Raw genomic sequence first — 72089 nt, 5'->3', positions numbered from 1 at the left:
TGTAAATACAGAGAACATAATGATGATATGTTGTTTTAAGTCCACTTTATGCACAGTAAGGCTAATCGGGACTGGACCTACAGTTTAAAGTGGGATCCGAACCACTTGTACCTCCACCGGGTATCGAACCCGGGACCCCTTGATTACAAGGCGACGTCGCTACCACTGCGCCATCGGGGAGGCCCCTCACAGAGAACATAAGTACAGCAGAAAATTCCCCCTTAAGTTCTTTAGAGGATTTACAAAGAAATCGAAGGGAAACCAATCCCCTATCTGTTCTATAGTTAATAGACTGGCGGACCTGAAAGCACGGGCTTTCAACCATTGCAGAGGGGGGGGGCGAGGGGGCAAGGGAGGTAGAGGCAGAAATTTTCCCTTTTCCTTCGGGCGGCCGTTTCTATACCTGGAACTGTTGAGGCGGTGGAAGAGCGAGCTAGACCAGCTTTGCCCGCGGATCGCACCGAGGGACGAGAAGCGGGTGAAAAAGAAGTGTTGCATATGAACTGTGGCTTTAACAAGACAATAAATATTGTGATTTGAAAATAATTAGAGATGTGAGATTGATTGATCTATCACTGCTAGACTAGCTACTCCTCAGTGCACGTCAGTGCTTAATTCGCTCACTTCCTCTCGCTTCATGAAGGAAACGCTCTCTCTCACTACTAGCCTGGGTGGCAAATGGAAAAGCTTGACTTGAGGTATGGAATGAAATGTTTTGACTGATTTTGAAAGCTTATGTTATGTACATTTCAGATCCGATTGATGCCACTCTGTCAACCTTGAGCAATTTGAGTAATTCAAGATGGCGTCCAATATGGCCGTCTTTCCAGTTAATGACCTATATCTCAGTAACCAATGGTCGTAAACAGAAAATCTTTTTTTTAGTCTTGATCCTCATTAGATGGACTACGAAAAAGTTTCTGTATAGTTTTTCGCTAATGTCAGTAGTTTCACCGTAATTTTTTTAAATAATCCTTCAAATGTGTAATTTTTCTAGCACTTTTTGAAGTTGTTGCCTTGTAACTTTTGAATAAATTAAATTGCAGGAAATTGTTTTGAATAAAAGTGGTAGCCCAATTCATAACCTCTACAACAATATAAGACTTAATGCATTCGAATGAAAAATACGCTATAAGATATGTCCCAAAATGGAGGATAGTACCAAAAAAGGGCATCTTTATCACAGGCCGACGGCTAAGTCCCGAATCATTGACTTTTTGATAAAAAAAACAAGAGACTTGGTAGGAATCATTAGATATATTTTAAGTCAAGTAGCCAAACGATACCTGCGCTCCGACGGCCGCTATCTTGAAAATAATCAGCCATATTAAATATTTTTTTATTTGATATATCTCGGGAACGGTGTCTCCTATCAACGTCTGCTTTTTTCTCAGAAATGTTCCTATAGTGTAAACTTTCATAATAAATAAATAAATCTATTTTTGAAAATAGATAGAAGTTTTGCAGAAAAACTAAAAAACATTTTATGAGAATAACTGCGAGTTGAAAGTCTTAATAATTCTCGAACCAAACAATGGTATTTTTTATTTTGTAATATTACGAAGTGTTTGTTAGAAGTCTTTAGATGTACTGAACCCCTATTTTTTATTTATAAATTTATATTAAATAACATTTTAAGAGAAATACAATTTACAAACAAGTCAACATAATTTCTGAAAAAATGAGTCATTGGATTATTTTCAAGATGGCAGCTGTCGAAGCGCAGTATTAAATTGTTGCCTTATTTGAAAGAAAAAACACATCTTTATTGTAATTCATGATACAAAACTAGTGAAAATTGTCTACCGAATTCTTTTGATATGAATCATTCTTTGGATCTTTTTTCCCAAGTACATTAGCTAAAAAGTAGAAATTGATTGTGATATGTAGAGCCCGAAGTTTGGCAAAATGCCTCTTTTTATCTACTGCATATATTGATAATATTTTTCCTGATATACGATTTTTATGTTGTTTCGAATGTTTTAGAAGCCTTTTCATTCTGCCTATGTTGCCTATTTGGGACCCCACTGCCTATTTTTAATTATAATGCCTTTTTTTTTTTTTGCCTTTTTCAATGAAATTGGACCATTTTTTTTTTTTAAAAAAAAGTGTGTGTATAAATTATTTTTCTCCCAAAAAACGTTGTTGGCATTTATTTTTCTTCCTTTTATTATGTGAATAATTTTCGCCTTATTTAAGTAATATTGAACTCACCCATGTTTCAACATTGCTGAAGGTGAAAAGTGTGAGGAAAAAAAGTATTTCATGCTGAGTTAGGATATTGGCTTTCGGTTAACATTTCCTTGTGCATGATTGACTGCTGAAAACCTGTTGCAGAACATCTGTACAATTACGTAATCACGTCCAGCGTCCGCGTCAGGACGTTATTGACAAACAGATCTAATGCCCAAGGGCCTTTGCATGGATTCCAAAATCAAGTTCTCTATCTCTAGTATAGTTCTGCACTTTGGAGGGAAAGGATCGCGTAGTTGTCATCATGCCGAAATTTAGTGTGCCATTAAGTGGTAAGTTACATGGTTACGTGCGTGAATTTGGTGAAAATTGAAATGGTCTTCCCAATGTAGATTTTAACATTTTGCCAGAAATTATAGATAAAAGTAAGCGACTTCCAAATGTGCCTTTTTTCGGTTTATTTTGCCTTTTTTTCATTTTTAGTGCCTATTTTCCACATTATAAATGCCTTTTTGCCTGCCTATTTTAACGAAAATAAATGCCTGAACTTCCGGGCTCTAGTGATATGCATGGACAGTTTTATATATAAATATTTCCAAGGTTGATTTTTTGTTTTTTTTTAATAATAATAATAATAATAATAATAATAATAATAATATTAAAGTAAAATTTTCCCTAAGCTACAAAAAAATTCAGGGGGTCCACGTAGAAGTTTCGGGGAGCCAGTGTCCCCCAGGCCACCCTAACGATGTCTCTGGGCACAAGGCTGTCCAATCCTATGGTAGAAACTCAAGTATACTCAGAATGTGGTTTCATTCTGACGTTGAAAGCCCTCTGTGTCAAATCGATCATTATGAACACATACATTAATGGATCAGGGAAAGAAGAGCGTGGTTCAATAAGAGCCCTTTTGTTGGTGCTAATTGCTTGCGAATACAGGGGGAGTATTTGTCGTGCAAGAAAACACATCAATTTAATGGAACCGGTACAGAAAGAAGCAAAAATCCGATCCTAGTGAAAATATTCGTTGACGCCAAAGTTGGAAATAAGTAACACGTTAATTTTTAAAGCAAATTAACGTAACAGTATCGTAATGATGCTGGTCCGCTTTCGTCACTCACTGCGAAGCCAGAGGTCCAAGATTCGAACCCTGAACAAGTCAAGATGTTATGCTATTATATCAAAGGCTCTGGTTTTGACTCCTGACCAGGAGTCTTTGACTGATCAGATCACTTTCGCTTAATCATTCATCCTCATTGTCACAAGACGCGAGAGAGCCGTAAGATAGCGACGCAAAATAAGAAAAACGCAATTCATGCTAATTGGCACGACTCCAGCTGCGGTTACTAGAACTAGAACAATTTCTAGATTTAAGCAACGACCAATGTGAGAGCATCTCTTGTGATGAGAAATTCGACATCAATAACTACTACTGTCTGCAAAGATGGAATGTTTACTTGTTAAACAGGGACATATCCAGGGTGATTCATATAAAACTAACTATTTTCGTTCTAATTTATTTCAACAGGCATACTTTTTTTCCCCTTGTCCGTTTCACATGACTCGGAACATCTAGGAGATGCATACATTCTCAATAGAGTGCGCAGCTGTGCAGTATTTGGTAACTGTCGCCGCCATATTGCCTCGGTCGTTGTGAAGATGCAGTGTACGCTACGAATTTTCATGGTGTTTGTTGAACAATTGAATGGCATATAGCTGTGTCAAGGATATTTTCTACAGAATGGCGCACCACGTGCCATTCATCAAATGAGTTCTTGGCCCTGATCCAAAGTTCCTTTGAGGACCGTGGACCGGAAAATTTCCTGAAACTTATGGCCACCGAGATTACCTCACTTGAAACTCCCAGACTTCTTTCTGTGGGGGTATCTTAAGAAAAAAAGTATACACCGCTCCTGGGCGAATTGATAGAGAACCTTACAAAAGAAATCGCCACTACCGACAACAGTATCCTCCAACGAATGGCCAGGAACTTTGAACACGGCATTATGGGCGTCGTCCGGGGGGGGGGGAAGGGTTGAACAGGTCCGTCGACCCCTCCCTAGAAATTGGCATCGTTGATTTTAAATTATAAAAAAGCAGAACGCCTGTTATTTTTATAGTTAATAACAGAAACAAAGTTCATTTAGTTACTATTCAAACATAACCAACTACCAACTAGATAGGTTGATCAGTTTGGGGGGCCCCAAACATAAGATTTTTTCTATCAAACTATTATAAATTAAACTATTTATACATCGTCGCCTTGTGATCAAGGGGTTCCGTGGTTCGATACCCGGTGGATGCTCATAGTGGCTCGGATCCCACTTTACACTGTAGGACCAGTCCCGATTAGCCTTACTGTGTATAAAGTGGACTTAAAACACCAACTCAATCAAGCAATAAATGGGAAAGGAACAGCATTTTCTTCTGTAGCCCCCAACATTCTACGGATGTAGACTCGCGAAATCCACAGCCATTATTCAGGAAACTAAAGCCGGAATGACTGATTAAGTTAATGGCCGATACACCAAGATCACTGTTATTAGTCTTTAGATTTGTAAATTTGCTCGAAGAAAATTGAGAAGTAGATAAAAACCCTTTTCCGTGGTTTTAGATATAAAGTGCTGGAACCGGGTTTACAGGTATTGGCAACAGTGCAAATATGAAATGTGTGCGTAATGAGTTCAAGCTAGGTATCTCATGTATACAGTTCATAGCGGAATCGAATCCGGTATCTCTTAGTTCAAGGCGACCGCGTTAAGCACTATTCTATAGGGCGGGCCCGAGTCTTCCATGGCATCTCATTGTTCACTTGGGAAATGATGACGATAAGAAATTTTATGCACACGTCTAATTTCTTAAAAATAATCTTATTTGTCTGTGGAAAACTGAATATATGATGGCACTGGATAAAACAAAGTTAATACATGCTCAAATGATCACGCTCTCGTCTTTGGTTCGGCAGGTTCAACACGGGGTCCCGGGTTCGATTCCCGATGGAGGCACATAGTGTTTCGGATCTCACTTTAAACTGTAGGTCCATTTCCGATTAGCCTTACTGTGCATATAGTGGACTTATAACACCAGTTCAATTAATCAATCAATCGAAAGGTTCAAGGTTCGATCCCTGGTGGTCAGGCTTGTAGCCAGAATTTGATTTCGAAAGAGGATTATCCCTTATCCGCAGCCGCCATCTAAAGACGAAAAGGTTGGGGGGAGGGGTAGATGCGCTGAAGATGAGTTTCTCGGTATATTGCAACTTACCACATACAAGATGTTTAATCCTGTTAATGAAGTAAATTTAATTACTACTGCACATTATTTAAATCATATATTTGTAGGATTTCGGGAGGGGACTGCAGCCCCCGAGCCCCTTCCCTGGGTATGTGCCTGTTTGTATTAGTTCCAAAATTTCTGTGCTGTTCCAACATCGTGAGGACAATTTGGGAAATACTTGAAAGCGACACGGAAGCAAATTCTGCTCTCGAAGCTATGGAACTCGATGTGATGACCACGCGCAACCGAATAAAAGAACTCTTGTCCCTCAATATTAATTTTACTGACTAATTGTAAGTTTTGCTGGGCCTTCTCCATGACGCAGTGGTAGCGTCGCCGCCTTGTAATATCAAGGGGTCCCGGGTTCGATACCCGGTGGAGGCACATAGTGGTTCGGATCCCACTTTAAACTGTAGGTCCAGTCCCGAATAGCCCGTATCACCGCTGGTGACGATACCTAAAAAATAGGTTCTTGCGTCGACGTTCTGTGCTCGAACAGTCAAGTGTGTGGCATTTAAATTTTACTGAGTTAAAGATCAAATATGAAATTAGATATGTCGCGCAGCCTTTTTTAAAATATATTATTTATTACGTAGTTTTCCTTATCTCAATTTCGTAAAATTCACTTGCTCGCCAATTGTATCTAATAATTTAAATCAACATTTTAAAGCGCAAGAAAGCTTCAACTGTTCTTCTACAGCAAAGAAATGAAACTGATCTTACATAATTTTCTTTAGAATGTCTGTAGTTTGTCGACGTACAGAGCAATGTATATAAATTTTAACTTCGACTTTTCTAAGCTGGTCGCGCTAGCCGTTTCCCCCTCTGTGCCGCTCGCGCTCACCCCCTCCCCCCTCCCCCCACTCCTCCGCCGTCCCTTTTTTCTTTCACAATCAGCCAGTCTTCCAAGAAAACCGCATGCTGAGAGCTAGGAAAAGAAAGAAGAAGGCAGGGAAAGGTTTTGGGGGAGAATCTATGGTTTGGACCATGCTTGTAAACAGTTATTCACTACGCGATATCCTAATACTAAATCACGATGGGGTTGTAGTGCAATGACAACAGTGAAGGACGGGGGATTTCCCCAGTATATTGTTCACAAATGGGAAGGGCTGGTTGCACAGACTGAAGTACACCTTTACAAAAGGTTTGCGTGCAAAAGAAAAATTGTGCCAAATTATAACTTTTTTTTGTGAGAACACGAAAGGGATTTTTTTAGGGGGAAGGTGACTTTACCCAAAGTTTTTTAGGCAAATATTGTGTAAATTCTATCTGGTGGTGGATTATCAACCAGCCACGCAAATGAATGACTTTTTAGCTGTCGATCATAAATAAGTTCAATGAACGTTCATTGTCAGTTTGAGATATTTCTGAGGGTCGGTCAATGGTAAAAAATACTTGATGATCTGTTATGGAAATAGTGCTATTTTTAAACATTTTGAACGTCCGTTCAATTTAATTTCGAATTTGACTCCTTTCATGATTTGTAAGTAGGGGGATAAAATATATTTACTTAATACTTTACTGCGTTATTTTATCACCAATTACATACATACATACATATATATATATATATATATATATTACAGTCAGACCCAAAGAAATCACAACATAAGATAGTTCTGTGTCATCATATACAAAAATACTTTTAGGCATAGGTCTTATGTAAAATAAAATACATTAATTATATGTTGTTTTTTCTTTTCCAAAGACATTATTTAGTGGAATAATATGACAGACTTACTATTGATAATGACCATACAAAACACGCCATAAAAATTTCATTCACTTTCAACTTTCTGGGGCCGGCCACCGTGGGGGAGTAGTTAGCACATCGCGCTACGACGCCAGGGGTCCCGGGTTCGATTTCCGGCTTGGCCACGGATGTTTGTGAGTGTCCATTCATCAATTTCATCATATCATCACTCATCCCAATCTTCGCAAATTGGCCAAAAGTGGCACAAAAAACGAAGTAAAATAAAGCAAATCAATCAACTTTCTGGATATACGACAAATAACACTATTTCTGTATAAGGAATTTTAGGCGTGCTCAGATCCTCCGATTATGGGGAGCAAGGGCCTTGATAAGAGTTCAGCTTTCGAAATAAAGCCCTCATTCCATCTCACTGTTTTTATTACATTGGTGGGAACAAAACAGGGTCGTGTGTGTCCCGACCCACCTAAAATCACTTTATTAGATGAATTTCAACTTCAGTGGCACCATTGTTCTCTGCTGGCGCTTTATTTTCCATCTCTGTCGTTCAAAGACTAATGTACGTATAAACGTGGTTTAGTACCGCAAATTCAAAAGAACTACACATAATTTATTCATGTGCAATATATGGGCAATTTATTCTGCAGACACATACAACTAAAGAATGAAATATGTGGAGGTGTTAATAAGAAATTTGTTAGTGGGAGAGTCCAATTACATAGGAAGTAATTCACTACGCTTTCCTTACGTAGTTGCTTGGAACTTTCGTAGGTTTGAAAATAGTATTTACTTTTATTTCTATAAAAACATAATGTTGTTTAAGAACGGTTATTAGATTCCTCTGCACTAAATTTCTAAGTGAGACTATTAAGGAGCAACTTCTCCCTTCCCCCCCCCCCCCCCATTTACTCACCGTATGCAAAGAGTGTGAATACTTTTTTGCTGAAATGGGAAAATGAACCACAGCAAGAAACTAATAAAATACGTCTGTTTTTATGAACAGCTGCAGAATTATCTACAAACTTGTTGAAATTCACAGTTTTGCTAGCTTGTACTCATTGGACGAAATACATACAGCCAGGGACGGCGCTACAAGGAGGTTAGGGGGGGATGAAACCCCAACAACAGATATAAGCTCCCTGTAGCCCCCAGATTTTTATAGTACGGTAGACGCCTTGCGATCGAAAATTAAAGAAGTAGAAGCTATCTTACGTAATATTTTACATTATAAAACTTCCCTTAGGGCAAGGCCATTGCAATGTTCAAGTACATTTCCTGCTTTTATAAGATCGCAAGATTATTACAACGTGTTGTACGTAAAATCGTGGTTGGAGGTGGCAGCTGCATGGATCAACAACGGACCAAAGGCTCCCCTCTACCAACCTACCACACACAAACATAAACACAAACATACCCTCTACGCTCTATATATAATATGTGTGTGTGTTTGTGTGTCTGTATGTATATTATAATGCATGTGTGTGTGTGAAGTTCTTGATCTCATGTTGACAAAGTCACATCTAAGAGCCTAGAGGGTGATTCAAAAGTCCCTCAACAACTCATATATAAACACATTGGTGTGTTCCAAGTGGACGTCATGGCACGGTGCTATATGCACAGGGAACTTTAACTTTACCTTTACCCAGTGGCGGTGATTTGGTTCCAAATCCGAGGGGAGGGGGGACAGTATATTTCCCATTGTAGATACTGTACGGTTTAGCATAGTGTTGGGACAAGAGTGGCGAAAAGTGGGGGCCGACTGTCCCCCTCGCCGCCACTGCCGTTACCTGTATATCTTGTATTCGTTTCTGAACCCCGAGTAATTAAGTTTAGTTTTTAAATACGCATATACGAACCCTATACTATGTCAATCACTGAGGGCCTTCTAGAGACTTACTTGTCTCTGCCCCCACCCCCGCACTGCGGGGTCTTGCGGCTTGTAGAGCCGGCAGCGCTCGTTTCTGTGTTCTTCCCCTGTTCTTGTATTCGTGTATTTAAATTATTTTTGTATGAGATCCATATCTCAGTGCCAGTGAGATCCATATCTCAGTGCCAGTGAGATCCATATCTCAGTGCCAGTGATGATGATGTAGTATTGTCCTGTAAACACATTTCCAAATTATCTCATGAAATCTGAAAATTCTCATTTTTTTAGCATGCATTTCCGCCCGAAGTTAAAAAAAAAGAGCAAATGCTGTCGAAAAGACAACTTTGAGGTTACTAACTCGAGAATTTGTTCTGCACATTTTTCTACCAGAATGTTATGAAGTCTGAATTACTAGGAATTATCACACTGATAATTCCACTTACACATCAGCAGGTCAGTGTTCGCGCAAGACGTGTGAAGTAGGGATGGCCAAATCCAGATTTTTTTAAATTTTTTTTACTATTCGGGAATCCGATGGAAAAATGAGAGAATCCGGATTTCGGAGGTAATCTCCCCATTTCGGAGAAAATCCGGATTTCGCTACAACCATAACTTACGTAGAATTTTCAGTGGAAAAGTGCAGGCTCAACGAGGACTCGAACCCAAGGATGAAAGGATGGAGAGAACATCGCTGACAATTATACGATTGCCAGCAGGCAGGGTTTCGGAGCTAGTCGCGGTGGTACTAAAGAAGCCCTCCGGAGCGGAGTGATTCAGTTCTTTTGTCTTCCGCCTGTTCTGCACATGTGTCGCAACAGGCTGAATAGCTATGCACTACTACAAAACATCGTCATTATTTCCCTCGTTTACAGCACCATACAGGAGAGATATCCTGCTACTCGATGTTATAAACTATTCCATATATGTTGGTCATAGGCGTGCGCAGGGGGGGGGGGGAATTGCCCCCTAATCACGGACGTTCGCAGATTTTTCCAAAAAGGGACAAGAAAGGTATTTTTTTCATGGGGCATATTACCCTGATACTAGTGCTGTCCCCTCTAAAAAACACCACTTGAATTTGAAATTATCGCATTCCTGCGTCCCCATTACATAATAATTAATGTAAATTACTATGACTGAAATATAATTATACTTGTGAAATATATACTTTTAGGTTGACCTTCGTTTTCGAGGTGTGGTAATCCTTGCCCCCCTTTCAGACGTTCCATGCCCCTATATTATTATACTTTCACCTAGAAAGTTAGTGGAGAGCAATATTGTCGCTTTTATTAAACAATATTATACTCTAAAAGGAAATGGCGCAACCACAAGGGGACAGAGGGCGTTGCCTTATGCCTTTTTCCAACCTTGGACGGCAATCAATTATAGGAGGGGGGCATACATTGAAGTAAAAAAAAAGCAAGACTAGCAGAATCTATACTAGTAGCAGGACAAAAGGATACTCAAGACGGAAATAGTTTTCACGTCCATCTTGCATTATTTCTTCCAGACGGTCAGGATCACTTGCAGGGGGTTACAGAGGGTCAATTGTCCCCTCAACTTTAAATTTTATACAAATAAAAATACATTTCGTAAAATTTTCTTTCTCGCTTCGCTCGCGGTACCTGCTTTTCTTGCAGTCTTGTCAACTTCCGAGCCGTAGCTAGGAAGTAGCGGGAGTTGGCCCTGGGCGCCGAACAATTTGATTGAGAAAAATTGTAAAAGAGAATGCCATGCCGTCCCATGAAATTTTTTGCGCCCTATTAAATCAATACTGTTTTCAACTTTCAAAAATTTGGATCGAAAAATTTTCTTGCTAGCTTCGCTCGCAGTTTCTTTTCTCCAATACATTGTAAATTACCAGAGAGAAAGTAAGAACAAATAAGTAATGCAGACAGTTGCTGCTATAACAGTTTGGTTTGGAGGAAAACGAGCGCTCACATTTCAGAGACAATCTATATAATTTTTTGCTGTTGGTTTGTTAAGGGGCGGGTGAATAGATTACGTAATATATTTAAATAATATGTTAATATCTAGGTATATATATATAATATATATATACACGCGCGCGAACACACACACACACATATATATATATCACATCAATGCAAAAAACTAAAACAGTGAGATAAAATGAGGTTTTTCTTTCCCGATCTGACTGAATTTTCAAGCCTTTTGCCCCCCCCCCCTTATCAGAGAGTCTGCGCACGCCTATGATGTAAGTCTCTCGTAGAAGATTTGGACTCCCTGGACACCCCGCCTCCCCTAAATAGTCCTTGGCTCTTAGTTGTATTGCGATGTTCGTCAATGTGTGTTTTTCTCGTCTATGGTTTTTCTTCTTTCAGACACTCGGAAAAAGTTTTGTCTTGTAACAGGAAACCTGTTATGGTCAGACTCTTGAGCGGGAGAGAGTAGCGGACAGGGAACCTTGTGGTCTGCTTCTTTCGACAGAGCAACCCCTCCCTCCAGCAAAGGTCTCCCATGCAATGGATTTGCCTTCGAAGGGGGAAATGGAATCAATATTGGTAAGACTAGGAACAATAAATGACATCTGTCCAATGCTTTTTTCGAGCGATGCTGATACGGGCTCTTAAAACACGAACTTGATAATTGGAAGGTTTTAGAAGAACTAAACATGGCCTTTTGATGCATCGTACAATTTTGCTTCTTTTCACCCTACTTTTACAGTTTTTCTTCCTAAGAATTCCACTGAGTATAAAACGCCACGAAACCAGAGGTCCAATGTTCGGACATTGGACAGGTATGGTTGTATCATGTCTGCCCCATCGCCATTCCTTCGGCTCATCATTCATCCTCATCGTCGCATTTAACCCAAGAGGTAGAAAAACGGCGTAATATATAAATGATTGATTTGGTTTATTTTACTTCGCTTTTCTTACACTTTTTGGCTAATCGTGAAGATGAAGATGAAAATGAGTGATGTGAAATTGAAAGAACACACACGCCCAGTCCGGGATTCGAACCCAGGACCCGTGGCATCGTAGTGCACATTGTTAACCACTGTATAACGGAAAATCACGCCTAACAGATTAACAAATCTGATTAAAATAATTATAAATCAAATTATTCCAATGAACAAACGTATTCAGTACAATTCTACACTTAATATAATTTAAACTAAGGCAAGGTGCAAGTGGATAATGTTTAAAGTTGCATTTGGCCACAAAGAATCGTCCGGGAAACAGCAGTTGTATATGTTCTTATGGACATTAACGAAAAAAATGATCTAGTGGACCGATTGAGCAGAAATTCAAGACCATGGTAAAACACATTCTAAAAGTCAAGATTCTGAAGTTTAATAAAAATCGAGTGAAGAGGATAAGGCCGTAATTGAGGATCAAAATCACGGAAAATAACAAAAGGACGCTTGAGAAGCTTCTCCGTACTGATGGACAAAGAACGGGTCAATCACCTAATCTCGTCAAGGGTGCATTTCAATAATACAGGGGTAATGAGAACACAGAATTCAGGCAATCTAGTTTCCGCGCGAGACTGAAAGAAACAAAGTGCTAGTTGAATATTCGTTCGGAGCATATCCGCGCTAGTGATTTCGCGAAAGTACCTTTGTTAGTTTTCGACACGTTGAACAGCCACATTATGGGCGAGTAGAACGCCAAAGAGCCGGAAGGGGGTTTTTCCCCCTTCCGATTGCGCCTACGTCTACGACGAAAATCTGTCGTCGCGAGAATTTGATTACCGCCGTAATAAATTATAGCCCGATAATTGCATAACATCTTAGAAAAACCGTTCGAACTCTTTGAAACTAACCGCCGCATCCGTAACCGTGTGAACTCTGATTTCAATGTGTGAGATATCGTGAACAGTGGAAGTGTAACTTGGATCCGTAATAGTAGACTGAAATCAAACTGCATTCAATAGTTGTTTTTAAAGTAAAGTTACCGTATGGTTACATCAGCATACGAGACTGTTGCAGAAGTCTAAACCACCTAAAGAGAACGAGTGATCTAGTGTTACCCAAGGCCTGAATCATTGTTGATAGCGAATGGACATGCCAATCCATTGTTGAAGATGCCAATCCATTGTTGACATGCCAATTCATTTTTCAAGATGCCAATCCATTGTTAAGATGCCAATACATTGTTGACATGCCAATCCATTGTTGAAGATGCCAATCCGTTGTTGACATGCCAATTCATTGTTGAAGATGCCAATCCATTGTTAAGATGTCAATCCATTGTTAAGATGCCAATCCATTGTTGAAAATACCAATCAATTGTTGAGATGCCAATTCATTGTTGAGATGCCAATCCATTGTTGTGCGAAAGGAAGATCTTGGCTTCAATTAAGATTACACCAGAGAAAGGAAGAATGAAAGGAATGCGGGTTGACAACCGTACGTTAATTTCTGGAAGTGAAAGTGATTCCGTTAATCGAGTGTTCGTCGAAGACTCAGGTCCAGCCGTAAGGTAAGAATAGCATTTTTATGAACGTCGGAGATCGATCCAGAATATCGGCGCGTGATTCTAAATGTTCGATTACACAATATTCCGTAGCCAAATAGACATAAACATTCTCTACTTCGCATACTAACATTTCGCCGTAATGATTCATTTGTGATCTGAGAAAGTAATTTTATAATTGATCCAAACCCTAAATAAGTAATGATCACTTGAGTAATTGTAAATGTAATTATCAGCCTTAAAAAATCACATTGCTTTGAGTGGGAAAAGTTGCTGACCACTGTATTTAAGTGAAAGCTATACAATGATATTATTCCCGGAAAGTAAAAGTATTTGTAGTAGGATTAGTATTGTGTTATCTGCCGATGAATGTGTGAGTGAGTGTGTGGCTTGTATGTAAGAGGGCAGCTTGTATAATGTGAATTGATTTGATGTAATTATATAGATTTCAAACCTATTTTATTGTGTTACGTAATTTACAGGATTGAATAATGTAACTGTATACACAAATTTACCTCGCTTTAAAGGTCCAACTGCATAAACACGATCCCTGAGACAACATTTATAATGATATTATTATTATTCCTTATAGCTTCAGTGCAGTTATCCTTGACATGATTTAATGAATTAATTAATTGCCTACTAAGTGACCAAGAGACAGTTTACAACAGCACAACAAATAGAAACAGAAAATGCTTGATGAGTAATTTGCTTCTCCATAACTCATGATTATATTATATAACTATTATTCGCTGTATGACTAGGGATTAATTATATTTGTATGTCTAGTCAACCTTGCCACCTAAGCAAGTAGTTATAAACGGGGCACGAGCAAACACCCCCCAAAATTTAAAAATTTCATAGTGAGCTCTCTTAGTGTAATTTAACTGAAAATCATGATTTTAGCTGATTTCCCAAGTGTAAAAAACTGAAAATTTGTTTTACGCAAGAGCTTAGATTTCAATTTTATTGTATAAAAATTCTACGATTTAGATAATTTCCCCTATGATACCCAATTTTTACGTATTACCCACACCCAACCACACCTATACCTACACCCACGCACACCCACGCCTATACCTACATCCACGCACACCAACGCTATGCAACAAGTTATTACGCAATGTTTACGCAACAAGTTATTACGCAGACCCGTATCTAGCGTGTTGTTGGTTATGGCGTAATGGGTGTCTTCTGATTGACTTACTGTTTCGGATGTTTTCATCCGCGCTTAGGTTCCTTAAAGGGTTTTCGCATGACAGATCAGTCAGTATGGTGAGAGTGTTTTGAAGAGTACGGATGTGTTGTTGCTGTGTTAAAAGTTAAGTATTTAATTTATTTTAAAGCTACATACTATTTATTATTTTTAAGTTTAAAAAAGTGTATCAAGTGATTTTTTCATAGTAATTTCGATCAGCTTGAGTTTTGATGTGATCAGTTGTTACTTGTAATTCTGTATAAATAACATAGCTGAAATTTTTTATCGTAATAGCTACAATTATTTTATTTTGAAGGTGGTTCAAGTTGTTTTTCATACAGATTGAATTTTGACTTGATTGTGTGTTTTGTATTTTTTCTCTGAGAAAATTAGTAGTCATAGATGGGCTATGAGCGATCACCCCCTCAAATCTAACAATTTCATAGTGAGCTCTCTTAGCGTAATTTAATACCAAAAAATATATAGTTTTGTATACTAACATATAAAAACAAATATTCATTACAGTGTTTAGTATATTTTTATATTATTTGTTTTTTAAATAACATATATTTTTTAAACTATTTTAATTAAAAATATGTCATCTTAAAAAATGTTTTTTGTACATATAAAACCAATCTCAAATTTTATATTTTTTTAAAATTAATTTAAGAAATCAGAAATAATAATTTTTATATATATAAAACTAATTCCAAAATTTAATTATAAAAAATGAATAATCAACATTTTTTAGATCATATTATATATGATGCAACTGATATAAATAATGAAGCATTAGATATTCTCCATTTTCTAACTAAACTTAAACCTCAAATTATAAATAAAATAAATAGTCAACTTACAATATGTTCTCTCAAAATAAATTTTATTTTATCATCAAACTATAGAAATTCTTCTAATAATCAAGAAGACATTTTTTATCATTATACTCTTACAAAAATTCTACACTATAGTAACAAACATCAATTAGATGATATTTATGATAGCTCTTGTGAAGAACTTAAGTTAAAACATGAAAATTTTGAAAAAAGAAATTCAGGATGGTCACTTTGTGATACAGACCATAAGCTTGAATTGAAAATAGCAAAATATCACCCTCTTGGAGGGGGAAGTGGATCTAGTTATTTTACATTACCAGAACAGATCAGAAACAAAAAAGGTGTATTGAATATTAAAAATTGATGACAACAAATGTTTTCTTTGGTGCATCATAGCATATTTTCATCCAGCTAAAGATAATAAATATCTTGTTTCTCAATATAAAAAATTTGAAATAGAATTTAAAAAATCTATGAAAGGAATAAAATATCCAGTAGACATCTTAGCTGTTGAGCAATTTGAAAAACAATACAAAAAACACAATAATCAATCGATAGCTGTTCATGTTTATGGTTATAATGAAAAAAATGATAATATTTATGTACTCAAACAGAATTATTCATTACCACATGATATACACATTATAAATTTATTATTTTTAAAAAAATAACAAAAAACACTACTGTTTCATACAGGATCTCCAAAAATTGACAAAAAGTCAAGTAACACCACATCATGGTAAAATTACTATATGTGATAGATGTCTGAAAACATTTTATGGAAGGGGTAAAATATCAAGCGAACAAGAATTAGAGCAACATATTAGAAATTGTAATACTCATCCTCATGTAACTTACAAATTTCCAAAGAAAAGTATAAAATTTTCTATGTTTAAGGCACTGCTAAAACATCCATTTATAATCTCTGCTGATTTGGAAACAATACAAAAGCTAATAGCAAACAACTTTAACCAAGATTCAAGTACAACATATACAAGATATATAGCTAAGCATGAAGCTTGTAGTTTTGGACTAAAATTAATAAATACTTATGGGATCCAGATACCAGATAACTTAAGAGAACCGTTTATATATCGAGGTGAAGATGCAGCCAAAAAATTTATTGAAACACTTCGAGAGTGGGTAAAAATTCTTGCTCCATTCTTACATACAGAAAAACCAATGAAGGATCTTACACCAGAACAACAACGGGAATATAATAATGCCATACAATGTGTGTACTGTAAAAGTAATTTTGATTTAGACAATGAAAAAATTCTACACCACAACCATTTTAATGGAGAATATATCCATACGATTTGTAATTCATGTAACTTGAAAATACAAAAACCATTTTTTATTCCAGTAATTATTCACAATTCAAAAAATTTTGATACACCTTTATTTATTAAAGAATTAGATTATGATGCAGAGAATATTTATATTATATCACAGACTAAAGAAAAATATATTATTGTAGAGAAAACTATCAGATTAGAAAATAAAAGAACAGTTGTTTTTAAATTTATGGATTCATACCAGTTTCTTTCCAGCAGTTTAGCTACTCTGGTCAAACAATTAACCGAAGACAAATTTATTTATACAAAAAAGAATTTGGACAATATGATATAAATTTGCTAACGAGAAAAGGAGTCTACCCCTATCGATACATGGATGATTTTGAAAAATTTGAAGAGAGACAGTTACCACCGAGAGAAGTATTTTATAACCATCTTGAAGATAAAGAATGTAGCGAGGAAGATTATAAACTTGCACACACAATTTGGGACATGCTAGGTTGCGAAACAATGGGAAATTATCATGATTATTATTTGAAATTAGATGTTCTTTTGTTGGCTGGTGTGTTCGATACTTTTCGAAAACATTGTTTTGAAAAATATAATTTGGATCCTGTTTTTATGTGTACAACACCTGGTTCATCTTGGCAAGCTATACTTTTAAATACTGGAGTTGAAATTGGTCTTCTCCAAGATAGTGAGCAGTTTACATTTGTTGAATCTGCTATACGTGGTGGTATAGTACAGTGTCCCTTGAGATATATAAAAGCAAACAATAAATATTTATCTGATTATGATGCTAATAAAAAATCTAAATATTCACTATATTGATATGAACAATTTATATGGATATGTTATGACTCAATCACTCCCCATTAGTAATTACGAATGGATGACCCAGGAAGAACTTGAAGACAGGGATTTCTTTAAATGGGCTGAAGATCATCCAAGAGGTTGTCTATTGGAAGTTGATATGCTATACCCACCATGGTGACATGAGAAACACCACGGATTAGCTATGGCACCACTATCTCAAAAGGTTCCAGGTACAGAAGAAACAAAATTAATGTTAACATTCGAAAACAAAAATAATTATGTACTTCATTATCGAATGTTACAATATTACGAAAAGCAAGGTATAATATTTACAAAAATCCATAGGGGTTTAAAATTGGATCAAACAAAATGGTTAGCTCAATATGTTGTGAAAAATACAAACAATCGAATACAAACAAATTCTAAAGTTTTGAAAGATCTTTATAAATTAATAATTAATGCCATATATGGAAAATTTTTAGAGAACAAAAAAATCGATCGAGGTGTAGTTTTGTGACCATTTGGAAAAAACTTTTGAAACATATTGCTGATCCTACATACAAAGATTTTTAGAGAAATTACTGAAAATATGACTCTTATTGAAAGAAGTAACACTGATGTAGTGTGTGATGTGCCAATAGCTGTGGGTGTTACAATTTATGAATTATCTAAATTAGAAATATATAAATTTCATTATGATGTGATGGAAGCTAGATACAAAAACATAAGAGTAGCATACATGGATACTGATAGTTTTATATATGAAATAGAAACAGAGGATTTGTACAAAGATTTACTAGATATGAAAGAACATTTTGATTTTAGTAACTATCCAAAAGATTGTCTATTATATAATTTATTATACAGTGTTGATAACAAGATGATCCCTGGGAAAATGAAAGATGAAGCAGCAGGATCTATAGTATCAGAATTTGCTGGACTTAGAGCAAAAATGTATTGTATCAAAATAGATGAAAAAGAAGAAGAAATTAAAAAAGCTAAGGGTATAAAACGACCAAATATAGTAAGACTGACAATGGATGATTTTAAAAATTGTTTATTTGAAAATAAAAATGAAAAAAATTAATGTCTGCATATTATCTTACCAACAAAAATCATACTGTTTATACTACAATAAAAAATAAAATAGCCCTCGATGGTCATGACAATAAATTAGAAATATTAGATTGTAACATCCATACTAGAGAATATGGACACTATAAAAATGTTAAGACAAAACATTGTAATAAATGTAAATTAAAAAGTTGATAAAAAATATTTATATTTAATTTTTTAATGTTTTATATAATTATTCATATATTTTTATCGAGCCTAAGGCTCTGAAGTAAATAATAAAATAATAAAATTCTATATTCTATTCTATCCTATTTAAAATTGTTCTATCACTCTCTCATTCTTTACATCAGATACATATGACTTCTCTACTATTAATATAGCACTACATGTAGTATTTTTTGGTAGAGTTTCATGAAATTCACATATCAATTTTATATTAGTTCGATCATTTATAACTACCCATTTTCTTTTTGACGCATTTATTACAAACATTGGTCTGTGAATTATGAACTCATCTGGATTACAATACATGTCTATGTTACCTTCAGTTACTCGTTTAAAAGCACTAAATGCTTCATATAATTTTAAATAATCTTGTTCTGCAATGTTTAAATTGTAATTTTCACGAGGAAACACCTCATTTCTGCCATTCTTCAGATACACATTTTTAATTTTACAATTATCAAACTGGCTGCTATCCTTTTCCTGATTGTCATCTCTCCCTGTTTGAAACAGCACGGCTACAAACTCTGGCATATCATATTGTAGAGATTGGAACTGATTAGTAAGGTAAAATTCAAACAATTTACCCTCCACAGCCTTCTGAATGCATTGGTATATATAAAACTGTATCGGAATTTGGGGATTTTTCAAAATGTTGGCTTTGTATTTGAGAGCATAATTCGATTCATATTCAACTATAGGCATTCGCAACTCAATAGACTGGATCACACATTTCGCAGCTTCGGGTAAACTAGCCTCATTAGCTGTTCCATCTGCATTTAAAGTTTTGTATCTCATGATGGCATTATGATCATTGGGTGCTCTGCGAAATATGACACTCAAACCACCTTTCCACATAATTTCTTTATAATCAGAGAAAAATCCAAATAGCAATCTCATGGGGAACAGTACTGTGTGACTTTTTGCTTGAATTTTTGTTCAGCTTCGAACCCACCAACTTTATAATATGCATTCTCTGATTTGGACAGTTTCAATGTCCCCACTGCAGTGGGTGTAATTCCAGGGCAATCAATCCTGTCAATCACTGTACCATGCTTCCTGACTTCAATTTGAGAAAATAAGAATGGAACAAAATTATCTATAAGTTTTATATTAGCAGTAGCTGGATATTCTTCACTATTACTTTGTTTTAAAATATCAAATTTTATATACAGATCAGATCTATGTGGATGAATGAATCCGTCCCCCACCATGATGTCATACTGTATCTCTTTATTGGGCTGATTCAAATGTCCTCCTGTTTGGAGGGAAGGACTGTAATTCATAACTCTCGATATTTTCCATCTTGGTATTTATATATATATTTTAAATATTAATTTATATTATCGCAGTGCTATTAGCTATTAGTGATCGTGTTAAAGGTGCTGTACTTCAGTCTCTAATACGAAATGATAAAACCTTCTGGTGAGTTGATTTTTAAAAATGTGTCCGAGATAAAGAGTGGCGTGCCCACGATTTTCGGCAGGGAGAGGCGTTACGCTTACTATTTTTGGTGGTCAGTCCTCATTTTGCCATCTTTTCCTGTCTCTGACGTTCTTTTTTAAAGAATACTGTGTGAAATGGGGTTATGACCCCACCAACTCTTCCTGGAGATACCTTGATTGATTGATTGATATGTTGTTTTAAGTCCACTTTATGCACAGTAAGGCTAATCGGGACTGGACCTACAGTTTAAAGTGGGATCCGAACCACTTGTGCCTCCACCGGGTATCGAACCCGGGACCCCTTGATTACAAGGCGACGACGCTACCACTGCGCCATCGGGGAGGCACGGGAGATACCTAAATGTAAGCATTTGCTCATATTGGGAGAAGAAACATTAGATGTGTTGGGAACGGAAGGATTTTCACTGTGCATTAATTGTTTCGCGAACCAGCTGTATTCTATAGAAGACTTCCTTTGTTTCGTGCCGATATATGACAAGACTGCGGAAGCTGTGACAGACAATTTTGAACACTTGCGAGTGCTTAGGCCTGAATATGAACAATTTGGTGGGTTTCGGCTTTTAAAAGAGTTGCAAGCATGGGAGGACATATTAGTGGTCGGTGAGAATTTAGACCTGTGCCGTGTCCGGATTGGCAAGAGCTTCGTCCCGTTCTCTCCCGTTGCTCTCGCGTGCCGTCGACGTCACGTCCAAGTCGTCCTAATCTACATGTCCCCTTGTAGTACGGTTGTCACTTTTCCGGCCAGGTCAGCCCGAACTTCACTCATCGCGCTCTGGGGCGCAGGCGCATCGCACGGAAGCAGAAGGCAGACGCCAAACAAACATGACAATGATTTCCACCTATTTACTACTCATATTAAAAATGTAAGACGCTATTTCATCATTTACAATTTTTCTACCTTCAGTATTATCTATAAAATGCTAAAGTATAACTGAGTTTTACATCCTCTAATCAGTAAATGTCTGTACAAAGTGAAAGTTAGAATATGGCTGCCAAGCGCAGCGTCACAGCGAGTTCAAGCGTATATCTGTCGCGCCTCTCTGCTCTCCCCTCCGACTCCACGTCTGCCGCGAATTCGGACAACGGAGGTTGGCTGAGTCCCCGCATGGAACGGTGCTCTAGGTGACATGTGCTGCCGATTCGGACGCGGCCCTGATATCTGGCGGGAAAAGTTTCAACTGTACTGCAGCGGCACGAGCGGCTAGGGACAGCATTAGTAGCTTGGGAAATACGTGCTAACGGCACCAAACCTGACCAGCCTAACTTATCCACGTATGTACATAATTGCTTATATAAACAAAATATAACTTGCCGAACCTATTTACATGCTTATTTATGCTATTATATGCCTACGTGGATAGGTTAGGCAAGCCAGGTTTGGTGCCGTTAGCATGTATTTCCCAAGGTGCTTGGGCCTCCCCCATGGCGCAGTGGTAGCGTCGTTGCCTTGTAATCAAGGGGTCCCGGGTTCGATACTCGGTGGAGGCACTTTAAACTGTAGGTCCAGTCCCGATTAGCCATACTGTGCATAAAGTAGACTTAAAACACCAACTCAACAACCAACTCCCAAGGTGCTAATGCTGTCCCTAGCCGCTCGTCAAGGCGGCAAGTATGGGGGCTATTCACCAGATGTTTACATTTTCGTTCGTGTTCGGCGCAGGCGGGGGCGCTACTTCCGGTTTTGATAAAATAACATGGATTTCAAAGGTGTGAGGGACAGAGAGGCGACAATCCTTGCATGAGGTTTCAGCACGAGGTCGGGAACAAATATTCTTTCTCAGGTATCTATGCATAGTTTTCATAGAGATTCGATACGGAAAAATCAGTGGATTTCGGCGGTAAAGCGAAAAGACTGGACACAAACACAAGGAAATAGGCTCTATAGTCGACACTACATAGCTGGAGTAAATCAAATGAAAATATTTTACGTGTTTCGAAAATTATAATTGTCTAACGAACATGTGTTAGTAGATGTTGACCCAGCCAGTGGATGTTGCTATTTAATATTCGCAAATAATTTATATGTACTTATAACTAATTTGCACGGGTTTTAATTAATTTGCGCGTACTTAGAACTAATTAGCACGTACTTAGAATATTTTACATTTTTGCATTTGCATGTTTATAACTTTTTATGAATATATAATTATTTATTTTATGAAAAATATGTATATAGAAGGTAATTAAAGGTACTAAACGCTATGCATATGGTTTTATATTCATTACTGCAAAGTATGTAATGTATCAATCGATAATATTAATGTTTATAATATTGAAAATAAGTTTTCTATGGTTTATGAACCGCTATGAAAGGTGGTAATGGTACGAAAGAAGACGGTCCCGGTACTCGAACCCGCAATATGTAATATTATTAATTAGTACTATGTATTAATGTATGTTATTATGGTATGAAACACGATGGTACGAGATGCTAGACAGAATACTGTCTCAGAATCTCGACTCGGCGGTGAAGGTAGACGAGAAAGGAATTTGGGGAAGTGCGGTGAAGGTAGACAGAGAGAATGAATTAATATTCCGCGCAGGTAGAGGAGAAAGGAATTTGGGAGATGTGCGGTCAAGGTCAAATGACGTCACAACGTCAGAACAAACAAAGAACCCGATTGACCAATCAGAACCGGTTTTTTCAAGGTTAACCAGTACGCAAGAACAGGGGAAAGCTATGTAATACTGTAGGGCAGGGGAGGGATTCAACCAGACAACAAAGGATGTCTGAGAATGCGCAGCAAGGGTCAAATCTCTGAAGCTATGCGTCGCTTGTAGAACCGGTTTCCGCCGCCAATTAATATTCCGCTCAGGTTTGCCTTCAAGGCACAGGACGCTTTAGCGCAGGTTTTTTTATCTGTACTATGAAGAAGGGAGAGCTATTAGGGACGGGGCCTACAGTTTTCACCATTTGCTTTTATCACGGGGTAACGAACCTAGGACCCTTTGATTATTGATTTAGGTAGTAAATGTATGTTACTGTGTGCTATTTAACTTAATTTTGAGTTTATTTTTTACCAAACTTTGACTTTATGTCCATTTTCACAGCTTATCCTTATTTTTACAAAAATAACACTATTTGTACTATTCAGGCAACATTTTTTATTAAATTTTGGACTCGCAAAGATATTTTTACAACTTTTTAACTTCTTATTTTACAATTTTATGTTAATTTTTTACCAAAATAACACTATTTGTACTATTCAGGCAACACTTTTATTAAATTTTGGACTCACAAAGACATTTTTTTCAACGTTTAACTTATTATTTTACAACTTTATATTAATTTTTTACCAAAATAACACTATTTGTACTAATCAGCAACATTTTTTATTAAATTTTGGACTCACAAAGACATTTTTCAACTTTTAACTTATTATTTTACAACTTTACGTTAATTTTTTACCAAAATAACACTATTTGTACTATTCAAGCAACATTTTTTATTAAATTTTGGACTCACAAAGACATTTTTTTCTACGTTTAACTTATTATTTTACAACTTTATATTAATTTTTTACCAAAATAACACTATTTGTACTAATCAGGCAACATTTTTTATTAAATTTTGGACTCACAAAGACATTTTTTCAACTTTTAACTTATTATTTTACAACTTTATGTTAATTTTTACCAAAATAACACTATTTGTACTATTCAGGCAACATTTTTTATTAAATCTTGGACTTGCAAAGACATTTTTTCAACTTTTAACTTATTATTTTACAATTTTATGTTAATTTTTTACCAAAATAACACTATTTATACTATTCAGGCAACATTTTTTATTAAATTTTGAACTCACAAAGACATTGTTTTCAACTTTTAACTCATTATTGTACAACTTTATGTTAATTTTCGACCAAAATAACACTATTTATACTATTCAGGAAAGACTTTTAGTTACATTTTCGACACACAAAGTGTGAGTTTTCAATTTTTATCTGTTTATTTCTCAAGTTTAGCCAAATATTTACTCAAATAACACGATTTGAACGTGTTTTTTATTACATTTTGAACACACACACTCACACACACACACACACACAGAAAGAGAGAGAGAGAGAGAGAGAGAGAGAGAGAGAGAGAGAGATTTCCAAGTTTACAGGATTATTCTCCACGTGTACTCAAATAACACAATTTAAATGTGTTTTGAATTAAATTTTGTACACACGAAGTGTGTTTCGTCAAGTTTTACCCTTTCATTTTACAAGTTTAGGCTTAATATTACTCAAATAACACAATTTAATTCAGTCAGGAAAGAGTTTTCAATTATATTTTGGATGCAAAAGTATGTTTTGGCAAGTTCTACCCTTTCATTTTACAAGTTTAGGCTTATTATTACTCAAATAACAAGGAAAGTTTGTTTATTTTAGAGTTTGCTGAGTATTTTGTTACTCTTATACTAGGTAAAGTTTCCTAAATATATCAGGTAGGGCTCCATCCATATAATTTTGTTTTTGCTGTTTGGAGATGATGCGATCAGCATCACTCTCCATCTGCTTTTTATTTTATGTACCCAATATTATTTTGAGGCTTAGTGAATTCTAGAGCTTATTTATGCAGGAGAGAGGGCTTGAAATTTTTGATCTCAGATAACCCACAACTATTTGTCAGAGTATTTTAAAGGATATTTTATATTTATTATGTGCCACTAGAATATCAAAGCTTGCTTAATTTTTATGTCTGTAACGCTGTTATTGTATTTCTAGCTAAGGCTTACTGGATAAAGTACACGAAATGTTTATCATTTCGACTATTTACCTTTATACGAGGCCAAATTTTTAGTGTAACGAAAATTATTGTGTGTCTATAAAGACTGAAATCCTTTTACCGAGGGGTCCATAACTTGACGCTTACCAACACTGTTCCTTTTTTTTTTTAAAAAAATATAACCATTTATCAATATATTGACAAATCACAGGACAAGACGAAGTTCAAAGACGACTGACTATATGGACCATAGGTCCACTTGCTAAACTTTTTTCTATGCTAGAAGAATAATTTAGCCTTATAGCCTTTTTCAAGGTATTTTTGAAGTATTACTGGTTTTTTGGGTGCATCAACACTTGGGTTATTTCCATTTGGTTTATTATACGAGGCTACAATCACTATCTGAACACTGAAATCCTCTGATTGAAACTTAAAGCTTAGGCTGTAACTAGGGACTTAGTATGTATATCGACAGTTTATAGGACAACACGAACTTTACAAAGGATTGTAGGTGACGTAGGACCACACGCCAGAGCTTTGTTAACCTGCAAGAAGCACTTACAGCTAATATTACGAGGAAATGAGGTTGATTTTCACTGTTTCACAAGAATGCTACTTTTTATACACCCAATATTTGCTTTTTCAAGTAACTACATGTACCAGAAGCACTTACAGGCCAACTCTAACTAGACTTCGACTTATTCTATATGAGGTGCTAAATTTATAAAGAACTATGATTGTGTATATTTCTGAGGAAGTACGCAAAAGCAGATTACCCGATTAAAGTATCTGAAAAACAGATTTTTCTATGCAAGTTTATTTTTATTGAATGGATTATTTAACAGATCAAACAGGAAGACTGCAAAATTCATAAAATGTAGTTCTATAGTATAGGTGGTTTCAGAGATATAAAAAGAACAAATATAAGATTTCGCTTTTTTGCTTCTGAGGCTAATCGCGACGCTAAGGGTAAATGGCGAGGAAATGTAACGGAGGAGAAACAGTCCCAAAAGTTATGGGCTGCATGTAAATTAATATCACAGAGATATTACAGTAGATGTAGGTTCTACCACCAGAACTTTTCTATTATAATAATACTGGTTATGCTGTACTGTTAGCTAAAGATGCTGATATTTGAGAAACTTAAAAGCTTACTTACGACTTACTGTTGCACAAGATCCGATGACAAAATTTAAAAATTGTAATCGCCCAGACAGGGACTCGAACCCTGGGCAGATAGGTTAAAAGCCTAACGCTATACCAACTAAGCTATCTGGGCACAAGGTATTCTTTTCTTGAAAAGTTAGTTATGTTAAGAAATATATTGAAACACTTGAGAACACTCTTGGTCTGGTTCGACAGAGAAGGAGACAACATTTCCAAATTTTTACAGACTGGGTGTATTTTTCCACTATAGGGGCCTTCACTATATGTAATTCGAAACGCTAAAGTTCAGTTAGCTTCCAAAATTGAGGTAAAGATTGTGTTTGGCGAGAGTAACAAGTTACAATTATATCCAGTTACGGACAAATAAAGCTAAAACTCTCAGATTTACTGTACTAGCCAAGTTTTAGTAACATTTTCTTCATTTTAGTACAAATACCAAAGAAATAGGTATATTTTATTTATAATTTGACAAAATGTACTAGTATTTAATTCACAAAGTTAGGTAAAAAACAGTATTTTTAAAAAATATTGTTACTGCCTTCAAATTTTATGTTATTTAGCCACTAACAACTGGTTTACACTGTTTGGCATCCTTTAAATAGGAAAAGAAGGAATTATTTGTTTAGTATTTTTACTACTTTATATTTATTTAAGAAAACAATTCTATAGTTTAACTTAATTTTAACAAATTGTTACTAATTTATATATCAAAGTTATGTTATTTAGAGTGTGTGAAGGCGTATAAAGTTAATATTTGTACTTATCAGTTCAACTAACAATTATATTTTACACACAAAAGATACAGTTAAATTACTTGAATCAGAGAATAATATTTTACAGTAATTGGTTCATTCAGCACTAGTCAGTACTTTTATGCATCAGAAAGTTTTCTTAATTTTCTATTACGCATGCTATTTTGGGCTATTTTTAAAATGTATTTCTAGGGCAAACTGGTTTAATTTTCTGCTTATAATGCAAAGTTGACAGTTTTCGCACAATGCATTCTACATTTGTTAGAAATAAAGATCTAAGAAAAAAAGCAAACAACCTAAGTCAAATTCAAGCAGCAAGAGGAATACACAGAAACCAACATGGCATCCAGAAAGAGAAATCAATAGTCACACCCATAGCACAGTTTAATAAACTACATAGCTGAAACCTTAGAGAAACATAAAACTGCAAACACAATATATCTAGATTCTTCCAAGGCATAGAATAGAGTAAAATCATGGCTTGCTTATGGACAAACTCAACAACATAGAAATAAAATAGACAAGCAATCCTTTTTCAGTAGAAAATTCCAATTACTCAAGTAAGCTACAACATACGTAGTACATAAGAAGAGCAAATAACATCATCAGCAGTAAACCATCATGCAACTTCTACCTGCCGAAACAACTAAATTAGTATAATTTATCAGAAAAATGCCTACATTTCAGCCTAATTTACCTCTACATTAATAATACTACCAGAATACTAAGGCTTCAAAAATGAACACTAAGAATAATGTTCAGACTAAAGTATAGGGCATCTTGCAAAGGATTATTACTCCCTACATCTACAAGTCAATAACAATTATTCTAAATACTACAAACTTGGACAAAATATAGTCAAATACACAACACAAAAAGGAAAATAATTACAAGTAAAACAGCAGACACTCAATATCTCAAAACAATCCGGTAAAAATATTCTACAACAAACTGCCTCATAACATAAAACTGCTAAGTCCCCAAAACATATACAAATACAATCAATAAAAACTACTTGAGATGAGAAAACTGAGCTGGGAGACTGTTTTGAACCTTTTCATGAGAGTTTGCATGTGAACTGTATGCAAATTGAGCACTATTGACTGTGCATGCTTCTAAGTTTTGCTGTTATTTCACATCAACTTTGTGAGACTGTAGACAGTTTTCTCATCTCAAGTAGTTTTTATTGATTGTATTTGTATATGTTTTGGGGACTTAGCAGTTTTATGTTATGAGGCAGTTTGTTGTAGAATATTTTTACCGGATTGTTTTGAGATATTGAGTGTCTGCTGTTTTACTTGTAATTATTTTCCTTTTTGTGTTGTGTATTTGACTATATTTTGTCCAAGTTTGTAGTATTTAGAATAATTGTTATTGACTTGTAGATGTAGGGAGTAATAATCCTTTGCAAGATGCCCTATACTTTAGTCTGAACATTATTCTTAGTGTTCATTTTTGAAGCCTTAGTATTCTGGTAGTATTATTAATGTAGAGGTAAATTAGGCTGAAATGTAGGCATTTTTCTGATAAATTATACTAATTTAGTTGTTTCGGCAGGTAGAAGTTGCATGATGGTTTACTGCTGATGATGTTATTTGCTCTTCTTATGTACTACGTATGTTGTAGCTTACTTGAGTAATTGGAATTTTCTACTGAAAAAGGATTGCTTGTCTATTTTATTTCTATGTTGTTGAGTTTGTCCATAAGCAAGCCATGATTTTACTCTATTCTATGCCTTGGAAGAATCTAGATATATTGTGTTTGCAGTTTTATGTTTCTCTAAGGTTTCAGCTATGTAGTTTATTAAACTGTGCTATGGGTGTGACTATTGATTTCTCTTTCTGGATGCCATGTTGGTTTCTGTGTATTCCTCTTGCTGCTTGAATTTGACTTAGGTTGTTTGCTTTTTTTCTTAGATCTTTATTTCTAACAAATGTAGAATGCATTGTGCGAAAACTGTCAACTTTGCATTATAAGCAGAAAATTAAACCAGTTTGCCCTAGAAATACATTTTAAAAATAGCCCAAAATAGCATGCGTAATAGAAAATTAAGAAAACTTTCTGATGCATAAAAGTACTGACTAGTGCTGAATGAACCAATTACTGTAAAATATTATTCTCTGATTCAAGTAATTTAACTGTATCTTTTGTGTGTAAAATATAATTGTTAGTTGAACTGATAAGTACAAATATTAACTTTATACGCCTTCACACACTCTAAATAACATAACTTTGATATATAAATTAGTAACAATTTGTTAAAATTAAGTTAAACTATAGAATTGTTTTCTTAAATAAATATAAAGTAGTAAAAATACTAAACAAATAATTCCTTCTTTTCCTATTTAAAGGATGCCAAACAGTGTAAACCAGTTGTTAGTGGCTAAATAACATAAAATTTGAAGGCAGTAACAATATTTTTTAAAAATACTGTTTTTTACCTAACTTTGTGAATTAAATACTAGTACATTTTGTCAAATTATAAATAAAATATACCTATTTCTTTGGTATTTGTACTAAAATGAAGAAAATGTTACTAAAACTTGGCTAGTACAGTAAATCTGAGAGTTTTAGCTTTATTTGTCCGTAACTGGATATAATTGTAACTTGTTACTCTCGCCAAACACAATCTTTACCTCAATTTTGGAAGCTAACTGAACTTTAGCGTTTCGAATTACATATAGTGAAGGCCTCTATAGTGGAAAAATACACCCAGTCTGTAAAAATTTGGAAATGTTGTCTCCTTCTCTGTCGAACCAGACCAAGAGTGTTCTCAAGTGTTTCAATATATTTCTTAACATAACTAACTTTTCAAGAAAAGAATACCTTGTGCCCAGATAGCTTAGTTGGTATAGCGTTAGGCTTTTAACCTATCTGCCCAGGGTTCGAGTCCCTGTCTGGGCGATTACAATTTTTAAATTTTGTCATCGGATCTTGTGCAACAGTAAGTCGTAAGTAAGCTTTTAAGTTTCTCAAATATCAGCATCTTTAGCTAACAGTACAGCATAACCAGTATTATTATAATAGAAAAGTTCTGGTGGTAGAACCTACATCTACTGTAATATCTCTGTGATATTAATTTACATGCAGCCCATAACTTTTGGGACTGTTTCTCCTCCGTTACATTTCCTCGCCATTTACCCTTAGCGTCGCGATTAGCCTCAGAAGCAAAAAAGCGAAATCTTATATTTGTTCTTTTTATATCTCTGAAACCACCTATACTATAGAACTACATTTTATGAATTTTGCAGTCTTCCTGTTTGATCTGTTAAATAATCCATTCAATAAAAATAAACTTGCATAGAAAAATCTGTTTTTCAGATACTTTAATCGGGTAATCTGCTTTTGCGTACTTCCTCAGAAATATACACAATCATAGTTCTTTATAAATTTAGCACCTCATATAGAATAAGTCGAAGTCTAGTTAGAGTTGGCCTGTAAGTGCTTCTGGTACATGTAGTTACTTGAAAAAGCAAATATTGGGTGTATAAAAAGTAGCATTCTTGTGAAACAGTGAAAATCAACCTCATTTCCTCGTAATATTAGCTGTAAGTGCTTCTTGCAGGTTAACAAAGCTCTGGCGTGTGGTCCTACGTCACCTACAATCCTTTGTAAAGTTCGTGTTGTCCTATAAACTGTCGATATACATACTAAGTCCCTAGTTACAGCCTAAGCTTTAAGTTTCAATCAGAGGATTTCAGTGTTCAGATAGTGATTGTAGCCTCGTATAATAAACCAAATGGAAATAACCCAAGTGTTGATGCACCCAAAAAACCAGTAATACTTCAAAAATACCTTGAAAAAGGCTATAAGGCTAAATTATTCTTCTAGCATAGAAAAAAGTTTAGCAAGTGGACCTATGGTCCATATAGTCAGTCGTCTTTGAACTTCGTCTTGTCCTGTGATTTGTCAATATATTGATAAATGGTTATATTTTTTTAAAAAAAAAAAGGAACAGTGTTGGTAAGCGTCAAGTTATGGACCCCTCGGTAAAAGGATTTCAGTCTTTATAGACACACAATAATTTTCGTTACACTAAAAATTTGGCCTCGTATAAAGGTAAATAGTCGAAATGATAAACATTTCGTGTACTTTATCCAGTAAGCCTTAGCTAGAAATACAATAACAGCGTTACAGACATAAAAATTAAGCAAGCTTTGATATTCTAGTGGCACATAATAAATATAAAATATCCTTTAAAATACTCTGACAAATAGTTGTGGGTTATCTGAGATCAAAAATTTCAAGCCCTCTCTCCTGCATAAATAAGCTCTAGAATTCACTAAGCCTCAAAATAATATTGGGTTCATAAAATAAAAAGCAGATGGAGAGTGATGCTGATCGCATCATCTCCAAACAGCAAAAACAAAATTATATGGATGGAGCCCTACCTGATATATTTAGGAAACTTTACCTAGTATAAGAGTAACAAAATACTCAGCAAACTCTAAAATAAACAAACTTTCCTTGTTATTTGAGTAATAATAAGCCTAAACTTGTAAAATGAAAGGGTAGAACTTGCCAAAACATACTTTTGCATCCAAAATATAATTGAAAACTCTTTCCTGACTGAATTAAATTGTGTTATTTGAGTAATATTAAGCCTAAACTTGTAAAATGAAAGGGTAAAACTTGACGAAACACACTTCGTGTGTACAAAGTTTAATTCAAAACACATTTAAATTGTGTTATTTGAGTACACGTGGAGAATAATCCTGTAAACTTGGAAATCTCTCTCTCTCTCTCTCTCTCTCTCTCTCTCTCTCTCTCTTTCTGTGTGTGTGTGTGTGTGTGAGTGTGTGTGTTCAAAATGTAATAAAAAACACGTTCAAATCGTGTTATTTGAGTAAATATTTGGCTAAACTTGAGAAATAAACAGATAAAAATTGAAAACTCACACTTTGTGTGTCGAAAATGTAACTAAAAGTCTTTCCTGAATAGTATAAATAGTGTTATTTTGGTCGAAAATTAACATAAAGTTGTACAATAATGAGTTAAAATTTGAAAACAATGTCTTTGTGAGTTCAAAATTTAATAAAAAATGTTGCCTGATTAGTACAAATAGTGTTATTTTGGTAAAAAATTAATATAAAGTTGTAAAATAATAAGTTAAACGTAGAAAAAAATGTCTTTGTGAGTCCAAAATTTAATAAAAAATGTTGCTTGAATAGTACAAATAGTGTTATTTTGGTAACAAATTAACGTAAAGTTGTAAAATAATAAGTTAAAAGTTGAAAAATGTCTTTGTGAGTCCAAAATTTAATAAAAAATGTTGCTGATTAGTACAAATAGTGTTATTTTGGTAAAAAATTAATATAAAGTTGTAAAATAATAAGTTAAACGTTGAAAAAAATGTCTTTGTGAGTCCAAAATTTAATAAAAGTGTTGCCTGAATAGTACAAATAGTGTTATTTTGGTAAAAAATTAACATAAAATTGTAAAATAAGAAGTTAAAAAGTTGTAAAAATATCTTTGCGAGTCCAAAATTTAATAAAAAATGTTGCCTGAATAGTACAAATAGTGTTATTTTTGTAAAAATAAGGATAAGCTGTGAAAATGGACATAAAGTCAAAGTTTGGTAAAAAATAAACTCAAAATTAAGTTAAATAGCACACAGTAACATACATTTACTACCTAAATCAATAATCAAAGGGTCCTAGGTTCGTTACCCCGTGATAAAAGCAAATGGTGAAAACTGTAGGCCCCGTCCCTAATAGCTCTCCCTTCTTCATAGTACAGATAAAAAAACCTGCGCTAAAGCGTCCTGTGCCTTGAAGGCAAACCTGAGCGGAATATTAATTGGCGGCGGAAACCGGTTCTACAAGCGACGCATAGCTTCAGAGATTTGACCCTTGCTGCGCATTCTCAGACATCCTTTGTTGTCTGGTTGAATCCCTCCCCTGCCCTACAGTATTACATAGCTTTCCCCTGTTCTTGCGTACTGGTTAACCTTGAAAAAACCGGTTCTGATTGGTCAATCGGGTTCTTTGTTTGTTCTGACGTTGTGACGTCATTTGACCTTGACCGCACATCTCCCAAATTCCTTTCTCCTCTACCTGCGCGGAATATTAATTCATTCTCTCTGTCTACCTTCACCGCACTTCCCCAAATTCCTTTCTCGTCTACCTTCACCGCCGAGTCGAGATTCTGAGACAGTATTCTGTCTAGCATCTCGTACCATCGTGTTTCATACCATAATAACATACATTAATACATAGTACTAATTAATAATATTACATATTGCGGGTTCGAGTACCGGGACCGTCTTCTTTCGTACCATTACCACCTTTCATAGCGGTTCATAAACCATAGAAAACTTATTTTCAATATTATAAACATTAATATTATCGATTGATACATTACATACTTTGCAGTAATGAATGTAAAACCATATGCATAGCGTTTAGTACCTCTAATTACCTTCTATATACATATTTTTCATAAAATAAATAATTATATATTCATAAAAAGTTATAAACATGCAAATACATAAATGTAAAATATTCTAAGTACGTGCTAATTAGTTCTAAGTACGCGCAAATTAATTAAAACCCGTGCAAATTAGTTATAAGTACATATAAATTATTTGCGAGTATTAAATAGCAACATCCACTGGCTGGGTCAACATCTACTTGTGTTGACTACGATATTTAAAAATTGGAACTGTTTGTAATGATTCAGAATTGCAAAAATTATAATTTTAAGTTAATTTAATGTAATCAATGTAAACTTTATTAGTAAAATATTTACTAACTTCTAAAGTATTTTCTTGGACGACACTTGCAAAAGTTAATAATAAATTACAATAACTGTGCATTTGAGTATTGTAACTGTTGTGCTGGATATGCAATCGGCTTGTTGATCGAATAGCATTAATAAATAAATAATAATAAATCTCCAATAAAATTTGTTTATTTAATTAGTTTATTAATTATTTATTGTAGAATAACATTTATAACAGTTGTAATTATTATTATTATTATTATTATTATTATTATTATTATTTCTACCTTTATTACTGATCTTTACCCCCTATAAAAATTTCTGACGACGCTCTCTCTCTAAGCCATATGATAAAATTAAAGGGGCTGTGTTTGAATACACAATGTTGAAAATTATACATTTTACTGTTGTGAAATTGAAGTATTTCAATGTTTATAATTTATGTAAGCTTTATTTCAACCTTCAGAAGTCTTAACACGAGACTGTTGGTAGAAGATCAACATTGTCTTAGAAAATACTACTATTTTTCCGTAAATCTTCATGCAGAGGATCCGGGAAATTGCCTATCTTTTCTAGGTACATTTGTTTCTTTATATCACTCAAAAATTTCAAGTGATCCATTTTGTATCCGATCTTTTGTAATAAAATAAGCTCGGTGACGATCTGATCTTGTGTACATTGGAAAATTGCCCAAACCGGAAGTTCTTTCTCCGCCATCTATAATCGAATTGTCTGATCGATTGTTTTTTGTTTACTCAGGAATAACCCCCATATTCCGACGACTTCGACGGTACCCGAAAGCGGAAAAGAACGAAACGGAGCGCTTACTAATGTACATTTCCACTCATTTTTTTAAAAGCAATTTTAAAAACTACACCCTGGGAAAACGACCCCTGCAATTTTTCGCGTTTCTCTGCGTTCAGTTTTAGGGGAAAACCAGACTTCCAAAGTTGCGAGGCTAGTTTGCCCTGAAAAACACGCCCGGCGAGAGAGCTCGTTTGTCGTCTGCTTCGAACGTCCAGTTTACTGGGAGTAGCCCACGGAGAGGCAACATGTACAGCAGTTTTGCAAATCTGTGTAGAGTTAAAAATAATGGAAGAAGGAACGATAATTGAAGGGAAAGCTATGCTTTATAATGGTAATTCTTCTATTAAATATCCCTGCTGCTCACGTTGATTGATTGATTGATTTAGTTTATTTTACTTCGCGTTTTGTGCCTCTTGGCTAATTTGCGAAGATGGGGATGAGTGATAAAATTGATGAATGGACTTTCACAAACAACCAAGCCCGAGCGGGATTCGAACCCGGGACCCTTGGTGTTGCAGTGGCGAAGCCTCATAAGAGACCCGGAGGCCGGGCCTACCCTAATATATTTGGCTATTAGGGATTCTTTTATTACTTATAATTTAATTAAACGACACCTTAATACAAGAAAACTAAATTCTAGGCCTTACGATAATTTCCACAAATTTCCATCCCTGCCAGAGGTTCTATCGTCGCATGTTGAGCCACTTCTCCGAGGACCTCAGCTGGTCCCATAACATTCTATGTATTTCATGCGGGAAAGCATAAAATCAGGGACGCGTTCGCCCGAAATGGACACAGTTTAGCATAATTGTGCTAAACGTAGTACAATTTGAACTTTGTTGGCACTTAGCACCCTGTGTTTGGATAAGGTAAGATATAGCACCATCCATAAACATGGGCCCCTGGGAAACAGATACATTGAATTCAGAGGAATATATTTTGAAAAAATGATTTTTTTTAAAAAAATTAAAGATCTTATTTGTTTCAAACAAAAGGTAGCATGATCCAGCCACGTCTGGTCCACCGTCTTCTTTTCATCTTTTCTTTATCTTTCCTTACTTAGCTCACGAGGAACATTTTATTGAAGTTGGGGTCACAGATAAAACAAGCCGCCGCCTTTTGTAGTTGTCGAATTTTCTCAAACTTTTTAAAAGCGTTATATTGAACCAATTATATTGGTTAAACCATTGTAATTAATTTAATGGGGGAAATTACCAATATTGTTTAACTAATCAACAATGTATGTTCACATCACAACTGCCCCCAAAATAGATGCATAAAATGAACTTAATACCTAAGTCATCCGAGCACAATTTAGTTGCATTTAGCGAAATTCAAGTGTTTAATCAGTACACTTTTCCTGATTGGGAGGTTGGCAACGCTGAACACACGGTACAAACTTAGGACTTCACATCTGTTTCTTGTCCAGCACGGGGTGTCCAACGAGGGGAAAAAAAGGTGAGGGTAGAAAGGCAAAGACAACTTGTTCTGAGGGCTGAAAAAATGTTTTTATCACAGTGTTCTGTGTTGTCGTTAGTTTCTCGATTTACTACCGTTGCGTTGTTATTTTATTGTTATATTTTATCTTGTTTTTTTATTTTTGTTCATTTATATTTTTATTGTTCTTTGATTGATTTGTTCTTTTTTACTTCGCTTTATGTGCCACATTTGGCTAATTTGCGAAGATGGGGAAGAGTGTTGATATGATGAAATTGACGAATGGACACTCAGAAACATCCATACCCAGGCCGAGATTCGAACGCAGGACCCCTGGCGCCGTAGCGCGATGTGCTAACCACTCCGCCACGGGGGGCGGCTTTCATTGTTGTGAGCGTGAAGTGAGCAAGGGGAATAATGATTTGTATTACTCTGGAATGCTACAAAAACAAGCATAAAAGCCTATTACCGGGCATCGGAACATTGAGGACTGCCACTCGAATGACATCTAAAGCATCAATTTATAATAAAATAAAGAAATACGATTTACGAGTTAGTACACATCAAGAGTTACTATTCAGGTACGTTGATAGATGCAAGAATATGTTGTTACATTTTCAAAAATAACTTTAAAGGTTATATTTTTTATATTTTAAAAAAAGTCGCACCCATAACAACACGAACTCACACGCCTGTGCCTACCCTTCCAGCGACACCACGCTTCGCCACTGCTCACGTGAAAGATAAACAAAAGAGTTCTGCTGCGTGCGTGTTTTCATCAAGTCACGAGAAAACTATTGCTTGTAAAATTGTTTACTGACCAAATTTTCAAAAATATATTATAAACTTATATTTATCGAAATTTACCATAAACCATGTAGTGCAAAATAAGAATTTGTGTAATTATTAGAAGGAAATAATGTAAATAACATTATATCACATACTGAAATATATTTTGAATTTTGTACTGTGAAAAAAGCTGCCTCATCTCTTTCCCCGAACGCATTAATTAATTGGTTCACAACCTCATCACTCGGGATCCTATCGTCTCGGTTTCGGAGGGCAATTCTTGTTCTTGTCTCGAATCTCGAAAAATATAGAATTGACAACTTATGCAAAGGCTTATCGTACAAACTTTCACAGTGCATAGAGATCATAAAGACAAAACAACTTGTCTTAATTATTTTTTCGTTTGTTTGTTTGACTCCTCGTTTCAATACTACGAGCCTTCTAAAACTGGATATTATCCTGCTTATACGTGTATATGCAAACCAAACAGCCGATTCAGAATTACCACGAATGAACTGGCGTTGTAATTATTATACACAAAATTCATGATTTAACTGAGGAACTCACATGTTCCAGGTTTGACTCTCGAGCTGGGCATGACTGTTCCTTTGTCTATGTCCTTTCATTGAAGTGGAAGTTGTTTGGTGGAGTGGAGGAAAGGGGGGGGGGGGGTTGCGTGCAAAAAGAACGGACAACAAAGAGCCTCATCTCTAAGGACACTGAACACAGCTATCCCCAGAACACAAAAATAAGACCGACTTGTTATTTCTTCTCCATTTCTCATCGGCTTTCGTTAGTAACCGCGAAGTATATAAATATAGCCTATTAATAAAACACGTATTAGCATTTATATGTGGATTTTATACAGGAAACTATTATCTTCTCTTAATGTCTCTTATTTTTTGTCCCTCCCTCCTTAGGCAAATCATTGTTCATAAAATCGGTAGTAGCTACATTAAACAATTTGCAATTACATTTTGAATGAAGGACTGTCGATATAATATGTATATAATTTAATTTCATTATTTAATAATTGACACATATTTAATAACATTAAATATGTGTGTGTGTGTGTGTGTATACCTAGGTATATAGTGTGTGTGTGTGTTTGTGTGGCTGTCTCCTGCTTCCCCCACCACCAATCTGCAGTGATTTCGCACCCTGTCTAAACGTATTGTTATTTTGAAAATTGCGAAGAAAATATGACGAAAATAATTGTAATTCCAGAAAAGACATTTTTGTAAAAATAATTTCTTGCCAGTCAGAACCTATGTATTGGCAATGAACAAGGCTGTTCACGTGTTCAGCTATTGACCGTTACCTCACCAGTATTGCTTAGTCAGCCTAATGAAAACCCTCTACCGAGTGGCTAAATTATAGTAAATACTGCTATACTGTTAGGGTATAATTCATATCCAAGAAATGGAGCACACATTATTTTTGCACTGGAAGTTATAACAAGATACTTGTTTTTTTACGCAGTAAGAAATGGCCACAGGAAATGACTGTCGCTTGCACGGCCCATGCTCAGTGTTGCCAATCTCCGAATGCAGGATTTCCCTTTTACCAGTGTAAAATTTCCCTTTTTCGACCTAAATTTCCCTCGATTTTCAAAAGGCATCTGAAGCTGTATCTTTTTATTACTATAATTGTTAATCAGGACCGTATATAAGGGGGTTTAGTGGGTTCAAACCCCCCATTGAATAAAATACTAGAAACTGATCATAGTTTCATAATATAATTATCCTAAAATAAACATTTGAATTTTAAAATAAAACACTAATGTATTGAAAAAATCCCCAAACCAAAAAAAATTCTTCTGCGGAGCAATGATTGTCGGACTTTGAAACCAACCCATTGTCAAAGCTTGCTAGGGGCCTGCTGTTAATATTTTTCTTTTGACGCCTGTTTTGACTGAGGAACAAACTCTATTATTATTATTATTATTATTATTATTAAATATTTATGAAAATCATAAAAAATCATAAGGCTATGCACCTACACTTACACTCGTTATCTTTAACTGGTTATAGCCAGCCTTTGAACTGCAGGTCTTCCTGCCACTCAATACGAAATTTTTTCACATGTTTCCCAGATATCTTTTCATCCGCAAATAAATCCCCACGACGTTTTCTAACCTTTTTGGGAGTTGCAGGTAGCTTCCTATCAGTCACCTCTTCCATTCTCCCTGCATCGACACAGGACACACAAAGTCACACACACAGCCACTAAGACACGTTCTGAAATGATGGATGGAACAAAGAAAGAAGTTGAAAATCGCATCGCAAATTCTTTCCAGGTGCAGCGCGGCTCGTGCCTTGAGGTCTTTCTGGGAAATGCGACAAATATAAGACTGACCGGTCAAGGTCATCTATAACAGGGAGAAAGAAAGCTAACTGAAAAGTGTCACTGTTGCTAACTATTCATTTGGAAAAAGTACAGGCTGAAAAAAATATTTCCGAACTTTTTAAAAGAATGAAACGAAAATGTGAGTTTAAATTTCCCTGTTTTTTAGCTATTTTTCATTAAATTTCCCTTTTCCCTTTTCACCCTCAAATTTCCCTGTGCCGAGGGAAATTTCCCTGCTTTTGGCATCACTGCCCATGCTAGTTTACGGGATGAGCAGAAGCCCTGCCTGCACGCATTTCTAAAGGATGACGTCAGGCTTGTCTAGTCTGTGCAGAGGACGTTTTCAAATCTGTTGCGTAGGAGTTGAATTTCAGCAGTGTTTGAAGGCGTGTATCTCGAGAAGCAAAACAAATATCGCCGAGATATTTTTCACATTTCAGTTTGGTGTCATTATCAGAAAAATGAATATATTTAAAACGTCCTTTATGTCATAGTGGAAATGTCCATTCGGACTCGTATATCCAGAACTGTCCGGCCGATAGGAATATACGTACAGTTGAGCATCTGTGTGCGTTTTAATCCGTTTTAACTTTATCAACCAAAAAGATTGTCGTGTGTCATCTTGGCTTTGTAAAGAGCTATTACGATTTAAACTTTCCGACTTATTTTGGATCAATGTCAGTGACGTTTCCACCATGCCCAGCTTCTCTAAAACAGATACAGCATTACATGAAATTAGCATCAGAACATGAAGAAAGGGATCCTGTTATCAGTTATTGGTGTTCGTATTATGATTCATACTCATATTTGTAGCATTACTTATCATTTGCATTTGTAATAGTAGTGGTAAATAATGCATTGTACTGAGCTTACCGAACAGTTTCATAGTCAAGTTAATGAATTTCATAGATTATAGTTTTATTCAATTAATCTTCATTCACTGTAAATATATACTTATTCTATTTAATTTCATTATTATTTTGCAATGATGGCATAGCTATTCACCATGTAAGAAACGGGGAGTCCGTGGTCACATTCTACATCCTCGGATTTCGCAAGGATTTTTTTTTTTGGTGAAGATTTTGTGTTTCACAAAAGATTGGGGTAAGAGTTTAATATATCGCAAACACATTAAAATCGGATATTTTGTGTTTCACATGGTTCGTACTAACCAATTGTGTATTGCGGAACATAGTTCAAGGTGCCATTATGCTTTTTACACGAAAAGAAACACAATTTTTCACATACAGAGTGATTTCTTTGATTCCTTTCCTCGCTTTCGTAACACACAATCTGGCGGCCACACCTTGACTCATGTTGTGGGTATGCAGTGTTTCCAACCTTCTTCACCGAAAAATACCTACTATCGTGTTCGTCATCGGTGGAAATTGTACATTATGGATGGGTAGCTGACGGATAGCCCCACAAACCATTTCCGATAAGGTTAGGTTACACAAGCATAGTGAAAGAAAAGGGGGTTGGAAACACTGACGGGGTGTTACATCATGAAACGTAAGCTGCATCCAGTTTAGGTACAGGAGGCAAATGAAAACAATGGCAATTGTGCATCGGTGAGATATTTCTCTTGAAAAATACATGATTTCCCGGTCAAGTATATTCCACAATGAAAGAAAATAACTTGACAAACGTTGTAAACCTTAGACAAACTGATTTCTGTGAGTAAAAATGAAGAAATGTGTTGCCGATATATGAAACTGTTACCCTTTATTTTTCTTCTGTGAACGAAAAGTACCTACCTTGTTGATGGGAAGCATGCATGCTTGTGTAAGGTACTTTTTACATCTTTTCTTTCGCTGATCGGAACTCCAAACAGTGGTAATTATTTTCACCAAGGTTCAAATTTACTGTAACAATCATTTCTACAACTCTGCAATATTACATCTTTCTCCTATGAAAAAAACAAGTTTTTTATATGTATGCTTGCTTGCATCTCCTATCGTATCCACATAGTAGTGACATCATCAACATTATGTGTTGGATCTGATAATAGTGTCATTTGGAAAATTGGACATGACACTTTCTTAGTCCTTTGTGTAATGTAGTATTCTGAACATTGGAAGAATAAATTATTGACATCTTGGTGTTTTACATGACATTTAGATTTTTGTTTGGGAACAATGTTCAAATGGGCTAAATGTGAATTATTACAGACATGTCCTGTACATGATTGGTTATGAAAGTCTGTGATTCTTGAGACATTGTATGTATAAACCCATTGTCTTTTTTTGTAAGATGTGCCATCCAAGGTATGATTTGGGGGTCCAATAAAGAGAAAAAATAGTGAAAGCTAGAAAAAGTTTTATTGCCTTCATGGACATATTAATTTGACGCATGGACGATGCTAGATTGTGTACAACATTTAGAGTGCCAGCCTCTGTGGCAGAGTGGTTAACACATCGCGCTACGATGCCAGGAGTACCGGGTTCGAATCCCGGTCTGGGCATGTGTTCGTGAGCGTCCAATCACCAATTTTATCATGTCATCACCAGGGCTCGAAAAATCGAGGTCGCTATGGCGACTACAAATTTCAGCCTGGCAACTGTGATCTTTTGCTGTAATACTGCAGTTTATTAAGTTTGCATGTACGAAATTTAGAAGATTCTAAGTTTAAATTGCAGTACAGCGTAAATTATCATACGTTTTTTTTTAATCAACGTTGTGAACATTCCATAGAATCAGTAACAATTTCTTACTCTTTGTCCCCCAACCCCCCCATTTCCCGCTTTCTCACATGATTTAGCGATGTTTTGAATATGGTGATGCTCAGCTTCTTATAGATTGATTTGTTTTATTTGACTCGCTTTTTTTGTGTGCCATTTTGGCTAATTTGAGAAGATGGGGAGGGATGATATGATGAAATTGATAAATCAACATTCACAAACATCCATGCCCAGGCCAGGATTCAAACCCGAGACCCACTCTGCCACAGAGGCCAGCTTAGCTTCTTATAGTATGCACAATTGCTAGTAGTTGGTTTCTTGGTGCGTGATTTTCACAGCTGGCACCTAGCTCTGAAGAAGATTTTTCGAGCACTGGCCATCCCTCATCCTGGTCTTCGCAATTAGCCAAAAGTGGCAGAAAAGTGAAGTAAAATAAATGAAATCAATTAAATCAAATCAAACATTTAGAGCTTCTTAGCTCGAGGGAATAACACTCGAATTGGGCAAAACGAGCAGTATACGCTCAAAGCTCAGCAGTATTGTAATATGACTGGTAGTGGGCCCTCAAAATATGCATCATGAAGTGAAAGACACAGTGATATTGAAACTTAAGTGAACATAGTCATTATTTAGTCTATCTTACTAATACAATGATACATGAATATGAAAAAGATGATTGTGGACCGAAACTGGCAGGATGGATATTTTACATATGATTATTTTCACATTAATATGATATTCCATTGTAAATGCTTGAGCGTGGGACGTTCGAGTGAGCAAATGTGTCCCATGCTGTACTCTATTACTAATTAAGCTGCCCCACCATGCTTGTGCTGCATCTTTCCTTTCTGTGCCTAACTTCTGTTCTTTATTCTACTTTCCAGGCAGGTTCTATGCCTCAGACTTAGGAATAAAGCTTGACCGCCAGTCCACAGAGGCAAAACTACTGTTGTGTAAAATCCTGGACTGGCTGGAAACACAAAAGAAAACTCTGGGAGACAATGAAGCCGTAACTAACCAAGTGGCAGCACAGGCTCATATTGAAAACTATGCCCTCAAGCTCTTTCTATTTGCAGATGGGGAAGACAGAAAGGCTAGTTTTAACAAGTAAGTAAATATACAGGGTAAGCTGGCACTTTGACGGCATGTTCATTTTTCAATATACTGCATTTAACCTTTAGTGGATGAACTGGAAAAGGTCTTCCCACTTGCTTTAAATCCGTTGAGGTGGATTGCAGCGTGTGGCAGGAATTATCGTGCCATTTATTGAAACTACTCATGATATTTCAATTGTCTCTCTTTTGTTCATTAGGATACACATGCAGGTATGACTTACTCGTATTACAAAATGATATATTGTTACTACTATTAACAAGAAGAGTTTTAAAAAGTATTGTGTTTCTCTCTGAATATTATTGGATAGATATAAAATAGGTTATAACTCCTCAAACATTGCTTTTTTGTTATACATTTCACTTTTTCATGTTATAATGAGAACAATTTAACAACATGCAACAATTAGAAGTTCATGGGCAAATCCCAATTTTCAGAATTTCCCAAAAATTACACTATTAGAAAATGTTGCATAATTTCAATTTTTTTTTATTTCATTGGGAGAAGGCATTACATATCCTCAAAGAGTGGTCTCTTATCATGCTTCCCTCCAAATTTGGTCCATCCAGCATCCGTAGGGCTGATGCTAGAAGCGAAATTTCAGAAATTGTTTCTGTAAGCTGGCAGCACTGCCACTCTTATATATTATCAGGGTGGCGACAGACCTGGAAAACCGGAAAAAGTCAGGGAATTTGAGGTGTCAAAAAAAGTCAGGGAATTTCGTCTTCATTGACTTCGAACACTCTTTTGACGAAAATTGTTATAACTCTGGCACTATGGGAGCAATCTACTTCGGATAACTTTTGTTTTGCAGCTAAAACATCAGCGCATGTAACGGTGTACAATTTAGAACACCGGACTGAGGAAGGGGGCTTGGGGGCACGTCCCCCGAATTTCAATGGAAAAAACAAAAATCTGGAGTTTGCCCCCTCTTCTCCCGCTATTTTGGTGAGAAGGCGCGAACTTTAGTATTCTTTTTAAACAATGGACATTTCTCAAGAGAATGAAACATGTTTTATGTTCTTGGGTGCCATACAAGTTGAATAATAAGCTAAAATGTGATTTTTTTAACGAAAAATAGGTAATTTGCATTTTTGGAGGAAAATTTTTATAACTCGGGCACTAAGGGAGCAATCTACTTCGGATATGTTTTGTTTTGCAGATAAAACATCATAGCATGCAACCGTGTACAATTCAGAACGCCGAACAGAGGAAGGGAGGTTTGGGGGGTGCGACCCCCGAATTTCAATGGAAAAAACAAAAATCTGGAGTTTGCTACATTCTTTTCAAAGACTGGACATTTCTCAAGAGAATGAAACATGTTTCATGTTCATGGGTGCCATACAAGTTGAATAATAAGCCAAAATGTGACTGTTTTTTTACGAAAAATAGGTAATTTTCATTTTTGGAGGAAAATTGTTGTAACTTGGGAACTATGGGAGCAATCTACTTCGGATAAGTTTTGTTTTGCAGCTAAAACATCCGGTCATGCAACCGTGTACAATTCAGAATGCCGAACCGAGGAAAGGGGGTTTGGGGGGGGAGCGACTACCGAATTTCAATGAAAGAAAATTGGAGTTTACCCCCTCTTCTCCTGCTATTTGGGAAGAAGGCGCGAACTTTAGTATTCTTTTCAAAGAATAAACATTTCTCAAGATAATGAAACATGTTTCATGTTATTTGGTGCCATACAAGTTGAATAATATGCCAAAATGTGATTATTATTTTTTTAACGAAAAATAGGTAATTTGTATGTTTGAGGAAAATTGTTATAACTCTGCTACTATGGGAGCAATCTACTTCGGATAAGTTTTGGTTTGCAGCTAAAACATCAGAGCATGCAACCGTGTACAATTCAGAACCGAGGAAGAGGGGTTTGGGGGCACGACCACCGAATTTCAATGAAAAAAAAATAAAAATCTGGAGTTTACCTCCTCTTCTCCCACTATTTTGGGGAGAAGGCGAAAACCTTAGTATTCTCTTCAAAGAATGGACATTTCCAAAGAGATTGAAACATGTTTCATGTTCCTGGGTGCCATACAAGTTGAATAATGAGCCAAAATGTGAAACTCTGTTTGGAAATGTGGCATGGATATGTTGCCGAGAGAGGGGAGGTTGGTCATCAATATGAATTTCCCAGGCTTGCTCCAAACCTGTGTCAGAGTTTCCACCCAAACAAAAAGCGTATGAAGGTCCAAAAAGCACATTCATTTCGTAATCAGCACCATGATACTATATGGTATCATTGGGCCAGTACGACCTTACTCTGATGATACCATATGGTTGGTATCATCGGGTGAGTAAAGGTTAAGCCTCTAAATATTACGTGGAAAATGCATTGAATTATCATTTTTTCTTGTGCGTATGGGAGTAGTAAGGGGACTTGTCAACCGATGGAGGGGATAAGAGCGGGTGGCGCCGTCCGATAGTTGTCGGACGTCGTAGTAAGGCATTTTGTTGGGCAAACTGAAGGAACATGGAAACAAGTATGTTCATTGATACATACGATTTTTGTCGAATATCGCCACCCGACAAAGTATCTCACTACAACATGCGACAGAAATTGCATGAACTGCAAGATCCAACAAAAATCGCATGCATAAACAAGAAGAGCTTTAGACTGCAAATATGCTGCTGGAATTTTATTACTCTTCTGGCTCACTTCACCTTATTGAATGTAGCAGTGCTTACGAAGGCTTTCTTTCTTCATCCTGATGTATTACTGGTTTCGCACAAGTTAATATACGTTTACAATGACATTGCAATATTCTTAGATATCAAGAAGAATCCAACCAAACGGGATATATATTGAATACTATCATGAAAAAGTGAAACATAAATCTGCATTGGTGAACCTTATAAAAATTGGCAAGTGCATGCTTCCAACCTCAAATTTACTGCAACACTAGTATTGCAATGAAATGAACGCCACTCTCTGTCCTGTCTGTTTAAACTTGTGAGAGATGGTCTTAAATCTCTCACTGAGTGAAGTTAATGTCCAATATTATGAAATAAAATACTAATAATAAATACGTAAATATTATAATATCATATTTGCTCGAATCATTCAATCATAACAGCAAATCACTTCCTTTAAGAATTTTCTCTGCCAGCCCTCCTAATTTATAACTTTCCATCTACTGATTTATATGAGGGGTGGCCAGAAAGTAATTTCCAATTAGTAGATACATTGATTTTTCGCAAACACCAAAACTGTGAAAAATGGTAATTGCCGCGAAATTATGTATAGGAATGTGCAGTGATGTTAGGACACATTTTTCGCCCGTTCGAAATATCAAAATAATGCGAATTTGGCAAAAATGCGAATTGTTGGCATTTTTAGCGATTTTTTTAAAAGAAATGTCCTAAAACAACGAAACATTCCATGAAATCCAACATCCTTGTCTTTTCTAGGCCATGTTTGTGTACATAGAACATGCAAGTTTTCCAACATTTTACTCAAGAGTAAACTATAGAGTTATACGTACATGGAATAATTCAGACATCCCACGATTTTTTCAACTTCTATCAAAACCATTTGCATCACAGAGCAAAGTGGCAGGGTTCTAACAGGAGATCGAGAGCGTATCTACCGTCACACGGGAGCCACATCTTCGTATTTGTCGCACGAGATATGTTTTGAATTACCAAGCTAAGTGCGCACTATCGGCATTTGTCGAGCGAGTAATAATGGAGCTCAAGTCGTTAGGGCATCTGACTATTATGCGAGAGACCCTGGGTCGATCCCCTGCGGGGGAGAACCGGGATGTTTTCCACCTATTCAAATTGCTCCGGCACCCACCCAGCATCATAAAAAGCTGGTACTTTGAGGGATAAAGGTAGCCAGGAGTGTGGTGCTGATCACATCACCTCCACCTTCAGCCGTAATCAAGAAAGTGTGGGGCCCTAACTCCACACCAAAATTCCATTATCTAAAATCCTTACCATAAAATTAATAAAGGGGTATGGAAAATAACTTTCCCAAAATAACTTTCAAGATATCAAACTCTCGCGAAGAGGCGTATGCCATGTGACTTACAATTTAAAACAGTAGTTTAAAAACACCATGAAGGTATAATTTCAGATATTTGCCAGAAAATGCGCTAAAATGAAAATGTGAATTTTGGGGAAAATAACACCGTATAGTAAAAAAGAAAAAAATAAGAAAATATACCAATTTGAAAAAAAATAACAAAATATCAAGGTCCCTACCAATTAGGCATAAATAATACAAGAATATCAGTTGTAATTTATTGCATTAGTAACAGTGAGTCCTACCCTAATTTTCGGCATAATCACAACAGTTGTTCTGGTATGTATCGTAGCATGGCACTAAATTTTGTATGCCCATGGTATATGTGTCTGACAGCAAAGACTGAAACTATCTCTACCGCAATGTAGCTGTCAAATCCTTGCCCTGCCAGAAACCTCTTCAGTTAAACAAAGAGATGAAAGTCGGTACATTCAAGGCCAGGGCTGTACGTACAGGGAGTGGTCTAAGATCTCTCACCTGAAGTGATGCAAAGCGCCCGTGTGTACTCAGCTGTATGGGGTTGTGCACATTCGATTGGCCTTCCGTGAATTGTCTGCACCATCATCTGACCATACTATCATTCATGACGTCCGGTCTGCACAACTCACACGATTGCTGGTGTCTCTGTGCCAAATTCAGAGCGTGCAATGTAGGCTACATCGCAGTCGGTGGGAGACTTTATGAGAGCTGCAATCTTTAACCTAGAACTGTCCTAAAGCGGCTATATTGCAACTGTACCAGATTACAGCTACATGCCACTTCTTCCTGCCTGCATGTGGGTGTGTCGCTCTCCGACCACTAGTTCTGCGTATAGGCACCATTGGAGCTTTTTCAGGATGCCCCTCGTATATGAACTATCAGAGGCTTTTATTATTAGTGTTTCTGTTTTAATGTGTTGGTTACCTAAATCAAGTACCTATACAATGCAATTCTATAAATTCCTTGCGTTAAATTTCTAATACTTACATACGCTTTTCGTCATCATTAATGGTATAACTCCATGTTTTCAGTTTCACAGCACTTTACTTGAATATACTGTACTCAAGCAGAAATCCCATTGATAATGTAAGGAAATATGACACTTTCTTTTGTTCGATTCAGTTGTTTCACTTATGTTCAAGAGTTAAGTTGTTTGCTTTACAGAGAAGAGAGAAGTAGCTTTATGCATTGAAAAATGAGTCCGCACTCAAGTATTTTATTTTAAACTTGCTGCGTATGACAAAATTCCATAATCCTTCCTTAGCTTATGAATTGTAATAATTTTCCAAATTCACTATTTTGCAGTTTGAATTCAAATCATAGAGAATAGAGAAATTAAGTCAATTTAATAGAAGATAATATTGGTACTTAGCAAAACCATACGTGGATCTGTATGAGTTTATTATTTCCATTTGCAAAAACATCGATTTAGTTTAGTTTGTAATTGTCAGGGAAAAATGTAAATTTTGTCCTGGAAAACCTGGAAAAGTCAGGGAATTTCATTTCTGCGTGTTTGTAGCCACCCTGATTATTATTTTTTCGCCAAGAAGTATCATCATATTTTCAATCCAACTTTGCATGGTTGTAGGAATGTACCACTGATACATACTACATTTTTTTTTCATTCACTTTGGTCTGTTATGGTGGCCACAGTGGCATGCCAAATACTGTGCCATTTTTTCTTTTTCTTTTTTTAATATTGTTTTTCTTCTTCCTCCTCCTCTAACTTTCATTATTCGGAAATAAACTATAAATTTCACCTCAGCTAAAAGCCCGGTCATATCATCTCTCTATGACAATTAGTTCTCAAGCAAGGTTTTTATATATATATATATATAGAGAGAGAGAGAGAGAGAGAGCAAGTTTGAAAAGGGCATGCTTGAGGCTCCATCCACTAAAGGTTAAAGCAGGGATTCCCAAACTTTTTCATTTCATGGCACCCTTAGTGTTTCAAGATTTTCCCGCAGTGCCCAATTCAGAATGTAGGCCTGTTTATCATTTGCAACGCTCTCAGTTAGTGTAGTTACGTTGCTTGCCTTAAGTTAAAAAATTAACATATTTCTAATTTGGAAACATTTTATGTGTAACTAACTAACTAACTCTCTAGCCTTCTTAAACCCGAAGGTTCATGGCTGCAGCAACACAGGCCTTCCATCTGTCCCTATCTTGAGCAAGATTTCCTTTAGGTTCATCTCAATGTTATCCCTCCAACTTTGTCTTGGCCTTCCTACAGATCTCTTACAATCAGGTTTCCCAAGAAGAATCCTGTAAACTCCTCTTCCCTCTCCCATTCGTGCCACATGGCCTGCCCACCTAAGTCTTCTTCATTAAATTATTCTAATAATATCTGGACATGAATACAATTATGTAGTTCTAAATTATGTAACCTTCTCCACTCACCTGTCTCCTCATCCCTTTTAGGTCCAAATATTTTCCTAAGGATCTTATTTTCAAATACTCTCAATTTGTGTTCCTCTTTCAATGTAAGGCAAGTTTCACACCCATATAATACTACAGACAAAATTACTGTTTTGTATATTTTAACTTTTAGTTTCTTAGATATTAAATGAGAAGACAAAAGTTTATGAAGAGAGAAGTAACATGCATTTCCTGACTTAAGCCTACTTTTTATTTCCTCTTTAATATAATTTTCATTTCTTAATATTACTCTTAAGTATTTGAATTTGGAAACTGGTTCAAACGAGTTGTTATCAATAATTAGATTTTGATTATTACCTAACACTTGGTTTCGGCCTGTAAGCATATATTTAGTTTTCTTTTTGCTAACTTCCAAACCTATCTCTTTAGCTGCTTTGAAAAATATTTTAGCATTATTGTTAATTGTATTTATATCATCCCCTAATAAGTCTACATCATTGCATATGCTAATAACGTGAGTCACACCATTTAATTTTAGTCCTTCGTTAGTTTCTTTTACCTTCCTAACAGCATATTCTAAGGCAAAATTAAAGAGCAATGGAGATAATGCATCTCCATGTTTTAACCCATCATGAATTGTAAATTTGTCCGACACATTAATACCCACACAATGGTGCATACTTTTATCATACTAACAAGCTTCTTAGGTATTCAAAACTCGACTAATATATTATATAATTTATCTCTTTTGACCAAATCATATGCTTCTTTGAAATCAATGAATAGCTGATGGACATTTTGATTATATTCCCACTTTTTTTCAAGTGTCTGTCTGATGTGAAAAATTTGATCTGTAGTTGATCTGTTACGTTTAAATCCACATTGATAATCACCTATAATTTCATTAGCATATGGGGTTAGTCTTGTTAAAAGAATGTTAGATAATATTTTATATGTTGTTGAGAGTAGATAAATTCCACAGTAATTATTGCAGTTCATTTTATCACCTTTTTTAAACACAGGAACAATATGGATTCTTTCCACTGTTGAGGATTTTATGTGTAAAAAGTACTAAATAAGCACATATTTGGAAAATCATATAATTTCAGTGAAAATATTGGAACATTTTGAGGCACTCCTGTAATCTAGCCCCAGGGTGCCAGGGTGCACACTTTGGGAACCACTGGGTTAATGGTTAGACAGCTACTTACTATATAAGTTTTTCTGTAACTTTTTCATATGGCTTCTTAAATGACCGAAACATTGTTCGTATAAATTACAGGATGGTCCAAGCATTGGGTAATATTATTGTACACATATGTGCAACTTGTTCTATATTGAACCTGGGACCTCCTATTTAGAAGGTGACAACAGAGTTGCTGCTGAAGAACTGAGCATGTACTTTGTATTCATATGAATAAAGCCATTCCTCACATTGTGACTATTCCTAGATATAGCAACAGGCATACACATGTAGGTGGGGTTGTATAAGCACATCTCCAGGTTGTTTTTTCATGTCAAAATGCGAGCAGGTTCTCAGTTTTATTCAATTGACCGAATGAAGTCATAGGGCATAACAGTTGAGCATGTGGTAATGAAGCTGTTATTATTATAAGATGGCTAATGCATAATGTAGGCTTCCATACATATATGGATCATATTAATGTGACTATTATTAAAAATATATATATATAATAAACACTTACATGAGTGAGTATCATTGTTAAAACAATCTTGTAAACGACGTTTCGCAGAGCTACGCTCCACTTCTTCAGGTTTCTTTTTAATCAGCACATAAAATACTTCGCCATGTGAACAAATCCAGGATTAGGTAAAAAGGTTTTGGATTAAAAATGTAAAATTACATAACTGTTAAAAATGCCATAAGGACTTGACAGTACTTCTAAAGGAGCTATGTTCCCATCCTACCTACACGACTGACTAACTGCTGTTACGTACGTGTGTTACATTCCTTGCAATGAGAACTCAATCGTCTCCGATGCAGCGTGACATGGAATTTCACAGACTCGTCATCTTTTTTACCCTATCGTTTAAACATTTTGATCCATTTTTAATCCAAGCTGCCGTCGTCCCTATTTAATTTTATTCCCCCTGTCTATACAATGCAAGAAAAAAAGGGGGATGAAGAATAAAAATATGTGGGGATTCCGTATGTAAAAGGGATGTCGGAAAAGTTCAATAGAATCCAAAGGACTTCAGGTTAAGAGGGGGAATGAGAGCACCCCGAAATATTGAGAAGTATTTTACAGAATACAAAAAGGATGGTAAGGGATGTAACGAGGACAGGGATGAGAAGGGCATATATAGGATAATTTGTTCATGTAATAAAGAATACATAGGACAAACTGGAAGGAACATGGGAATACGCTGGGATGAGCATGACAAGGATATTAAACAACTGGTACCGAAAACGGGGCTATCCGAGCATGTTATAGAAAAGAAACCTAAAATTAGAAAAAGAGAAGTGGTAAAGAGAGTTTTTAAACAACCCGATATAAGCGTTCATGAGGCAGCATGCATTTGTATAGACAGGGGGGGAAAACTAAATAGGGACGACAGTAACTTGGATGAAAAATGGATCAAAATGTTTAAACGTTGGGGTAAAAATGATGACGAGTGTGAAATTCCATGTCACGCCAGAAATGACTCACGCTGCATCGGAAATGATAGAGTTCTCATTGCAAGGAATGTAACACACGTACGTAACAGCAGTTAGTAAGTCGTGTAGGTAGGATGGGAACATAGCTCCTTTAGAAGTATTGTCAAGTCCTTATGGCATTTTTAACAGTTATGTAATTTTACATTTTTTAATCCAAAACCTTTTAACCTAATCCTGGATTTGTCCACATGACGAAGTATTTTATGTGCTGATTAAAAAGAAACCTGAAGAAGCGGAGCGTAGCTCTGCGAAATGTTGTTTACAAGATTGTTTTAACAATGATATTCACTCACGTAAGTGTTTATTATATATTTTTTATTTAATTATAATAAAGTGAGTAAACGCACTATCTAAAAATGTATTAGTGTGACGTCACACTGGAAGATTGAGTCCAAACAAGGAATTCACATGGTTTTAGCCTATTCAAAAACATTGAATTTTCCATCGGAAGGGGTAGCTTTAAGAATTGTAACAAGCAGTTATGAAACAAAATCATACATCAATGTAAAGATGACATTTTGGAGAATACGTATATATGGAACACATGACTTAGAGATGAGAAAATAAAGAATAAGTGGAGTAGGAAATCGAGTAAAGTGAATGCTCCTAGCGGCATTCGGTCTGAAATCGCAGCCAATGGGCGCTGCAGTCACGTGAGGCTGCTAGCTTCCCATCATCCATAGTGGCAACGTGACTGCACGTGAGATTGGCTGTGCTTCGGGCCGGCTTCAGCTGTGCTCGGAACTAGGATATCTTAATTTTCTTAAAATATGCATGATTTTCTTACTCTGGTTATTCTTTACATTTATGTATGTTATGCATCACAATTTTGTTTCATAACTGCTGTCACAATCATTACAGCTACCCTTCCGATGGAAATTGTAATGCTTTTAAATAGGAGAAAAACACATGACTGCTTTGTTTGGACTCAAATTGTGCTCCATCATCTGATGTGGGATCACCACTAATATAGTCCATTCTCAACCTGTATGTCCTTATTTGAGTAAAGTCCTATATTCTAAATGAATATTTACATCATTTTTGTGTACTCTTATTATAATGTTAAAGTATATAACAATGTGTTTGTTGCAGGAATGTAGTAAAGGCTTTTTATACAGCTGGATTGCTGTATGATGTTCTTCAGATATTTGGGGAATTAACAGATGAAGTTGTTCAAAACAGGAAATACGCTAAATGGAAAGCTGCATACATTCACAATTGCCTGAAGAATGGTGAAATGCCAATACCTGGACCTATGTCAGAAGAAGGTGATGAAGGTAACTACATTTCAACCTTTTATGATATTTTTTTTCCATGATGGAGTTATCACCACCTTAGGTTCATTGAGTGTCATGAGTAGGGAACGAATGTATATGTACTAAGAAAGTATTAGATATGTAAAAATATATTTAGTTATTTTAATCAAAATATGGAGTTAAATATGTATGTACTTAAAATTGTACATAAACAAAAAAAAATATTTTTAATAATACGAGATACTTCACGAACTACATAAAATACAGTTTGTTAAAACACTAAAATAACACATATTATTCCTAAGTGTTTTTCATCGTGCTGTTTGTGTATTATTTTAGTGTTTTAACAAATATGTTGCCGGCACGTGACGTAAGACGTTTTCTACTGTCATATAAAATGCAGTTTCGGCATTGTAACTATTACTGTGACTGTCTTGAAGAGAAACCAGAAGCAAATCCCATATGTGTGCTACAAAATCGTTGCTTCTGGCGCTGCTGTTGTGACTGTCTTGAAGAGAAACCAGAAGCGAATCCCATATGTGTGCCTCAAAATCGTTGCTTCTGGTGCTGCTGTTGGGAGCTCAACTAGTAGCAAGGGTGGTCTGCTCGACTTCAACTCTTCCAATGTTGCCAAAATAACATTGGTAACAACCAGGAACCGATTATTGAGCCCTCAATTGTAAATAAACAGGAATTTCAAGTGTTTTACGATAGCAAAAGCAAGCAGTTGGGAAGTGTAAGGTTAAATATTATATATATGTATTGTTCGAATAACAGAAAACTTGTAAAATTAACAAAATTGGAGAGTATAAAAAAGGTTGTAAACTTCCGTTTATTTAATGTCGCTTCGGACTTTTGTCAGTTATTAGCAAGAAATTCACCCAACTTTTTCGGTCACACGGCGACATGTAGTTATTGCTCGAACATGGAGTATATGTTGAAAAAATGTTCGGAAATATGGAAATAATATGTAAAAATCACTAAAATATGTAAAATATGAGCCAAAACCTAATATATGTACAAATATGGAAAATAAAAACTGAGTTTATGGAGTCTGCATCCCATGATGCGCAAAGATAATACAAAATATAACAGGTTTCAGCTTCTTTCATAAATTTGTAATTACATATAAATCCGTCCACTGGTCATGAGAGTACACTATTACCCAGCTACAGCAATGAATTCAGGCTGATGTTTCCAGGCATGTGGAAAGGGACTAGAGTTCATATGCAAGTAGAATGCATTCATTGATCGGAATAGATGTTACAAGATTGGCTATACAATTTCCAGCTAGCACACTACAGTCATAAGACTAGTTAAATTAAAATTCACATTCATTGCTTTCATTAACATGAGTACAGCTCCTAGAATAACGTAGTGTGGAAAACGACCCCAGAAACTGGTTCCCCAGACGGATGACAAACATAGATGGCAGTGTGATCAATGTCGGTGCTAATTTTCTTATGAAAGTAATGCAGCTTTGTTATTTTTTGGAATATATTATGTAGATTTGTTTCTCTTGAAAGGCGGTACGTGAATTGATGGAAACAGTTATATTTGTGGAGTGATTTGCAGTCACGAAATGACATTAATTTGGAAAGAAAAGTAAAATAAAATTAATAAATAAATAGCATGCGTAACACAAGAAGAAACATCGCAAAGTGATTCCGGACGACAGGTGTTGGATTGTGTACTAGAGTTTTATTTCTCTATGTTATTAGAATATAAATAGTATCCTGAGAGATATTTCATACCGAGGTGACAAACCACAAGTGTCGCTTGGAAGCGAGCAGTCCGTAATCAATGCAGCCTTTCGAACCGTAGGGACACAAGCTCTGACTGCACCGTTTCCTCAAGGAGATTTTACACCAAAGCGACACGCGACAAACAACACGAGGATTTCACACCAAAGCGACACTAGTCCTTCGGTCCAAGGCAACTTTCACACCGAAGCGACACACGTTGCTTGGAAACGAGCCAATCAAGAGCAACATTTCACATCGTAGCGTCATGACGGGAAGCACAGGCCAGCGTTCGGTTGGTGAAATCCTCAAGCGATAAGTGTCACGTGCCCCTTGTCGCTTTGGTGCACAATCTCCCTAAAGCAAGACACTCATTGCATTGCGCATGCGCGAACAACAAACCACGGCAACATGTTGCAAGCGATTGAGGAAATAGCCCAGTTTGAGCGACGCACAAGCAACAAAGCGACATGTGTGACTTATCGTGTCACCTAGATCTGTTGTTGTAATGTGCGGTTTTTCCTGTCTCGTATCTGTTGTTCACACAATTAGCAGCGAACGCTTGCCAATAGACTGAAGGCACCATGTCGCTTGTCACTTAGTTGGGAACTCCCCCTGTAGCACGTCGCTTCGGTCTGAGCACCCTTTATTTAAGGAGCTATCCGACCGAAGTAACAAGTAGCACGTGAATACACCATATGAACGTGTCGTTTGCTGTTTGGACCCTCATGTGCAATGAATGCTATTTTACAGTCTGGAAGTGTGTGTCACTAGTGTGACAGTGTGAACATCCGGTGTCGCTTGTCCCATTGGTTTGAAAGTTTCCTTACACTCATGTCGATGGCACTAAGAAAGTTTTGTGGGGTTCCCCTTGTCGTTTCATGGAATCATCATTATCATCATCGCCGCGATTAGTTTAAAGCGGAAGAAAAGAGACAGTAAATATCAAAAATACAAATGCTTCAGTGTGTATATCTTTAGAAGAAATGATGATGATAATAATAATAATGAACCTAATTCATACACAAAAATTTAGTTGCCAAGAGCATTCCATGCTTATTTTTTCTCCCGTATTATTAACGAAAGTATGACGATAACAGGACGTGGTCGACTGTCTAGAATGTTCGTTAATATCTTCGCGACCACTGTACCAAATATCATAGCAATTATCACATTCATAGAAATGCTTCATGTAAAAGAATCAGACGTTGCAGCAAAAACTCCATTTACTTCCATTATAAGCAGACGAATACCAAGCACCGGGTTCAACACCAGTGCCTCTAGCGGATCATTTTCGAGTGGAACCATCCAGAGCGCGCAGAACTGTGCCATTTTCCACACTACGTTATTCAAGGTGCTGTAACATGAGTATCTGACAAGGAGCTTTTATTATCTACTTCAGAGAACAGTATAAGTGGTAATAAGTGTTCCTTTAGAAACAGTTTTTATTTATATTTTATTTCTTTGTGTATGATTCATGAAACATATATTAAAAAAAAAATATAACCTGGAAAATTTACAATTAGTAGTCGTTCTTCTTGCACAGCAAAATTTCTTCAAATGTATTCTGCCAGTACCAGGTCCATAGCTAGTATTGATCTCCAGGGTCTTTGTAATTCAAGTCCATTTTTCAAAAGTTTAACAGTATTAGAGGAAGGTAAATTATTTGTGCTTGTGAGAGGATGTGGGTCATTAAGTTAATATAAAGTATAACATTTAGAAATATGATACAAATACTACAGTTTTTCCATATCTTTTAAAACATCTCTTGAAGTGCTAATGTCAAGGAGAGGGGACAGTTCCCCCTGGTCCCTGCTTGGCTATGGACCTGGACAGTACTATATAAAAATAAATTTGACACAATTGACAACCTTTGAATCTGGAAGGGACAAACAACTTTGCAGGTTTAACCCTTTCCGAACATGTGACCATCTTTTCATTACGGTCGTTACCAGTTCCCAATCCTATGACATGAAACAGCCATCGTGCAGAGGACCAATGAGCTTCTCGCAGGACCAAGAAAATATTCCTCCAATAATTGAAATTACGTTCTCAGGACCAGTGCAGGGTGGTCTGGATTTGACCTTTTGAACCTGTATTGCTGCAGATGGACTTGCACAGTGTTCAAGAACTTCAGAAATTATGATGACATCTAGTTTTGGAGGAAATCTCCCATATTTTTGCCCCATATCTCAAGGAAGGGGAAAAATTCAAATGAATGGTTGTTCCCATGATAGTGCAGCTGAGCGATCGCCGAGCACTTTAAGCAAGCAACCCAATTCCCTTAAACTACCAGCACTAAAAAGTGGAGACGACTGGTACAAATAACCAAAGTGCTGATGTACCCAAAAGCTTTTAATTCAGATTCAAATGTACCAAAATTTTGAACTTTTATCTGCTACAAATATGTGCATTAACAGGTCATTGTTTAATTTGCAGATAACCTTACTTCAGCAGCTGGTGGTGCAGATGCAACAGGGAACCCACAGCAGGGTTTTGGCAACATAGGTTTTGTCAATCCAGGGACATTCTCTGCTACGCAACCAGCCGCCTACCCTACAACACCAGATCCTGCGTTGCAACCACCTCGTTCATTTCATTCTGCGATGGGTGGTTACAACCCTCCTCCGTCAGCAGCCACCACTCCACCAACAGATTTGAGTAACAATAGCAATTTGCCTAGCGCAAGATCAGATTTGATGAATTTTGCAAATGATTCATGTAACACAGGTAAGTCAAGTAAAATGTTTGTTTTATTTTTACCCACCACTTAGTATTTGTAACACATTTCTGATTTTTATAACTGGTGACATTTCACAAATTTCTTGTTCACATCATCAGACTGCAAGAAAGAAGAAACCAGTATTATGGATTATATAGTTGGCTGAATCAGTTCCAAGATAATTGTTTATGTGTGACAAAACATGTGATCTCTCAATTGTCAAGTGTGACTTGCCCCTTGCTTCTTCTGCTGTAATCATCAGGGGTACCCTTAATCCTCCGTACCCCTACGAGAAGGTGATAATTTTTGCATCATTTATGAAGATTATGTTCCATAAGAACAATTTCTGTTGTTTTTGCTTTTAGCTCACGGAGATGCATTATAGTAGAGTAATAAGAGGTTTTTTTTTTATGGTACTACTTGCGACGTCATTTTCATTGTTGCCATCTCCCTGTAGTATGAACTAAATCTGTGGCATTATGTGTTATGCATTACTTTTGTAGTGTTTGTACAGAAAGGTAGTGGTTTTGAAAGTTATGACTTGCTGAAAGAATGGGAAATGGATGTGAACAAAGTTTGGCCTGTTGTGATGATTTTTTTTTGTAACTTGGAGCCGTATTGGAAATATCAGAGATTGAAGATTAGCAATCCTGGTGTTATGTCAGGGAGCATGAGATTTACTGCAGACGGTGTTTCGATTCATATCACAGGTACTTGGTTTTTGTTTGGAGGGTGGGTGTGCATCTTTAGTGTGGTAAGTGCTAGTAAAGAATAATGTATATTGAGCACTGTATCAATATCTTTAGTATCATAGCGTTCTTCGTCTGGTAGCCAGAGGTATATTTCTGTGAGTTGCACAAGGATGGTTTAGTGACCGGGAACAAGAAATGTGTCAAATGCAGTGGACGATTTCGCAGGAATGTTTGGATGAAGTTGAAAATATGACAGCGAGCAGAGAGTGGGTTGGTGGAATTCATTTTTAGGTGATCCAAATATAAGTTGGATTGCTCTGCTATGACCGGAACATTTATTGAAAATATGAAACTGTGTCTGACATGCATTTTTATTTCTGTGGTCTTGCGGAGTGGAGTTTTCCATCATTCCATCTCCAGTATCGTGAACGTCCAGGCGATATATCGCAATATTGAAAAAATATCGTCCAGCCGATATCAACTGGATGATATGTTGTCATGATATTTTGGCGATATGTGTTGTGTTGGTGATATATCATCATGATAATTGGTGGTATGTGTCATGTTGGCAATATATCATCACAATATTTTAGCAATATATGTTGTGTCAGCAATATATCATCACGATATTTGGTGATATATATATATCGTGGAGACGATATATCACCGATATCACAAAACGGAAAAAATATCAAATTGTATCGTCTGTGACAATATTTTCTTGACGATATATTGTGATATAAAATTTCCGATATTGTCCATCCCTAGTTGTTAGAGGGCCAGGTTTGGTCCCGATAGTAATTTGACTTTGTTGTTATGCTAGGAGTGTTTCTTACTTTTGCTCCTTTTGGGGAATTTTTATAGGAAAAAGAGCTGAAAGTAGTCCGGAATAGGAGTTTGTTTCACTTACGCAGGTGATACTTTGGGATCAAATATAACAGTTATTTGTTCTTTCCTCAAGCTGGGACCACTTTTAAATTACGTAAAACATTGAAATCTGTCAAAAAAATTAACATAATTCTCAAGAGGGTATACTGGGTCAACGGCCCCGCATCAGGACTCCTCAGGCTAAGGGCTTCACTAAACCCTCTGAGGTAGAGGTAACCATTGTAAAGCTTATGTGCTGTAACCGTAACTAGAGGTTTATTACTCTTGTATAACTTTTCAAGGGCTGTTACAGTTAGGTCATTTTCATTCTATGTTACGCTGGTTAAGGCTGGAATTAATACAGATTGTTTTCTCACCATTCAGGTTAGTATGTATAAATTTCCTCTGATGACACCTGTTGTCTTGTTGATTTGCAGATCACAGCATGAATGTTTACATCTTGATTATTTTCCATCTGTTTCATTAGGGATCTATGTATGATACTTTCTGTACTTTGCATAGTACAAAGTACAGGGTGATTTTTTTTAAAAACTCATGGTTTTCTTTGTTGTGTAAAATTTGTAAATGAAGTATTATTTCCATGCAGTTTGTGGCAAATGAATAAGGAAGTATGGGAGATTTATTGGAGTATGTTTACCGGTTTATATGCATCCCGGGTAATATCGCCCACGCCTCAACAAAAACAGCAAATATTCACCAGTGTACCCTACAATAACATTGAAGTATTGGATTTTTGCTAAACTGAATTAATGAAAATGAGTTCTTTTTCTTTTGTATTCAAATAAACATAACAATTATGGCACAGACATATGACATAACATCTCACCTTTAAAGAAGGTGCTGAAAGTGTGGACCTCCGTCCTGTAAACAAAGTTGAACACACCATTCCATGTTTAAGGGCTGTCTAACATAGTGTTTCTGCGCTAATGTTCGCAATTTCAGTGATAATGTTCTGCTTCAACATTTCCAGGGATGTAGGGTTGTTTGTGTACACACATCCCTTTAGGAAGCCCCACAGAAAGAAGTCAAGTGGAAGTTAAGTCTGGAGACCTCGGAGGCCACAATCCCTTTGAAATAACCCTATTCGCAAAGAAACTTTCAATCAGTGCCATACTGTCATGCGATGTATGGCATGTAGCACCATCCTGTTGAAATAACCCTGTGTGAGTTCAATGTCGTCCAAACTTTCAACAAATTCCATGAATATTGCCCTGTACCGCTCTGTGTTCACTGTTTCATTGAAGAAGATTGGACCCACTATACGTGATGCTGAGACAGCGCACCATACCCCAACTTTCTGTGGGTGCAACGGAATTTCAATTACACTATGTGGATTTTCAGCTGCCCATATCCATGTATTCTGAGAATGAACATACCCAGAGAGATGAAACCAGGCTTCATCAGTAAACCACGTTATTTTCAGAATATCATGATTACGCACAATAAACATTAAAAACCAATTACAGTAATCTACATGTTTAACTTTATCTGGATCCTTCAATTCTTGAACAGCTGTAACTTTGTACGCCCTTAGTTTCGCAGTTTTCGCTGCCTTTTGACATGTTGAATAGCTATAGCCGGTTTCTTGTGACAAACGACGGAGAGATTTCTTGGGCGACCTCAAGAGTCAAGCACTGACATCTTCCGCAACACCTGCCCGCGGGGTCCAATGCTTCCCTGTCTCACTCAGAAGCGATCCTGTTTCTTCCAATTTCTTCACTAGCGACAATATTGTGTTCCGTCTGGGGCAGAACGTGAGGCAAATTTGTTTCTAAATGCCCTTTGCGTAGCAACAACAGAATCAGTTTTCCAAAAACTTTTCACGATAAACACACGTTCCTGCAAGGAGTACACCATTCTTACTGTGTGTCCTGATCACAATAACGCAACTTTTCAGCACAACAATTACGCAAAAGCACACAACTTTCCAGCACAACAATATAACAGCTCAGTTTCCTGGTTATTGTTGACAATGACAACAGTGCTATCTACAGGAAGAAACTTAAACCTCCGCACTGCATCCAAACCCCCAGACCATATAGACGCGAAAGGTACACTGTTGAATATTTGCTGTTTTTGTTGAGGCGTGGGCGATATTACCCGGGATGCATATAAACCGGTAAACATGCTCCAATAAATCTCCCATCCTTCCTTATTCATTTGCCACAAACCGCATGGAAATTATACTTGATTTACAAATTTTACACAACAAAGAAAACCATGAGTTTTAAAAAAAATCACCCTGTATTTCTCAACTCCAATTTTCATTGATAATAACGTGAAAACCATGCCTGATGCACCAAGCTTATTGTAGCAACTCTAGCTCATCCAAATTTTGTTAGCAGACATCTGTTGACCACAAAGCTGCAGGAAAAGTCAAATAATAATTTGGCTCTGAAGTTGTACTTTTGATGGGAAATTTTGTTGAACCTGACAACACTACTTTGATTATGCCAGTGAGTAGGTAGTCTCTGGTGGAGAGGAGTCTCATGCAATACCAGTAGAGATGAAATTTAGAGAGAGCCCAGTGCTACAGAATTGCTATTTCAGGGTAAACATTAATTTCTAGAATTTCCTATATGGAATGAATTGGATACCAAAAGTATTTTAAAATATCTTAATATATGACGCTTCATAATGCAGAAAACTTGCTGTGAATATCCCTCTCAGTGTTCACATTATAAGAGATGAAAGTTGGGGTTGCACAACTTTGGAAATGCACTGTATATTGAGAGTATGAGGGCATGAGAGAAAGGTTGAAATTTGCTAAAATAAGTTTTTTTTTCTAAACAACCTGTGAACACATGCAGATACAGATTATTATTTTTCTGGGGAGATAGGGGTCAGAATACATGATGTAGACATACACACACATGGATGGGGGAGTTTGTGTATACAGGGTGTCCCCATACATCACTGATAAAATTTCACATTGTAGAGGAGTTCCAAGTTTAACCATCTTTCTTGGTTGTGGTTTGCTCATTGAGGCCTTGTTTCGATGTTACAAATCCTTGTAAAACTGTCATTTCTATGTTCACAAGTTTGCAGTTGCCACTGACATTAATTTTTGGAGAACTTGAGGTAAGTTTGCAACACTTACAGTTGTGCTACGGAAACAAACTCAGTAACATACACCCTATACATTAAGTTGACTAACTGAAGTAGTCCTGTAGGACGAATATCAATGAAGAAACATATGTAAAGTATACATATTGCAATATACAGGGTGAGTCAAAAGTCCCTGACCACCCCTTATAAAATGAAAGGGAGTGTAGATTGCAGCAATTGGTCATGGTAAAAATATGTTATGCCTAGGGGGAAACTTTTTGGTGCATGTCATGACAAGGTCCACCATGTTGGATCCAACTTTATTTCTTTAAATGGGAAGGGGGCATGTGGAGTATGGTTTTGGGCTAGAATTTCACCGAGAATTCAGTGGTGAAGTCATATTTATGAAAACTTTAATGATAAGGAAGTTATGGACATGACAGGCCACGATCTGGTAGGCCAAGAACTGCCACTGACGAAGGAACAGCTACGGCAGTGCTAGCATCGTTTGCCAAGTCTCCACAGCGCAGCACACGTCGAATGTCTGTGTAATGTGGTGTCAGCCAGAGTTCCATTTGCAGGGTGTTAAAGATGGTTTAGTGGCACCTGTACAAGCTGCAGCTGCAACACAATCTCTCTGAGGACGACCCGAATAGTAGAATGCAGTTTTGTGAATGGGCTGTGGAGCAAATTTGCCAGGACCCACACTTTGCACTGCATATTCTGCATTCTGATGCATTTTTATGTGAATGAAGTTGGATCCAAGATGGTGGACGTTGTCACGACATGCACCAAAAAGTTTCCCCCTAGGCCTAACATATTACTACCATGGCCAATTGCTGCAATCTACACTCCCTTTCATTTTATAAGAGGTGATCAGGGACTTTTGACTCACCCTGTATATTGCAATATGTATACTTTACATATGTTTCTTCATTGATATTCGTCCTACAGGACTACTTCAGTTAGCCAATTTAATGTATAGGGTGTGTGTTACTGAGTTTATGTTTGTGTAGCGCAACTGTAAGTGTTGCAAATTTACCTCAAGTTCTCCAAAAATTAACCTTTTCCCCAATTTTCTTATTTTCTTCTACAAATTGGGCATGATGGGTCCCATATGTACCTCGTAGGATTCTGTGTTCCATAAGCTTTCCAACGAGGTATCATTTGTGATTCTTGGATAATTAGTAGAGGAGCACAAAGGCCGCCAACATGAAGCTCTGCGATTTCATTCTATACTATACTATACTATAACTGGCATTATTTCGAAATCTGAGGCTGCAGGACAGAAACCAAGTTCAAATTTGTCTTCAGCAGCTCGAAAACTAAAAGGAACACCTTCTTTTTCCGGACCCTGTGGTCGAGTGGTTAGCACATCATGCTGCTTCGCCAAGGGTCTTGGGTTTGTATCCCACTCGGGCTTGGTTGTTTGTGAATGTCCATTCATCAATTTCTTCATATCATCACTCATCCCCATCTTCGCAAATTAGCCAAAAGTGGCAGAAAAAGCGAAGTAAAATAAAGCAAATCAATCAATCAACTTCCATTATTGTGGAACATGATAATCCTGATATTGTAAAATTTAGTTTATCTTATTCTGACATTGACGTGCATCACAGTTAATTTTAGGAAAAGAGGTAAAACTGTAGATGTTTCATTGTTTAAGTTACAGCAGAAGTATCATGATTTTTATAAAAATCTTGTTTATGATGGTGTTGATGTTGAAGAAGAATGTGAAAATCTGGGAATGAAGCTGGATTAATACATGTTAAATAAAGGTAAATTAATAAATAAGTTTTACCCCATTTTTTCACTTGTGTATATTTTTTCCTAGTAAACAGCACAAAATCTGTGAAACTATTAACCACGATGGTTCAAGAATTTGCAGATAAACTTGAAAAACCATATTTTAAAGAACTTTAAAGAATTACGTCATAATGTTAAAAATCTCCTGAGTTTTGAAATTAAACAGAAAATGTCATTTTTCTCAAAATGAACTTTGGTTGGGATCTGCCGTTATTATTCTGAGCACCTGAATTCTTTGAATGCAAATGCGTCAAATGAGATAAGAAAAGCATGCATCTAGAATGCTGATTTTTTGGCCCATTTCATTCCTTTGTATTAAAACTTAGACTGTAATGTTTTAAATTTGTTTCGTCTTGTTTTGAGCCTTACTGCTTTTTTTTTTTATATAGTGCCTACAAATGACTGTTTTGATGTTTAATACCTGTTTTGCATAATTTTTACTAACAGTGCCTTTATTGGTGGTTTTTGCTGATTTCTGGTTTATCACTTCTTTGACTCTCTTTGCAGCACATTGTACAAATATAATCTCGTTTTATGATTGCCCCTTCAACAATTTCATCTAACCGCCATTCAACATATGTATATAATCTGCTACCCCTGTGGCACAACAGCCCCTGAGGTCCAGGGCCTACCTACCAACTGCCAGCCTCACTCCCACCTGACGTGGTGGGAGATCATTCAACCAGTTATGGGGCGATGTGTGGTCAGCGCAACAAGCCCCCCAGTCGTTGTCGTAGCTCCCCAATTTCCTCAGTCCTTATGATAGTGGATGGCCACCAGTCCCATACACAGGCTGAAATCTCAGGAGGAAAGTTGTTATGCTTTCCCCCCTAGGAGACTCGAACCTGTGGAAGGAGCTTATAGCCTGATGCCTTAGATCGCACAGCCACAGTGCAGAACAAATTTCACATGTTGTTAGTATTTATGAGAAACTTTAAAAAAACATTATATTAGTCAGGGGCGATTCCTCCATGTAGGAAGTGAGGAACTTTCTACAGTTCAGTTGTACTCATTTCGAGTTCTTTACTTTTTAGGAGTTTAATGCGTTAATAAAATTATGAGCGCAATGTACGTACAATTGACTAGATTAGCTACTATCAAGTGTTGACTGCTTTTCCACGCAGCAGACGAAAGACGATGGCCACAGGCTTTCTGCCGCTCGCTGAGGAACCACGGCCGTCCTCCTACAGACAGATGAGTGAGGGGTGGAAGGGGCAGAGAAGGGAGGGGTGGCGAGGACTGAGGAAACAGCAAGTTATTCCTCAATCAGCGTTGCCAATCCCAGCAAAATGGTACTAAACCAAGCACAGTTTGATATTTGTGGACACTTAACACCCTGCTTTTGACATAATGGTAAAATCTGCAAACGCCAGTCCCTGGGAGACAAACGAAAGGGAAGTATGCTGATCCAGCGGCAAGCTTTTTTACAACCATGTCACAATCCATCTTCTATATTTTCTTCATCCTGCCCAATTTAGTTCGTCAGGAGATTTTGTGGTAGGAAATCGGTGGAAATTTAGAGGTAAACAATTTTCTCAAACCTTTTTAAGTTCTATGTTGAACTCATGTGGTTTATTGCACAATTTAAAACAATTTTGGGGGAAAATTTGTACTATTACATAACTGTTAAGAATAAGTAACGCAAGTTCAAACATCTAGAAAAGTAGATGCAGAATTACAATTACCTGAAAAAAAGTAATTAATAATAAATCTTAGCACAATTTAGAAACATTTAGCATAATTTCAAAGTTTTAGCAGCACTTTTTGTTATCGTGAATCCACTCGACGACAGGGAGGAAGAAGAAAATCGAAATTCTTGAAAAATCTGGAATATCGTTAATGTTATTTTCGTCGATTTTATAGGTTCACATTTAAATATTTCATAGTTCAAAGTGAAGAGCAAGGGCCCCTTGCCCTACCTTGAGCATAGGCCTGCAGCTAACATTCTAAATGCAAAGGATAGTACAAGCGATACATGTGAATGCAATTGAACGCATTTTTCAAACCTTCCTCGGTTTACCATAATTTCTTCCTACACACCGAAAAAGTCACGTCTTCACTGATATTAGTGAAAATTATGACTCGCATACTATTTGAACTGACCTAAAATTTTCACTAACTTTTAGTGAGTTATTACACACGTCATGTTCCACTTCTAATGGTAGTTGTACTTAGACTTGTGTATGTGATATACGTATACAACAAATGAGGTGAAAATTTGTGTTGTACACGGTTTCAGAATTAGCACTTTTTTTTATATGTAACCATAAATGTATCGCCCACTGAAAATGCAAATATTGTAGGTCCAATTTATCAGTTTCTTTTTCAGAAGTGCCCTTTAAAGTTCGACACAGCTGCCAGATTTTGGAGAAAACCAAAACACCCTCAAAACAGCATTGTTGTTTGCAGGGACGTAGCTAGGTTGATCGGTTTGGGGAGGCCCAAATGTCAGAAAAATCTTAATCAAATCATTAAGAAAATTAACAACAACCAACATTATGTATGTATGTGGGTATGTGTGTGTATATACCGGGTGGTCCATTTATAATGATAGTATGGAATATCGCATGCAGAATGCATCCAATTGAAAAATTGCACAGAATAAAAGTTTGATACTATTGAGGGGGTAAGTCAATGCCGCAAAAATTTCGTCGGCGCCACCCACCCCTTAGGGGGGGGGGGTTAAATTTGAAATTTCAAATGGAACACTCCCATTCGTTTTACATATTTGGATTCCGTGTTGAAAAAGAAGAATTTTTTGTTTGAAAAATTTTGTAAAAAAATTGGAAACTTCGAACATTTATAAACATTTGGTAGTTTCAGATTCATTTTGTTCCCTTTATGAAATAACGGTTTTGGTTTCCATTGAGGACATTGCATAAACAAATTTTATTCAAAAATGTGTGCAACGAATTCGGCAAAAGAAAATTGTTTGCAATTTATGTTTTTGTGTAACAATAAATAATATTAATTTGTTCCAACTCTTTGGTTTCAAGGAACCCCCCCCCCCCCCTAACGATGTCCCTGGTTGTTTGAATCTAGGGTATTGGATGGTAGCGTAGACAAAACAGTTGCATCCTAAAAAGGCTACAGGAAAAGTCCCCATTTGTTTACAATTTGGAGATGGAAGATTTGCACTCCCAATAGGCGATATATGCATTTTCCTGTACGATTGAGTTATTATATAATTCTTTTGTGTCTATCTTTAGGTGGCCAGGCAAACTTACCCGCTGAAAAAATAGCCAAAGCTCAGAAGTACTGCAAATATGCATCAAGTGCATTAAATTACGATGACATCCCAACTGCTGTTGACAACCTTCAGAAAGCTCTCAAATTACTTCAGACAGGAGAAGATAGTTGAGTGATTTTTAGCAAAAAAAAAATGGGAAGTACTGGCTAAAATACTAAGTAATTTTCAAACTGACATATTTTTCATTCTCATGTGTGATATATAATTCTTATATTGTGGCTTATGTAAATAGTTCTTGGTTATTTTTCTAATTATAGAAATGCAGATTTGTTTTTTAGACAATTTCTATTCAGTTGAGATGAAGTGATAAGATGAAGCTTTTGTGTGACAACACTATTTTTCTCTTTTTTTATGCTACTAGCGATTACCTCAAGAACATGCATATATTGTTACAATTGCTGATGCCTTGATAGTTGTAATTAAAATGTAAAAAGTCTGTTTCTGTAGCTGTATCTATGCCTAATATGCATCATAAATAAGGACTGAGTAATTTTTCTGTACATGATCAGAATTGTGCAATGTTATATATGGGCAAGTCAATGTGATATTGAATAAAATTGTGATGACATTTTTAAATGATTTGTAATTCATTACTTTTCCACCAACTTTCAGCTGTATTTTACAACAGGCACCGTTTTTGTTTGAGACAAGATGCAAGTAAGGCATGTACATGAGTGTGGAACAAAATAATAGACATTGTATCTAAAGGTATCTGATTGGCGGTTACGCGGAGATAAGTAATTAACTCTGATAAACTTACTTTTCAATTTTCCGCGTAAATTTCTTTCGCGATCGATTTCGCCAGCCGTCTGGTGGCTTCGTCAGGCATGTACAGTACGGCTGGCGAAATCAATCGCGAAAGAAATTTACGTGTAAAAATGAAAAGCAAGTTTATCGTAGTTAAAATAATAGAAACAAATCTATTTTGTGGTGTGGCGGTGGTTAATGTGGTGTGGATATCTTATGGAAGAAGTTCCATGCTGTTCCTATTTTCTTTCAACCAATTAATTTTGAAAGTTCGCCACCTTCATTATCACAAGTAATGGACCTTAGAATTACCATTCATCTTGAAAATCTTTTAATTTAGTCGTACTGGTGCCTCCTCTTATCGATGGTTTCTCACATGCAGGTGGTGTTATGTTTATGTCTGTATAAATGTAATTTACAATATGTATATTTGATGCTTTTCACGGTCAAGTCGTCCATGGAGCGGTGTCCAGCATTTGGGGCAGTGAGAACCTGTCTGCCGGCAAAGAATTACATTGACAGTTTCAGTTCCTCTTCTGATGTGGTTTCAATTTCTCTCCTGATGTTTAAAAGCTTGTTAGTTCATCATGCCATGGAAAAAATGTCTGTTTCTTGTGCAAGGCGGCGGAGGGATTTTTGAGAAGTATGTTCTAATTTTGCTCCACAAGGGTCGTTCAAGGTTGACCGGGATTTTCGTACGTAAAAAATCGATGAATAGCCGGATCATGATGAAACGTGCGGGTGACGGAATGTATTTCTTCACGAGTAACTAGCGCCCGGCATGACGTATTTCGCGCATGCGCAGCAGTTGCAGCGAACATGGCGGCAAGCAGTGTGTCTGTGGCTGTGGAGCAGCGGTGTGTAATCAAATTTCTCGTGAAGGAGAAAGTGAAACCAGTTGAGATTTTCAGACGATTGCAAGCACAGTATGGTGAACAAACGAGGTCGCGGACAAGAGTGTATGAATGGTGTGAGCAGTTTCGCGAAGGACGGGAGCTGGTGACAAATGAAGCGCATGGACACATTCGCCCGACTGCAGTCACACCAGTGAATATTGCACGTGTTGAGCAAATGATTCTTGAGAACCGGCGAGTAACAGTGCGGGATATTGCTGCCGAGGTGAATATCAGTGTCGGGAGTGTTGAGACAATCATTCACGACCACTTACGCTTCCGCAAAATCTGTGCAAGGTGACATTCGATCAGAAGTGGACACGCAGGACGGTCTGTGAACAGCTTCTGAATCGGTTTCGAGCAGAAGGTGATGTATTGTGCAATCCATCATCACGTGTGATGAAACATGGTTGCACAATTCAACCCCAGAGACCAAAAGACGCAGCATGGAGTGGCGGCATAAAGGTTCCCCGCCCCCCAAGAAAAGCAAAATGCAGCCGTCCGCTGGAAAGATCATGGCAAGTGTCTTCTGGGACATGAAGGGCGTTATCCATGTGGATTTTCTGGACAAAGGGAGCACGATTAATGCCCAGTATTACTCCACATTGTTGAGTGGTGCTGTACGAAAGTCCATTCGCAAGAAAAAACCTGGGATGTTGTCTGGAAATGTCATTCTTCTCCATGACAATGCCCGCCCTCACACGGCCAATGTGACAACAACAACTCTGGCCGACATGCGCTGGGAAGTTCTGTCCCATCCCCCCTACAGTCCGGATTTAGCCCCCAGTGATTATCATTTGTTTGCACCCCTTAAAGACCATCTGGGAGGGAAGAAATTCACGACAGACGAAGCACTGCGGAGCGATGTCCTCCAGTGGCTACGACAACAACCAAGTTCTTTCTACGCCAAAGGAATTCGGGAGCTGCCAGAACGATGGCAATGGTGCCTCGACGTGCACGGAGAATACTTTGAAAAACTGACATAGTTTAGTGTTTCTTCTGCTACCTATTTCCTCTGCAGAAATAAAAGTCCCGGTCAACCTTGAACGACCCTTGTAGTTTCTCCTCATTAAGCACATGCCGTTTCACCCTTCGCTACTTATCAAGATCAGACCGTGTTTCTTTAAATTTGTTCACAAGTTTTCGAACACTTTCTCTGTGTGAAACAGAAACATCTGGGAATTCTCTGGCAAAACACCCTCTAACTTCCCTACAATAATTCATAATGAGAGTTGCGCATAAAAATTCGTTGTTTTGAATTGTGTGTATAGCATTGCATTATTAGACTGCAGAAAGTCATCAGTAATATGTAAACTAAAACAAACCAATCTAAATCATCAATCAATCACTTCATAAACACATGGACTCCAGCTATCTGGAGCACTGCATACAATGCCAAGGTCAGCGTAAAGCTGTGGGTATAAATGCAGGCAGACGTGCTCTCACTGCTGCCGCTCCACGGACCGTGAAAGCCCTGTATACGAGGAGTATCAAAAAAGTAAGTTCTGATGGACTATTTGGAAATAAGAATATGTATATTTACAAGCAATTTGTATTGTCATTTGATGCGTGCTACTTTTTTATTTATTTGCCACCATAAATAGTGCCCACTTGTTGTAATGGGTGCATTTTGTATACCTTCACCTTAGAATTATGCCACCTGTAATACAAACCATGTAATAACGGCTTCTTTGTCCACTCCACTCTCGACTGCTGCTTCAATTCAGAAGTTGTGTGCAATACCTATATCATATACTGTGTCACAGTGGCGTGCAGTGCTAAATTAGGCGGGGAGGACAGGTGGCGTACACAAGGGGGGTTACGGGGTTTAACCCTCCCCCCCCCCCTTTGAGCTTGTGAAATATTATGAAAAATGGTGTGGATAAAATGTAAATGGCCAATTTATCACAGTCAGATCTGGGACAATACTATTACTATTACTACTACTACTAATAATAATAATAATTTGAATTATTTCCTTGCAGCCTGCAGAAAAGCACAGCATTCCAAACACACGCATCTTTCAGAGTGAATCTGAATGCCTTGAAAATTAACGCGAATTCTTGAAAATAAAATATGAGGGCAAGTATGATTTAAAAGAGAGAAAAGTTCCTTTGTACCTCAGGTGTAACAATGTTCAATACACTGGCGTACGCAGGACTTTTTTTCGGAATGGGCTGGAATAATAAATGTGGATAGTACATGGCTTTGTTTTGGAGGGCAGGATGCATAATAATATATTTCGTACTTTTGGAGCTTTTGAGTCTATTAAAATTGTATTCAAAGACAAAAATGGTAACCGGGACTCACTTTAAAAGAAGTTCCGCATTTACGCATTTTGATTTTTTAAAGTTCTTATTGGATTTTTATTTGATAATTGATTTTCTCAAAATTTCGGTAAGGGCTGGAACCCCATCAGCCACCCCTCTATGTACGGGAGTGTTCAATGAACATGTATTTTTTGTGTGAGTAATGTGAATTAACTAAAGAAAGTTCTTGGTTCGTTGTAAGAGGCTAATGTATAGACAAAGGCTAGGCGGACAAGAATACAGTCACCAGTTTCCCATTGTTTACCGCAGCACGTTTGAATGTCTCACCTTGTTGACTAGACAATTATTCAAACGACAATAAGCTAAACTATTTTAAAATATTGGTGAAAACAGTGAGACAATCCAGATGTGAATTATGTGGGACATTTGTGCAGGGAAGAAGCCGGAAAAATTCCAACCAATTCCGGAAATCGAACCCGAATCTCCCATGTGGTTGTCAGATGCTCTACCGACCAGACCACCGCAGCTCTTTGGATGAGTTCCTATACTTTGATTATTTCAATTTATTTTAATTTTTTTTTTTTTTATGGATTTTCTTCACTTAAAATGTCTCACCTTGTCACCTTGTTGACCAGACAATTATTTCGTAACAAAGAAAAAAAAAATTTGATAAAAATAGAATGATTAGAAAGCAATTTTCTTCTATTGCTTTCATAAATACTATATTTATGTAGATCTCTACTACTTAATAGTAGTAGTGGTATTAGT

At 36.5% G+C, this 72089-nt stretch overlaps 1 protein-coding gene across 1 annotated transcript; it reads left to right on the top strand.

The window, feature by feature from the left end:
• The first annotated feature begins 39731 nt into the window (after positions 1–39731).
• On the top strand, positions 39732–68002 carry Vta1 (vesicle trafficking 1). Its single transcript, XM_083137425.1, has 5 exons — positions 39732–39923; positions 42708–42930; positions 53100–53284; positions 57445–57735; positions 67371–68002. Exons 1-5 carry the CDS (start codon positions 39818–39820, stop codon positions 67520–67522), a joined length of 957 nt encoding a protein of 318 aa, XP_082993551.1. The 5' UTR covers positions 39732–39817; the 3' UTR covers positions 67523–68002.
• Positions 68003–72089: the final 4087 nt, after the last annotated feature.

The sequence above is a fragment of the Lepisma saccharinum genome, chromosome 16 (genome assembly GCF_977018435.1).
Source record: "Lepisma saccharinum chromosome 16, izLepSacc3.1, whole genome shotgun sequence".
In the NCBI taxonomy this organism is placed as follows: domain Eukaryota; kingdom Metazoa; phylum Arthropoda; class Insecta; order Zygentoma; family Lepismatidae; genus Lepisma; species Lepisma saccharinum.
Note: the sequence above shows the minus strand (reverse complement) of the source record. Positions and strands in the feature narration are given on the sequence as shown.

What these genes read in the sequence shown, in the direction of transcription:
- Vta1 (XM_083137425.1), top strand. Translation starts at nt 39,818, where the DNA reads ATGTCAGTGACGTTTCCACCATGCCCAGCTTCTCTAAAACAGATACAG. An exon ending in AGAAAGGCTAGTTTTAACAA is followed by an intron (nt 42,931 to 53,099) that starts GTAAGTAAATAT and finishes TGTTTGTTGCAG; the next exon opens with GAATGTAGTAAAGGCTTTTT. An exon ending in AAATGATTCATGTAACACAG is followed by an intron (nt 57,736 to 67,370) that starts GTAAGTCAAGTA and finishes GTCTATCTTTAG; the next exon opens with GTGGCCAGGCAAACTTACCC.